The sequence below is a fragment of the Hylobates moloch genome, unplaced genomic scaffold, assembly GCF_009828535.3.
Source record: "Hylobates moloch isolate HMO894 unplaced genomic scaffold, HMol_V3 SCAFFOLD_18, whole genome shotgun sequence".
Lineage (NCBI taxonomy): Eukaryota > Metazoa > Chordata > Mammalia > Primates > Hylobatidae > Hylobates > Hylobates moloch.
Genome location: NW_026652293.1, coordinates 65,377,720 through 65,436,743, shown reverse-complemented (window position 1 = coordinate 65,436,743; position 59,024 = coordinate 65,377,720). Strand labels below are relative to the sequence as shown.

Sequence of the window (59,024 nt, the reverse complement as noted above, 5' to 3'; positions counted from 1 at the left end):
TATCTTACTTCTCCAAGACTTCTGGTGTGGACTTTCCACACCTTCTGTGGTCTCTTCACTTCCCCCATCTTTTCCATTTATTTTCTTCTTCATCCCCTCACAGAAAAGCCTGATGGCATGTTTCCTTATTTAAATAGTTTGTTCCTTAAATATAGAGTGCAGGGTAAGATGTAGGAATATGTAAAGAAAGTCACCAAGGGGATGGTACAATTTCAGAGACTCCAGGACTTCTCTACCCCATCAGTGCTTGGCACTGCCTAATTGGAGAGTCTTGTTTCATTTCAGAAAGCTGTGGGATCTGCCTAAAATGCAAATACCCCTGGGGAAATTGTTGTTTTGAGTCTTATAAGTCATTTCTATATTGAAGTGAATGAGTTTATTTAAACCTTTTCTAAGAACAGATTTTGAGTGGGAAAGATAGAAAAATTGTGAGCAGTAGGTAACTGAAATTATTGAGGGAGGAGGTGGAAAAGGGAGGTTGAGGATACCACCATTATGAAGGAGAAGCAAGTCAGCTTTTCACACTAGACTGAATTTCCTGTACTTTCAAACTATACTGCTAAGTTCCTTTAAAATGCTCTCAGAAATTACATTAACAATTAAAATTATCTTAATGATAAGTGATCAAGTTGCACTGAATATGACACTTGGGATAGAATGACACTAGGGTTATATGAAAGGATTTGAAATTCTTCCCTATGTATTCAGTGCCTCTGATGTATTTCTTTCCTGCAAACCCTTCCCACCCCAATTTTAAGGGTGAGAATTCTTGGCTTTCTGAGTACAAAGTACTGAATACTAAGTCAGTGGATTCAAAATTGAGATTAAAGAAGAACATAAATGAGATTTTTAGAATGATCAAAGAAGCACTGAAATTTAGAGACAGAACAGAAACTAAGTGCTTATTTTGTAGATGAGGCAGAAATTGTCATACAGGCATGGCAGAAAATAAGGAATGTGCCGTTTTAACAAATGATCTAACCGAACCTCAGCCTATATCCTCATCTACAAAATAAGCACTTAGTTTCTGTTCTGTCTCTAAATTTCAGTGCTTCTTTGATCATTCTAAAAATCTCATTTATGTTCTTCTTTAATCTCAATTTTGAATCCACTGACTTAGTATTCAGTACTTTGTACTCAGAAAGCCAAGAATTCTCACCCTTAAAATTGGGGTGGGAAGGGTTTGCAGGAAAGAAATACATCAGAGGCACTGAATACATAGGGAAGAATTTCAAATCCTTTCATATAACCCTAGTGTCATTCTATCCCAAGTGTCATATTCAGTGCAACTTGATCACTTATCATTAAGATAATTTTAATTGTTAATGTAATTTCTGAGAGCATTTTAAAGGAACTTAGCAGTATAGTTTGAAAGTACAGGAAATTCAGTCTAGTGTGAAAAGCTGACTTGCTTCTCCTTCATAATGGTGGTATCCTCAACCTCCCTTTTCCACCTCCTCCCTCAATAATTTCAGTTACCTACTGCTCACAATTTTTCTATCTTTCCCACTCAAAATCTGTTCTTAGAAAAGGTTTAAATAAACTCATTCACTTCAATATAGAAATGACTTATAAGACTCAAAACAACAATTTCCCCAGGGGTATTTGCATTTTAGGCAGATCCCACAGCTTTCTGAAATGAAACAAGACTCTCCAATTAGGCAGTGCCAAGCACTGATGGGGTAGAGAAGTCCTGGAGTCTCTGAAATTGTACCATCCCCTTGGTGACTTTCTTTACATATTCCTACATCTTACCCTGCACTCTATATTTAAGGAACAAACTATTTAAATAAGGAAACATGCCATCAGGCTTTTCTGTGAGGGGATGAAGAAGAAAATAAATGGAAAAGATGGGGGAAGTGAAGAGACCACAGAAGGTGTGGAAAGTCCACACCAGAAGTCTTGGAGAAGTAAGATACCAAGTGACGAAGAAAAAGGAGAGGAATACAGGGAAATTAGTTGAAAATGGTTTCAACCCCCCATGAGCTTGCAGTATGCCAGAAGATATTCTAGTGATATTATTTCAATATATATCTGTTTATCCAGAATGGCTGTGAATGAGGCACTCTGGTGATTCCCTTCTCATTTTCTGCTTCGATTGGAGTTAGCATTTACTTTCTAAGAGGGAATGAAGCCATGCTTGTCTTAGTCACCATTATAACCCCAGCACTTAGCATAAGGCCTGGCATACGGTAAGTACTCAATAAATGCCTGTTAAAGAAATGAGTGAATAATTTAGCTGTTGTCAAAAACTTGTAACACAATAAAGGTATCTTGAAAGAAATAGTTTTCTTTCATTATTGTTCTTACATCTTTTGGGATGTTCTTCAGGTTTTTCAAGGGTTTTAATCCCACTATTAAAATGATTGTTATTGTAAATGTACAGGCCAGAGATTTAGAAAATTGAGCTAAATCAAAATTATGCCAGGTTTAGGCTGAGGCATTAACATTAAACTTCCAGACTACAGAATCTATAAGACTTCTGCATGTAATTGACAGTTGTCTGGTATTGCTATATGAGAGATACCGAATTTAACCTCAGGCACACCCCACTCTTGACCCTAGGGATCTTCACTTTTCCAGTTGATTTATAAACTGCAAGGCACGCAGTGGCATGGGGATACTATTCAAATATACAGACAAACAAAGAGAGCAACTTTTCTTTTTGTACACTTGGCACATGCCGAACAGTACTAGGCTCTTATGGATAAACAGTGAGAAAGAAAAAGTCCCTGCTTTTAAGGGTCTCAAAGTTAAGACACTCTTATGACCTCCTAAGTTCAGAAAAGAAAGATTACATTGTCTATTCTTCTGCTGTATATCTATGAAATTAGAGACTTGGCCTGGATTAAATTGTAAGGTCACTTCTAATTATGGCACATACAAATAAATCTTTGGGAGTGATGTAAGTAGGAATGGCCAAATAAGAACATCTGAAAATCTGTTCCTCGATCAAAGAAATAAGGACTGTAGGAAAAAAATAAAATTATTATTTTCAGAACCTTGGAAATAATCAAAGGCTTGCAACAATCTGAGGAGAATTTATTCAAGAAAAACAGTTACATCTTAGTAAAAACAACAACCTTTGGGGTGTTGTAGCTTGCTCAATTCTCAGAACCCTCTCCCCAGCCCTCTATCCATAAAAACCAACAAATGGTCAATCAAAATATTCATGAAAACCAGAAGACCAGTAGCCACTGGAGAGGGAACAATGGGCTTCTATCTCAAGAAGAAATAGGAAATCTAAATAGATCTAGAACAAGTAAAGATAGTGAGTTACCAGCAAAAAATACTTTCCAAAAGAAGAAAAGCCCAATTTCAGATGGCTTCACTGGTAAATTTTAAAAATGTTTAGAATAGATATAACAACAATCCTTCAAAAACGCTTCCAAAATTTACAAAAGTAGGGAGCTCTTTCTGAGTCATTCTCTGAAGCAAGAAGTATCCTGATAACAAAGCTAATAAAGCCATCACAAGAAAACTACAAACCAATACCTTTTATGAATACAGAGGCAAAAATTAGCCACAAAATATAAGTAAACCAAAGCTAACAACATATGAAGATTATACAAATAATTACACACCCTAAGCAAATACAATTTATCCAAGGCAGGCAAGGCTGGTTTGATATACAAAGATTAGTTAATATAATGCACCACATTAATATAATAAAATAATAGCTACATGATCATCTCCATAGAAATAGAAATATCTTTTGACAAAATACAATGGCTTATAATAATGAAAATACCCAAAAACTAGGTGTAAAAGAGAACATCCTCAACGTGATAGAAGGTATCTATGAAAAATATAGCTAACATCATACTAAGTGGTGAAACACTGAATGCTTTCCTCCTGTGATTATCAAGAAGGCAAGGATGCCTGTTCTTGCCATTTCTATTCAAACATTATACTGGAGGTTCTATCCAGGACAATTAGGCAAGAAAATGAAATAAAAGACATCATGATTGCAAAGAAAGAAGTAAAACTATCTTTACTTGATAATGAAATATTTTATATACATATATATATACACATACATATATACACACATATATATACAACTAATTTTATATATACATACATATGTATACATATATATATACACACACACATACAACTAATTCTAAGGAACTTTTAAAAATCCAAACTATTTGAACTAATAAGTGAGTTCTGTAAGGATGCAGATATATAATCAATACATAAAAATCTATTGTATTTCTAAATGTCAGCAATGAACAATCCAAAAATGAAACTAAGTAAATGATTTTGTTTTATAATACCCCTCAAGGAGAATAAAATGTTTTGGGATAGATTTTTTAAATGAGATGCAAAACTTGTACACTGAAAACTTCAAAACATCATTGAAATAAATTAAAAATCTAAATAAATGGGAAGACATTTTCATGTTCATGAATTGGAAGATTTGATATAGTTAAGATGGCAATGCTCTCCAAATCCAACTATAAATTCAAAGTAATTTTTAAAAAATCCCAGCTGCATTCTTTGCAGAAATTGACAAGATGATCCTAAATTTCATGTGGAAATAGAAGGAACCAACAATAACTAAAGCACTATTGAAAAAGAACAAAGTTGGATGACCCACATTTTCTGATTCAAACTTACTACAAAGTTATAATAATCGAGGTAGTATGTTAATGACATAAAAATAGATATATAGATAAATGAAATTGAATTGAGATCCTGTAGAGAAAAACTTACATTTATGGTCAGTTGATTTTAGACAATGATGCCAAGGAAGTTCAATGGGGGAAAGAATAGTCTTTTCAACAAATAGTACTGGGACAACTGGATAGTCACATCCAAAACTATGAAGCTGGACTCCTTCCTTACAGCATACACAGAAAATAACTCAAAATGAATCTTAACTCTAAATGTAAGAGCTAAGCCTATAAAACCCTTAGAAGAAAACAGAACTAAATCTTAGTGAAGTTGGATTGGGTAACATTTTCCTAGATATAACACCAAATGTAGAAGTTATGGAGTGGGTGTGGTGGCTCACGTCTGTAATCCCAGCACTTTGGGAGGCCCAGGCGGGCAGATCACGAGGTCAGGAGATCGAGACCATCCTGGCTAACACGGTGAAACCCCGTCTCTACTAAAAAATACAAAAAATTAGCCAGGCGTGGCGGCAGGTGCCTGTAGTCCCAGCTACTCGGGAGGCTGAGGCAGGAGAATGACGTGAACCCAGGAGGCGGAGCTTGCAGTGAGCCGAGATAGTGCCACTGCACTCCAGCCTGGGTGACAGAGTGAGATTCCATCTAAAAAAAAAAAAAAAAAAAAAGGTTATGAAAAAGCTGGATAAATTATATTTATCAAAATGAAAAACTTTTGTGTTTCAAAGGATACCATCAAGAAAGTGAGGAGACACCCTCGAAATGAGGGAAAATATTTCCTCTATATATATATATAATATGTATTTATTTTCTTTGGCTATCTTCACATTTTTCCTCTTTATTTTTTGTTGTCAGCAATTTGAATAAGACACGTCTAGGAGTGTGTGTGTATGTGTGTGTGTGTTGTATTTATATTGCTTGATTTTCTCTATGTTTCTTGGATTTGGGATTTAGTATCTTTCAATGATTTGGAAAATTATCAGCCATTATCTCTTCATTATCTCTTCAAATATATCTTCTTTCCTCTTCTCTGTTTTTTCCCCCTGGGATTCCAATTACATGAATATTAGACTATTCAACATTATCCTATAGCTCTTGGATGTGCCATTTTTTTATTTTACGTTTTTAGTTGGCAATATTTCTAATGGCCTATCTTAAATATACTAATTATCTCCTTATCTGTGTCAAGTTTATGATTAGCCCATTAAAGACATTCTTCATCTCTGTTACTCTATTTTTACTTCTAAAATTTTTATGTCCTGCTTTCTTATAATTTCCATTGCTCTACTGAAATTCCTCATGTCTTTGTGCATGATGTCTACCTTATTAATTACTACATTGATCATTGTTGTTTTCAACTCTGTCTGACAGTTTCAATATCACGTTCATTTCTAAGTCTGGTTCTGTTGATCGATTTGCCTCTTGTTGGTAAATTGTTGGCCAGACTGATATTGAATTCCTGGTCTCAAGCAATCCGCCCACCTCGGTCTCCCAAAGTGCTGGGATTACAGGAATGAGCTACTGGGCCTGGCCACATCCTGTTGCTGCTAGTCTTTAGAGTGAAGGTTGAGACAATCTAGTCAGTCGTTGAGCTGGATTTGAGATTTGTTGCTATGATCACTATCAATGAACCACAGGCATTATTTTCTAGTATTATTTTATGTTTAAGAATTATTCTCTACATTCTCATTTCACTGTCATCTTTAAGCTTTACCTGTGTAACTGAACCTCAGAGAGGTTTTTTTTTTCTTTTTCTTTCTTTTTTTTTTTTTTTGAGACGGAGTCTGGCTCTGTCGCCCAGGCTGGACTGCAGTGGCCCAATCTCGGCTCACTGCAAGCTCCGCCTCCCGGGTTCACGCCATTCTCCTGCCTCAGCCTCCCTGGTAGCTGGGACTACAGGCGCCCGCCACCATGCCCGGCTAATTTTTCTGTATTTTTAGTAGAGACAGGGTTTCATCGTGTTAGCCAGGATGGTCTCGATCTCCTGACCTCCTGATCTGCCCGCCTCGTCCTCCCAAAGTGCTGGGATTACAGGCTTGAGCCACTGCGCCCGGCCTCAGAGAGGGTTTTGTTCCATGCTCTTGCTCCTTTCCCAGTGGTAGATTTGCTGTTATTTGTTACTTGACATTTGCTAGCCATGGAGTAGGGGGATGTTTTCTGTTGTTTTGATTCATCCACAGTCTTAGATAAGCCCTGTGTCACCGGGTCTCAGTGGTGGAAATTCAAATGATCCTGGCCTATTTCCTATGGCAGCCAAACTCTGTCTTGTATGTTTGACATATCTTATGTGAGTTTCCTGCACCATCCTCCGTGGTAAGAGATTTCTAATGATCAGAACCTACAATAGAGTGTTGTTCCCTCTCCCTCATGTGTCAAGGGCTTTTGTCCCTTGGTTTGCTTCAGCTGAGATGTGTCTTCCACTCTGTCCTGGGAACAAGATTGTCGTCTTTTCCCCAATAGCTTAAGGCTTTTGTTCCATAGGAGAGATGGAGAAAATGAGTCTGGGAAAAGGGACACTTCATGCCTTCCAACAATGGTGGCCACCCCCCTCTTCCAAGTGTGTACCACTGAGGGAAGCCTTCTCGGGTTTCTGGGTCTGCCCTGAATCTTTCCTGTGAGCACATGGTGAGGTTCATGGAGAAGAGTCTGTGAGAGGGTGCCAACTCCCCTTGTATCTGAGACTCCCAGGGATTCTGTACTGCTGTGTGAGCTTATACTCAACCTTCAGCAATTTATTAAAACTTTTGGCTGAAATCTTCTGAACTATGTCAGGGTAGTGTCTCCTTTCTCTCTCACAGGTAAGCCAGGGTTATGATGGCTCCTTAGAAGTGCTTGTTTTTCCTTAGATTTCAGGTATTTGGTTGCCCTATGACCTCAGATCTCTGAAAAATTCAAGAAAATTATGATTTGGGAGGTTATCTAACTCTTTCTTGTTATTAGAAAAAGAGAGGCTCTCTTTCCAGGTTTTTACATCCTCAGCAGAAGCCAGAGGCCCATGACACGCTTCTCTAAGCCTCCTCAAATGCTTTTGGAATAAAACATGATACAAAATAAATAAAGAGATAAACAAAATAAAACAACACTGCAACCAAAGATACAAGTAATATAGGATAATCTTGGTTAAAAAGTAACAAAATAGAGGCCTTTTTCTAAAAACATTAAATAGGAACTGCAAGGTAGTAAAAAGTACAAACCATGAAAAAACTTTTAAAAATTCAGATGAATTTTACCTTTTGATTTAAAAATGTATAAAACTACATATTTCTAGAGTATGCTTTCCTATCAATATGCAAAAGACGACAATTACCAGCCAGGAGCTGCAATATTAGGCTGAAGGGTCTGGCCTCCAGGGCTACAGATTGGGAGATATAAAATAGATTTATCTTCAACACAACTCCTTTTCTCTGCAGTTCTCTGGCCTTTGAAACTCAAGGTTAAGTCAAAATTAATTTCCTTTAAATTGCTTAAAGTTGCTTTTTGACTGCTCTGAATGTTAAAATGGGGCAATGGGCTAATATATAGTGAATGTCTACAAGATGCTAGACTAGGTTTTCCAACTTCAGTGTATAGCAGAATCACATGGGGATCTTGATACAAATACAGAGAACCTTAGCTGATCTCAGTGCAAGTGGGCCTCTGTATTCCTTATTAATTTATAGATGATTATGACACATATCAAAGTTGAAGAACCACTGTGCTAGGCACTTAATATACATCCTCCTATCTAATCCATTATTTTACTAAAGTAAATAGTGTTACACTTATTTTGTTGATGGGGAAACTAAGGCTCAGAGGGACTAAATACCCAGCCCAAAATCACGAAGCAAATTAGTGGCAGGCCCAGTACTAAAACCCAGATGTGTCCACCTCTAAACTCAGGTGCCTTTAGCTCCACCTCACAAGGATCCACTATCTCTCTCCACTTTTTCAAGAACGGTAGCAAAGGGCAATGTATGTCCCGTGAGCCTAGATAGCAAACCAACACCATGTACCAGTTTATAGAGATTATTTTGTTTTGCCTTTTTAAAAATACAAACACAGTGGATTACAAAGGTCTTCTTTCCTAGAGGATCCATTAATTGAAACTCCATTGCATTGCTCTCCACAAGTCTTTGAGAAAGCTGAAGAATTTTCAGAAACACATAATTAAGACCCAGAGGGGAGGCCAAGATTTAAAAAGAACTTCCAAAGGACCAAGTAACTGCCAACAAAGCTTCTCAAGGGAATGCTCTCAGACAAATGAGGCATGAATATAGGTGGGTTTTTTAAACTACCAGGAAGGAAGAGGGATAAGAGATCCCTGTGAGTATAAACAATGTCAATTAAGGCCAAGAAAAGAAAAGAATATATTACTGTCAGCCAGAGTCTAGGGAAGTAAGATGCCTTTTCCTGGTGTGTCAGGAGAGAAATGAATACCAGAGAGGATCATTCGAAACCTATTAAGAAATGAAGGGAGAATTAGATCAACAGTCCTATTGGGAAGCTCAGACAGCAAAACAGTTTTCTGTCTGCCAGTGGGAAGAGCAACAGAAACTAGAACAACTTACAAACATCTTTATCCAAGAGACTTGGACTGGAAGGAATTGTAAAAATAAGATGAATCTGTGTCATTGAGAAAAAAATTGGGAAGATGAAAAGCTTGGTGGGATTAATATTTAACCTTAAAATTCAATTCAATTCTGTCCTAGATTAGAAGGCCCATGACATATTTTCTGCCAAAATAATAATAATAATAACTTTCTTTTGAGCTTTGTGTCATATGTTGGCATTAATCTGAATTATCAAAACAACCCATTGGGTATTTAACTGATTCCCACACCTAGAGTCCCCAGTAAGTTTCCTAAAAGTGCTCTGAGTTTTGTGTGTTGAGGGATATACAAGTATAACAAAGGCTCTGGCAGGTTTGAAAGGAGAATTTTCACAGTGTATCTGAGGTCACTGCACCTTTCCTCCATATGACTAACCCCATCTCCCTGGTCTGAATGCCGGGAATTTCCCACTTTAAGCAATCCCAGCACTTTGGGAGGCCAAGGCAGATGGATCACTTGAGGTCAGGAGTTCAAGACCAGCCTAGCCAATATGGTGAAACCCAGTCTCTACTAAAGATACAAAAATTAGCCAGGTATGGTGGTGCGTGCTTGTAATCCCAGCTACTCGGGAGGCTGAGGCAGGAGAATAGTTTGATCCCAGGAAGCAGAGGCTACAGTGAGCCGAGATGGTGCCATTGCACTCCAGCCTGGGCATCACAGCGAGACTCCATCTCAAAAAACAAAACAAAACAAAACAACAAACAAACAAACAAAACAAAAAAGAAAAGTTGCACTTCAATATGTCTTCAAAAAGTATCCTGTTTATTGTGTCTCATTTGATTATAGCAATTGGTTATTTATTTTCAGATCAATGCTTTCCAAACTGCATTTACATTAGCCAGTTATAAAGTCAATTTAGTATGTCCCAGCCAGCATTAAAAAATAAAATAGAATACAAAAAACATTCATATCATTCCTTACTCAATAGTGAATGTATTGCTTTGTGACATACTTGTGTATGTGGGCATGTGTGTGTGTACACTGAGTCACAATATAACTTTTTTTTTTATTTAAAAATTTTTTTGAGATAGGGTTTCTGTTACCCAGGCTAGAGTGCATTGGCACAATCATAGCTCACTGCAGCCTTGACCTCCTGGGCTCAAGCGATCCTCCCACCTCAGCCTCCTGAGTAGCTAGGACCACAGGCACAAGCCACCATTCCTGGCTTTCTTTTTTTTTTTTTTTTTAATTTTTTGTAGAGACAGGGTCTTACTATGTTGCCAGGGCTGGTCTCAAACTCCTTGCCTCAGGTGATACTCCCACCTCAGCCTCTCAAAGTGCTGGGATTACAGATGTGAGAAAGATATGATGCCCTGCCATATATCTCTTACTTGGACAGGAAGTTTGAAAGCCAGTACTCTATATCATGCTCCAAGAGGCTTCTCCATGGCTGTGCTATCTCTAGCTTCTCTCTCTTCTAACCTGTCCTGCACCTGACTGTAAAACTAATCTTTTTTACAACTATACTTTTATTATGTGACTTTTATCCAGCCATTCTTTCCTTCATTCAACACATATTCAGCAAATATCCATTCTCTATCAGATGCAAGGCTTCCTTGCCCCATCCCCACCTTACACCTGCCTTCCATAAGGAGAGAGACTATAAGTGACTATAAGTATTCTATTGCACAAGGCTAATTCCAAGTTCAATAGTCTGCACTTTATTCCTGCTACCCATTATGTCAGGATTAAACGCTTCCAGTCTATCAAGATCCTCTTTGAGTGAGATCTACTCTCTCCATCCAAGCTTCTTTTTCTTTGTCAGTGTTTGGATCTAGCCAGCCTTTTCTACCCACTTGAATATCTCTCTGTGTGCTATGTTAATTCGGATTCCAGTGTCCCTCCTCCCATTACTAACACCGTCCTTTCTTCACTCTTCAGCAAACTCTCTGCAGGGCTCCCAGATTTCAGACCCTCCTCCTCCCTTCACAATGCACGGCCTTGCCATGGGCCACATCTGGTCATCGTCCCATTTCCCTGCCCCCTTCTAGCTCCAGTCATCAATGCAGAATTCTTCTCTGCAAAACACTTTCTAGTCCATTGTCCCTTTATTTAGAATGTCTCCAGGGCTTGTGCTCCATCACTTTATTTGAAAGCCTATTTCACAGTCTAGTAGGTCTCACTGTCTAGCGCCTTTTCATCTTTCTCTAAAAATTTTCCTTTCTTAATTTTAATCTATTATTTCTAGTTATACCGCTGATCCCAGCATTAATAATACTTCAAATTTTGACAAAAATAAAATACTTGCTTTTCCTCACTTAACCTCAGACTGTATTTAAATTAATCTTCCATCATCACTTAATCTTACTGCCCATTATTGAATTCTAGCAGTTAATCATCATATGTATTGCTGAGAACAGGACAACTCAAACTGAATGCAGATGCAGCCCAATAGGAGAACCATAATCTTGCTCTTGCTGGAAAAACCCAGGAATGAAAATGAACTGTACAATCTTTGGTGACCTGGCCCTGTTTTATTTCCTTCTGACTTTATCATAAAAGGAAATAAAAACATTTAGAGAAAACATTTAAAAATGTGCAGGTATAGCATGTTTTCTTTTGTATGCCATCCTCCGTTTCCTTTGTTAATTTGGTCACATTTCTTGAGTTTCTACTCATCCCAGGCCCTTTATTAGGTGCTGAGGATCAAAGGTAAGATCAGGGCCAGGCAAGGTGGCTCATGCCTGTAATCCCAACACTTCGGGAGACACTGCAGGAGGATTCCTTGAGGTCCAGAGTTCCAGACCAGCCTGGGTAACATAGCAAGATCCTGCTTCTACAAAAGTAAAAAACAAAAATTAACTGGGCATGGTGATGTATCCCTGAAGTCTTAGCTACTTGCGAGGCTGAAGTGAGAGGATTGCTTGAACCCAGGAATTCAAGGTTAGAGTGAGCAGTGATCACACCACTGCTCTCCAGCCAGGGCAACAGAGCAAGACCCTGTTTCCAAAAAAAACGGTGAGTAACACCATCAAGCTGCTCACTGTCCAGTGGAGAAATAAACTTGTTGGCAGATAATTACAGCACAGGATCATATGACTTTAAATGGACTAGAAGGAATGGCTCGCTATGGTGGAAAACTTCAGCTTTGGTTCTGACAGGGATGAGCAGAAAGTTTTCAGATAGAAAGAGAAGGAAGACTATTTTAAATAAAGTAGCAACATGTGCAAATGTAGAGAGGCTTGAAGGATGATGGGTGTCCAGAGAATAGTGAAAAGACAGGGAGGCTGGAACCTATGGTACATAACTAGGAATGATCAGAAATGACCTTGAATATCTGTGAAGGATTTAATACATGCTAAAGAGTTTACACTCATCCTGAAACCAACTGCACATCAGTGGGGGTTTTTAACAGTGGGGCATGTCCGAGTCTCATGTAGGATTGTAACCCCCAGTGTTGGAGGTGGGGCCTGGTGGGAGGTTATTGGATCATGGGAGTTGTTCTTCATGAATGGTTTAGCACCATCCCCTTGGTGCTGTTCTTGTGATAGTGAGTGTGAGTTATCAAAAGATCTGGTTGTCTAAAAGTGTGTAGCACTTCCGCCTGCCCTTTTGCTCCTGCTCCTGCTCCTGCCATGTAAGCAATGCCTACTCCTGCTTCACCTTCCACCAGAAATGTGTTTCCTGAGGCCTCCCCAGACGCTGAGCAGATGCCAGCATCATGCTTCCTGTACAGCCTGCAGAACCTTGAGCCAATTATACCTCTTTTCTTTATAAATTACCCAGTCTCAGTTATTTTCTTATAGCAATGTGAGAATGGACTAATACAAAATGAAAATGGTAATACATTCTACAACCTTGAGTTTTATCCCAGAAATGCAAAGTTTTTAATGTTATAAAGTTACTCAATGTAATTATAAAACCAATTAATATAATAGTATGGTAAATAATAACAGAATCCCAGAATAAGAGGAAAACATATGATTATCTCAATAGATACAGTAAACATATTGTAAAAATTTAACACCCATGGAAAAAATCCTTAGGAAACTATAGAAGGGAACTTCCCAAACTTAACAAAGGACATCTATGAAAAATCTACAACTAATTTCTTTTCTAAAAGCAAATGTTTGTTGTTAATGACTAACAACCAATAGCAAGGAACAAGGCATAATCAAGGACAAGGCAACGATGTCCTCTCTCATCACTACTATTCAAATATTTCTGAACTAAACCGCAAAAGCACTATTCATAAAAGAAGACAAAAGTTTGATAAATACAACCTTATCAAAACCTTTTAAACTTCTTACAGAGAAAGAGCTAGAAATGAGAAGTTTAATGGTAAAAGATGCCACTGAGAAAATGAAAGACAAGCCAGAGTGCGGAAATTATTAACACATTTATCTGCCAAAGGGCCCATATATAGAATACATAAAGAATTCCTACAACACAATAAGTAAAAATACAACCCATAAAAATAGAGGCATAGGACTTGAGCAGACTTCATACTCCACAAAAGAAGATGAACACAGAGGCGATAAACTCATGAAAATATAATTAACATCATTAAGCCTCAGGGAAATGCAAATCAAAACCTGCCAATGAGCTACCACAAAACACCAAATACTGTAAGACTGTGGAGCAACTGAAACTCTAATGCATTGCAAATGAGACCCTAAAATGGTACAATCAATTTGGAAAATATTTTGACAATGTCTTATAAACTTAAACATAGACTCCCCTTTTGACCCATCGAGTCTGACCTAACGGAAAAGAAAAAATATGTCCACAACATGACTTACACAACAAAGTTCAAAGAAGACATATTTATAATACTGAAAAGTTGGAAGCAGCCCAAATGTACATAAACAGGAGACTGGATAAATGATGGTATGTCTATACAGTGGAATGCAGATTATGGAATAAGAGGTGTAGTTTGCAAAAAAAAAGAAAAAATTTTTTTTGAGATGGAGTCTTACTCTGTCACCCAGGATGGAGTGCAATGGCAGGATCTTGGCTCACTGCAACCTCCACCTCCTTGGTTCAAGCGATTCTCTTGCCTCAGTCTCCCAAGTAGCTGGGATTACAGGCGCACACCACCATGCCCAGCTAATTTTTTTGTTTATTTATTTTTAGTAGGTATGGGGTTTCACCATGTTGGACAGGCTGTCCTGGAACTCCTGATTGCCGAGACCAGCTTGGTCATGGAGACCCTAACCCAGCAGCACTAGAGGAATTAAAGACACACACAGAGAAATATAGAGGGCAGAGTAGGATTCAGGGGATGACAGCCTTCAGAGCTGAGATCCAAGAACAGAGTTTTACCCACATATATACTGACAGCAAACCAGTGATAAGCATTGATTCTATAGATTACAGATTAACTAAAATGGGAAACAAAGGAATGGGCTCTGGCTAGTTATCTGCAGCAGGAGCTTGTCCTTAAGGCACACATTGCTCATGCTATTGTTTGTGGTTCAGGAATGCCTTAAGCGGTTTTCCACCCAGGGTGGGCCAGGCGTTCCTTGACCTCATTCCGGTAAACCAACAACCTTCACCGTAGGTGTCATAGCCATCAGCAGCATGTCACAGTGCTGCAGAGATTTTGTTTATGGCCAGTTTTGGGGTCTGTTTATGGCCAGAGTTGGAGGGCCTGTTCCCAGCAACTAATCTCTGGTGATCTGCTTGCCTTGGCCTCCCAAAGTGCTGGGATTACAGGCGTGAGCCACCACACCTGCCCACCCCCCCACAATTTTTTTTTTTTTTTTTTTTTTTTGCAAAATCATATATCTATTTTCAAACAAACTTTTCACAGGATTCCAATATTAGAACACATTGGAAATGGAGCCAATACAGATGACCATGAGCCCGAATCTCTTTGTCCTTTCTCACGGCCTTTCCTGCATCACACAGAGCCCTCCTCCATGGTAAATCCTGAGCCACTTTCTTGGCATTCATGGGTTTTTCAAAGACAGTATGAAGTGTTCCACATTAGAATCTGTCATTTTCCTTGGCCAAATGACTCAAAGCCAGACCCTACTGAGAGTGGTTTATAACCTTTCATTTGAATGCAAAGGGCATAGCATCATTACTTATTCATTTAGCTGGAAGAGAGCTAAATGTTTCCAACAGATACCTGCAGCCTGAAAGCACTTGTTAAAATATACAAAACAAAATAAATGCAGAGATGATGAAATATTAAAATGATCACCTTTTGATGTCACCCCATCAGACAAAGTCAGAAGAAGAACCTGAATCATATGCCATATTCTGAAACTCATTTCTACATACTCATTTTTGTGTGTGTTAGATTTGCTTCTACAATGTCACATTTCATGACCCTTAGAGATATTTTCTGCCTAGACTCTATGTACTTTTGTTTTTTCATGCCAAATTCTATATTTCTTTTAATTAAAAATTATTAATAAGAAAAAAGCAGAACTATGACTGATACTTATGCATATAGCTGTGATATTTAAATAATCTAAGCCTATATGAAAATGCCTTAATAATCAACAACAGCAAACACAGAGGGTCAGGGATCTGGTAATCCAAACACATTTTTCTTCTTTTGTTCTACAAAATAAAAACTAAATATTTATCACATCTGTATATCTTCAATGGGAAAATCTAAATATCTAGAAAATTAACTTAATTGTTAATCTAGGCTAATTTCAAGATTTGGCAGGAAGCTAAGTTTGTAAAAATGTACCCAGTTTTAATATGATATGAGGTTAAGAAATCAATTCCAAATTCTTCCTTTTTTTCCTCCAAATTGAGATTGCAAGATAAACTCAACCACAATTGCATACAGACCTGTATCATTTTATACTAGAATGCACTTTGTTGATTCTACTAGTCTTTTTTTTTTTTTTTTTTTTTTTTTTACTTTATAAAATTTAGATTAAGGGAGTACATGTGCAGGCATGTTACATGGGTATATTATGTGATGCTGAGGTTTGGGTTTCTAGTGTCCAAGTGAACACAGTACCCAATAGGTAGTTTTTCAACCCTTGCCCCCACCTCCTTCCACTCTTTTGGAATCCCCAGTGTTTATTGTTCCCATCTTTGTGTCTGTGCATACCCGACGTTCAGCTCCCACTTATAAGTGAGAACATGTTGGAGTATTTGGTTTTCCGTTTTCTCTATAATTCACCTAGGATTATGGCCTCCAGCTGCATCCATGTTGCTGCAAATAATATGATCTCATTCTTTTTAATGGCTGCATTGTATTCCATATTGCATATGTACCACATTTTCTTTATCCAATACACCATTGATGTGCATCTAGGTTGAGTCCATTTCTTTGCATTGTGAGTAGTGCTGCAGTGAACATACAAGTGGAAGTATCATTTTTTTTTTTTGAGACAGAGTCTCACTCTGTTGCCCAGGCTGGAGTGCAGTGGTGCTATCTTGGCTCACTGTAACCTTCGCCTCCCGGGTTCAAGCAATTCTTCCGCCTCAGCCTCTCGAGTAGCTGGGACTACAGTACAGGCGCATGCCGCCGCCCCCAGCTAATTTTTGTATTTTTAATAGAAACAGGGTTTCACCATCTTGGCCAGGCTGGTCTCGAACTCCTGACCTCATGGTCTGCCTACCTCGGCCTCCCAAAGTGCTGGGATTACAGGCGTGAGCCACCTAGCCCGGCCAACAAGTGCAGTTATCGTTTTGGTAGAACAATTTATTTTGCAGTTATCGTTTTGGTAGAACAATTTATTTTCCTCTGGGGCTATACCTAGTAACGTTGAATTGCTGGGTGGGATGGCAATTCTGTGTTTAGTTCTTTAAGAAATCTCCAAGCTGTTTTCCACAGGGCACTAAACTAATTTTCATTCCCACCAACAGTGTATAAACAGTCCCTTTTCTCTGCAACTGTGCAACATCTGTTATTTTTTTACTTTTTAATAATAGCCATTCTAACTGATGTGAGATGGTATCTCATTGTTGTTCCCCTTTATTCATCAAATGTTTTGATCAAAATTGGGGATAACACATATACATACCTCAGGCAGCAGCTGATACTTGTAACCCTTGCTGTGTTTCTAGTAGAACTCTAACATACTCCTTGGAGAATTGTTTCCTGACCTGAGAGTGTTTATCTGGACATAACTTCCTTGAGCTGTATTAAGAACCACACCTTTCAACTGTGAATGCCGTATCAGTCTAAAGTTACAAAATAACCTAGCATATTGATTTGGATGCTGTTCTACTGCTATTATATAACTCATCTACAGAGGACCCATGGAGCAAAAGACAAAAAAGACAGCTAGTTGGTAAAAGAGGATACAAGGATGACTCATAAACATATGATAAAATGTTCAACATCACTAGCACAAAGGAAATGCAAAGAAAAAAATTAGATATTTTCACTTGCTATATTACAGATCTTAAAAAATCATAATTATTGATGCTTCCAAGTTTGTGTGAGATGGATACCCTTATACACTCTTGGGGGTGAGGAACATACATTTATATAATCTTTTCTAGACAGCAATTGGAATCTACCTGGCAATATATCAAAATCTCTTAAAAAATGTTTATTTCCTTGATATCCGTTTAACTTAGTAATTCTATTTGGGAGCATTTGTCCTGAGAAAATTATCCAAAATATAGTAAGAGATTTATGAATCAACAGGTTCATCATAATATATACCTTATAATAGCAAAGATTGGAAACAAATTAAATTCTCAAAACTCTCCTCCTTTGGAAGGCAACCACGACCATCTTTGTTTATTCTCTCATCTTCTGTGTTCTCTCAGTGGGCACTCTGCTAGACTAATTTGTGCTGGCTGATATGTTGTTCTATAAAAATTATTTGGTTGTTTCTTCTCTGTGTCTCTTGACTATTCTTTCTACTAAACAGACCATATGCAATTTGAAGGCAGGATCTTTGGGTTTTTCCCCCCATAAGATCTAGTATAGGGTAATCAGAAGAATCTGGAATCTGTTAGGAACAACACGACCCTGATCATTTTCCATTTAAATTCTTCATTGCAGTGGGCCCAACAGGGGCAGCATAGCCCCATAGCAAGAGAGCTCTGCCCTTTTGGTGGGGTGGGATGGTGAGTACATTTCATGACCATGGTATGAATGGTTTGAACCATGAGCCACAAGTTAACAGTACCTTGGCTCAGCCTCCAGGTTTAAGAGGTGCCACTCCTCTGTCCTTGTCTTGGAGTGCAATAATGTACCACAGCCCGAACCTTTCCCATATGACTAAGAGTGTGCCCAGTTTACAGGCAGGAGTGTCTACAGTCCACCAAAGAGAGGGAATTGCCCCTGGTGTCACTGGCTTGTTTTTATGTTTGTCTTCTCACTTCTCTGCACTGTGAGCTCCTTGAAGGCAGAAGCTACATCTTTGTAGCTCCAGGATGTGGAACAGTGTGGCTTATAGCAGGAGCTGAAAATTCATTTAAGTCAAGGAGGAGAGCAGAGCAGCCAGGGTCAGCTGGTGAGGCCATGGGATACATCCAAGTGAGACAGGAGAAGGGAAGGAATCATTTCTAAAGGAAGTTATTCTTAGGCTGATGGGAAAATACGCCTTTAGGGAAAGTACAATCACAAAAGTAGTCTAATAGGTGTTATTATGGAGGCCATAAAAATAAAGTATTTGAAATAAAACAGGATTAAGGAAGAGAAGAATGCTCATTAAGGGTCAGAAGGGATAGGAGACTCAAAAATGTCAAGCCAGCTGGGTGTGGTGGCTCACACTTGTAATCTCAGAGCTTGCAGAGATGGGAGGATTGCTTGAGCCCAGGAGTTTGAGACCAGCTTGGGCAATACAGTGAGACCTCATCTCAAAAATCTTAGCCAGGCATGGTGGCATAGTCCCAGCTACTAGGGAGGCTAAGACAGCAGGATCATTTGAGCCTGGGAGATCAAAGCTGTAGTGAGCTATGATTGTGCCACTGCACTCCAGCCTGGAAAGCTAAAGTTAACTGAAAACATGCAAAAATTAAACAAACAAACAAAAGAACAACAACAACAACAACAAAAAAAAAAAACCTCTATCTCAGTAAAGCAAAAGAAACATGAACTACATTTTTAAACACTTCGTATTTTAGGCAACACTAGAATGTGTAGAAAGTTCTGGAATTTTGTCAAGAATGTGACAGATGGAGATTGGGACAATGTCAACGAACAGCTGTCACTGATGAACTACTACTGTATTTCTATATTCCTGAACTGTATCCATCCTTACAATCACTGACCCACGGAATAAAACACGGTGGTAAAGAGTGTCACAGAAGGTAGAGCAGGGCTCTTTTTATGCTCAAGACTTGGGTCTAAAACTGACCGAAAGGAGCCTCCACTTCCCCGCATTCCCAAAGAATTGCAAACAGTGGAGCTGGTGTCATCTACAGGAGGGCTCTCTGAGAGATATTTCAATCAATTCTGCTCCCCTCACTGAACCTCCATTCTACCGTGCTCCTCCACGATCAACATGAGCAGAAAACTCAGAGTGGGATGAGGAGGAGGATGATGGGAGAGAGAGGAGAAACATCCATGGCTTCGTGAAGACAGCTGGGCTTTCTCCCTCTCCTCACTGTGGAATAGTTCCTCCAGCTCCTATGTCAAACCAAATGGGGACATGCTGTAGGACATGCAGCGTCAAACCTTCATAACAGACTGAGAAGGAAACTCTAAAAGCAAATGATACTTACTTGGGAATGGCTTTGCAATGGAAATACATGTGCCAGAGTAAACTATGCAGATCATCAGGAAGGTGAGGCAAGGGACAGTTTTTGAAGGCAAAATGAAAAGAATTACATAAGTTGTTTTGAATCAATTATCCTCGGCTGTAAGGATCAATAACAAGGGTGGTGTCAGTCCAAGGTTGGACAAGCAGTTGCTGGACAGATGTCCTTGCAGAAGTATTTTCTCTGTAAGATTTTGGTGGCCTTTGTGCAAGGTTGTGCTTTTTTGCAGAGTTTGTTTGTGATAGTTCTTATTATCAGGCCTACAAGCATGAGAACCCCCCCATTATGACCTTTCCCAGTTCCAGTTGTCACAAGTGACTCTATTTTGCTTCTGACAACTTTCATATCAGCCAGAGGGCCAAATCCAGCCCACCATCTATTTTTGTAAATAAAGTTTCATTGAAATCGCTTCTCGGCCTTTTGGCTAAGATCAAGTGTAAAGTTTTATTGGAACACAGCCATGCCCATTCATTTTCATATTGTTTGTGGCTGCTTTCTCACTATAACTTCAAAGCTGAATAGTCAAAACACAGACCATATGCCTCACAAAGCTGAAAATGTTTACTAACCATTCCTTTAAAAAAACATTTTCTGACCTCTATTCTAGAAAAGTTACCTACACAGACTACTGGTGCCAGAAAAAGGGAGAGATTGGCTTCCATTCTGGGTTGGAGCAGTAAGCTGGTGATAGGTCAAAATGTTCAGCGGGACCATTTATGAAAGGGGGCTGAAAGGTCATTAAGAAGCATGAAAGGAGAATTTGGCAAAGCACAGATGAACACAGGGATTGGAAGAAATAAAATCATTTGAGATTTATAGCCCACCCACCCAACTCTTCCCTCCAGGAATTTAGACTGTGAACTCTTTGGATGTATTAGATTTGGTTTTATTGAATAATTTATTATAATTTTTATTTATTTCCTTTACTAATTTTTTTTTAGGAGTGCTCTTATTGGGTTGAGCAAAACTTGCTTTTATTTATAAACTAGAAACATTCTGTCTCTGTATGCCGAACTTTATCAATTTTGAGTTTGTAGATGCCCAATATCTGGGACCTTGGAAACGAAACGGGCTGAGCAAAATTCTAAGCTTCAGTTTTAAAAGCTAAGATTTGCTTAAAAAGAATTTCTGCAATGCTTCAAAACAATAATATGTGTCCTTCATCACCAAATGCTGTACAGAATGTTAAATTATACCTGGCTTCTGCCAAGCATTCTTAGAACAAGCATTTATTATAGATTAGTTTTATTTTATATTAATGGGTGTCTAGGAGAGGGAGGTAATAGCACTTGAGGCAATTTTGTTTTACTATGAAAATTATTTAAGCCTTTAGAAGATGAAATTCAGGGAAATGTACTGTCTTCTCAAAAATACGTGTTTATAACCCCAAATACAGGAAAAGCTTTTTGAGGAAAGTCATTTTGCTTTTAGCTTCACAAAACAGATTTTCAAACTATTAAGCAAGATAAAAGGTCACGTTGACCATTTGTTTTAGATAATTCATTCATTCCTGGCCAGGATTTTGTAAGATTAAAAGAGTGTGCTTCTGAAACAGAAAAAAAAAAAGGGCCACAGCATTTACAAACTAGGAGGTCCCTAAATGCTGGAGATCATTCTGATTCCAGAGGGAGCATTAAGGCAGCAATGTAAACATGTTACTGGTAAGTGAAATTACATTTCAAGCTCTATGCCTTGCCACTCTAAACGTAAATAAATGAATAAAAATTTTCTTCTAACTTGAGATATTTTTCATAGTTACTTTCTAATGTTATTTTAAAATAGTCAGCATCAAAAGCTGAAATTCAGTAAATAATATTCTGATCATGCCGTTTACTCAGCAAAAGAGAAAAATTGCCAGAAATCAAGTGCCATCCACATGTCAACTAAGGTCCCTCTGTCCCTTGGAGACCTAGCTAAAAATGACTGCAGTCCTCTATTCCGTGGCCTTTGAGAGGCTTCCTTCACCACCCACCATGGTCCACCTTATCTCTCACCCCCATTCTGCAAACTCCTCTGACTTTACTTCCGCTTGCTTCTCTCTGTTGGTCTTCCATATCTGCATGTGTTTCTTAGTTTGGTTTGACTCAGTCCAGATATAGAGCCTAGCCCCATCACAGTCTGAAAAAAAGCACCACTTGCCTTGTACATTACATGAGCTCAAAAACTTTACTAAAAATCCGGAGAGCAGCGAGGAGTACCAGGACAGAACACGTGATTTTCCACTATCTCTTGGCTTCTACCCTCCGCTCTTTATGTTTCTTTCTTGTGCCTCCCACCTCCACATGCTGCCACAAAGCAAACTGCAAAGTTATCCTCTTGTCACCCACGAAAGTTCTATCTTACCACCTTTGAATTATGGACTTTCACCAACAATTACAGTTTTCTCAAAAAGTATTCTGATAATTGAAATTTTCTGTCTTGTTAAAATAGCATGAAGCATGCTCTTGTAAGTTTTGGAGACTGAAAAACAGAATCAGTTATCTGTCTTCAGCAGCAAAATGTCAAATAAATTAAATTGATAAACATCATTGACTTTTACAAAGCCCACCTGTACAATGCTGTATAATGTCCGGAACTCCACTGACATTCTTTCCTTTAAAAGTTGGAGCCTATACTTATCTGGCAGGGGAGATACCATGATCACAAAGGTGGTTTTCCCAGGGCAGGCTCATCCATTGCACTCCAAATGTGCTGACCCCTGCAATTTCCTCAAATGTAGGAAACTCAATTGCATAATGTGTAGCAGTGGGAGACTGCGTTCATGCTTTCCCTTGTTAAAAAAAAAAGAAAAGTTGGAGCCTAATTCTGTCCATTCTCCCAAAATGGGCTGGACTTAATAACTTGCTTCTAATGAATACATTGTGTTGGAAGTGATTCCATGTGACATCCAAGGCTATGTCATAAAAAGGATAGCTTTCCTCTGGCTCTTTCTCTTGGGTAGGCTAGTCGCCATGTTGTGAGGACACCCAAGCAGCCCTATGGAGAAGCCCCAGGATAGAGAGCCTAGCACGGAGAAGAACTAACTTGCCAGCTATGGGAGTGGACCACCTTGAGTCCTCTAGCTGCAGCCAAGTCTTCAGTTGATTTCAGCCATGACTGATGTCTTGACTGCAAACTACCCAACTAAGCTGTACCTAAATTCTTGACCCATAGAAACTGTGAGAATAATAAATGCTTGTTGTTGTTTTAAGCCACTAAATTCAGGGGTAGTTTACAGAGCAATATATAACTAAAACATGTAGATACTAATACAACTTTCTTGGAAAAACAATTAGTTTTTATAAATGAATTAATGTGTGAACACTCAAATCAGAGCATTACCAGAGAAAGAGAATTAGTTAACTAGGGGATCATTTCTTCTAGCATGCTTTCCTGAGTTCCCCAGATCCGCACTTCAAAAACTTTCACCTGTGGATGGATCATCCCGGGACTCAACTGTAAATGAAGATTCTGATTCAACAGGTCTGAGAATCTGCATTTTTAGCAAGACTCCATGTAATGTCAACACTACTGGCTGATGGCTTTCTGTCTTGGCACTTACCATGGACTCCATTCATCCTAACACCTGGTGTTCAAGGTTATAGGTGACTTTGTGTCAGAGGCACTGGTGATACTGAACTTTCCCCAAGTCCTGTGCCTCTTGAAAACAGGGGAGATTACAAAACTACCCCTTCCCAACACACACTTTCAGTGTTCCAAAAAATGACTTCTTGAAAGGAATTCCCCTTCACCATAAGATTTAGATAAAACCCACCGATGACCTCCTTGTTTACCTATGACAAGGTCAGACATGGACCTTCCAATTCCCATTCTGTGTCTCCTGAATGATTAGCCATTGGTTCCCACTGGCCAGTGTGGACAAAATGCCATCAATGTGACTTGACCAAACTCTGCTCAGGCTCCTCACCTTCCCCCAGGCCCCTGGACTTTGGTCCTTTCTTGCATGTAGGAATGCAGAACAGCCTCTCTATAAGACCTGCTCCAGAGAATGCAATGGCCACCAACAGAGACTGAGCCACTGTTTGATCACGCCACTGCCTCATCCCACTCCCCCACATGATTCTTGGTAGCCTTCACTACTCCATATGAAAGAAAGACCTTTTTCTGCTCACCTCAGAGATGCATACTGATCTCATGGTTATGGTACTCTCTGCATTGCTATAGTCTCCTTCCCTAATGCTGCAGTTTCCTTTCCTAGAGCAAGAGTCTCCCCACCCTTGTTGCAGTAATCCTTTTGCATATCATCTCTCCTTACCTGAGTTCAATTTATTTTCTCTTTTCTTTTTTTTTTTTTTTTTTTTTTTTGAGACAGAGTCTTGCTCTGTTGCCCAGGCTGGAGTGCAGTGGTGCAATCTCGGCTCACTGCAACCTCTGCCTCCCAGGTTCAAGCAATTCTCCTGCCTCAGCCTCCTGAGTAGCTGGAATTGCAGGTGTGTACCACCAGGCCCGGCTAATTTTTGTATTTTTAGTAGAGACCTGGTCACCATGTTGACCAGGCTGGTCTCGAACTCCTGAGCTCAGGTGATCCACCTGCCTCGGCCTCCCAAAGTGCTGGGATTACAGTCTTGAGCCATCTTGCCCTGCCCCATTATGCTTTGAGGGATTTACTTCTTTGGGTTTGAGATGTAGATCCCTTGAAAATCTGGAATCTCTTGTCTGAATCTACAGGAAGAACTGCTTTTCCCACATGATTATAATCACCTCCTTAATTATCTGTGTCTCACAGTAGATTGTAAACAGGGACAACAGGGACTGTGTCTGACTTATTTCTCATGTTCCCCTAGACTTTTACAAAGCATTCCTGTGGTTAAGTGCTGTATATGTGCTGAACAAGTGAATGATTATTAGAAATATTGAGAGTAGGTGCCATGTTTCGAGATGCTGGAATATTTTAAAATGTGCAATTTACCTACATTGTTTAGGAAATTAATATAGATAAATTTAGCCTAGTCATTTGACCATATATCTCTCCAAATTGTCCTTTCAGTAAAAAGAGTCTCATATTCAAAATAGGGTATTTGGATAATCAGCATTTAAGCTTTGTTTCCATTCTGAATGAGTCTCCACTAAGCATGGCCTATGTCTCTGAAATAAAAGTCCTTCAAACCGCAGGATCTCAGCACTAGAAAAATATTACGAGAAAAATTTGAAAGAAATTTCCTAAACACAGTGATAGGAACATTCAATCACAGGAGAAATCTTTTCCCACTGAGCAGTATATTGCTATCAGAACCTGGGAAATAATAAGCAAAGTACCTTTAAATGGAAAACATTACTCTTTTCAGTAATTCTAGCTTTCAAAGTATGTATAGGAAGAAATTCACAGCTAATGGATCAACTTTAGTGAGCCTAAGCAAAAACCAATTTGGAAAACCCACACTTCAATTAACCTGAAATGAAAACTGGGGTGACAGAAAAAAAGATACAGCTAATAGAAGACATTAAATTAGTGCTTTTCTTGACCCAAGAGACAAAAGAAGAAATAAATTTATCATGATTTACCTTTCACATAGAGGAAAAAAATCTGAATACCTTCCAAAATATTAATTTGTTTCCAAAGTGCTTAATGATTAGGTATATTCCTATTTTATTTTATTTTTTTTTGCAGCTATTGTAAAACGGGTTGAGTTACTGATTTTGTGGGGTTTTTTTTTGTTGTTTTTTTGGTGTTGTTTTGAGATGGAGTCTCACTCTGTGACCCAGGCTGGAGTGCAGTGGCATGATCTCAGCTCACTGCAACCTCTGCCTCCCGGGTTCAAGTGATTCTCCTGCCTCAGCCTCCCAAGTAGCTGTGATTACAGGCACGCCATCACAGCCCAGCTAATCTTTGTATTTTTTGTAGAGACAGGGTTTCACCATGTTGGCCAGACTGGTCTCAAACTCCTGACCTCAGGTGATCTGCTCACCTCAGCCTCCCAAAGTACTGAGATTACAGGCATGAGCGACAATGCCTGGCCTGAGTTGTTGATTTGATTCTCAGCTTGGTCGCTGTTGGTGTATAGAAGAGCTGCTGATTTGTGTACATTGATTTTGTATCCAGAAACTTTGCAGAATTCTTTTATCAGTTCCAGGAGCTTTCTGAAGGAGCCTTTAGGGTTTTCTAGCTAAACAACCATATCATCGGCAAACAGCAACAGTTTGACTTCCTCTTTACCAATTTGGATGCCCTTTTTTTCTTTCTCTTGTCTGATTGCTGTGGCTAGGACTTCCAGTACTATGTTGAAGAGGAGTGGTGACAGTGGGCATCTTTAAAGAAAACTACAAAACACTGCTGAAAGAAATCATAGACAATACAAACAAATGGAAACACACCCCAAGCTCATGCTCGTGGATAGGTAGAATCAATAGTGTGAAACGGACCATACTGCCAAAAGCAATCTACAAATTCAATGCAATTCCCCTCAAAATATCACTATCGTTCTTCACAGAATTAGAAAAAAAAATCCTAAAATTCATATGGAACCAAAAAAGAGCCCGCACAGCCAAAGCAAGATTAAGCAAAAAGAACAAATCAGGAGACATCACATTACCTGATTTCAAAGTATGCTATAAGGCCATAGTCACCAAAACAGTATCGTACTGGCATAAAAATAGGCACATAGACCAATGGAACAGAATAGAGAACCAAGAAATAAACCCTAATACTTAACAGCCAACTGATCTTCAACAAAGTAAACAAAAACATAAAGTGGGGGACAGACACCGTATTCAACAAATGGTGCTGGGATAAATGGCAAGTCACATGTAGAAGAATGAAACTGGATCCTCATCTCTTAGGTTATACGAAAATCAACTCAAGATGGATCAGGAACTTAAATCTAAGACCTGAAACTATAAAACTTCTAGAGACAACATTGGAAAAACTCTAGACATTGGCTTAGGCAAGGATTTCATGAGCAAGAACCCATTTTAAAAAATGCAATAAAAACAAAGATAAATAGTTTGGACTTAATTAAACCAAAGAGCATTTGCACGGCAAAAGGAACAGTCAGCAGAGTAAACACACAACCCACAGAGTGGGAGAAAATCTTCACAATCCATATACCTGACAAAGGACTAATACCCAGAATCTACAATGAACTCAAACAAATTAGCAGGAAAAAACCAAACAGTCCCATCAAAAAGTGGGCTAAGGACATGAATAGACATTTCTCAAAAGAGGATATACAAATGGCCAACAAACATATGAAAAAATGCTCGACATCACTAATAATCAGGGAAATGCAAATCAAAACCACCATGCGATACCACCTTACTCCTGCAAGAATGGCCATAACCAAAAAATCAAAAAATAGGCCTGTCATGGTGGCCCACACCTGTAATCCCAGCACTTTGGGAAGCCGAGGTGGGTGGATCACCTGATGTCAGGAATCTGAGACTAGCCTGACCAATATGGTGAAACTCTGTCCTGTCTCTACTAAAAAATACAAAAATTAGCCAGGCATGGTGGTGCATGCCTGTAATTCCAGCTACTCAGGAGGCTGAGGAAGGAGAATCGCTTGAACCTGGGAGGTGGAGGTTGCAGTGAGACGAGATTGTGCCACTGCACTCCAGTCTGGGCAACAAAGCAAGACTCTGTCTCAAAAACAAAACAAAACAAATAAATAAATAAATAATAGATGTTGGCATGGATGCAGTGAACAGGGAACACTCCTACACTGTTGGTGGGAATGTAAACTAGTACAATCACTATGGAAAACAGTGTGGAGATTCCTTAAAGAACTAAAAGCAGAACTACCATTTGATCCAACAATCTCACTGCTGGGTATCTACCAAGAGGAAAAGAAGTCACTATATGAAAAAGATACTTGTGCATGCATGTTTATAGCAGCACAATTTGCAATTGCAAAAACGTGGAACCAACCCAAATGCCCATCCCATCAATCAATAAATGGATAAACTGTGAGATAGATATAGATACACATACACACACATATACACACACATACACAATGGAATACTACTCAGCCATAAAAAGGAATGAGTTAATGGCATTCACAGCGACCTGGATGAGTTTGGAGGCTATTATTGGAGGCTATTATTCTAAGTGAAGTAACTCAAGAATGGAAAAACAAACATCATATGTCCTCACTCGTGTGTGGGCTAAGCTATGAGGATGCAAAGGCATAAGAAAGACACAGTGGATTTTGGGGACTCAGGGGAAAAGGGTTGGAAGGAGGTGAGGGATAAAAGATCACAAATTGAGTGCAGTGTATACTGCTTGGGTGATAGGTGTGCCAAAATCTCACAAATCACCACCATAGAACTTATTCATGTAACCAAGCACCACTGTTCTCCAATAACCTGTGGAAATAATTTTTTTTAGAAAAAAAAGGTGCTTAATGAGACTTTTGGTCTACCTACTGATCTAAAGAAAACACATGCTGGTAAATGGTTTGAAAACACAGCTCAAATTATCTTCTCCCTGCGTCTATGCCCTTTTGCAGTGTGAGTTTGTAGCTCCTGGCAACAGAGGTGTAGTTTTTTGTTTTGTGTGTGTGTTTTTCCCCACACGTTGTATCTTAACTAGCCTTGTGACTTACTTTGACAAGTAGAATGAGGCGCATGGGATATTGTGCCAGTTCCAAGTCTAGTATCAAGAGGCTTTGCACATTCTGTTCATTCTCCTGGAACCATGCCACTACCATTAAACCAGCTTGGAATTTTTCTGATGACGCTGGGAGCCATGTGGAAGAAAACCAAGGTGCCCCAGCTTGCTCACAGCCAGTTCTGGAAGCAAAAGTATCTGGCCTGCCTGCAGCAAGGCAAAGACTCACTAGTGAGCCCAGGCAACACAGGCCAAGTCAGAACCACTTGGCTGACCCTTGGAGTAATGAATCGTTGCCTTAAGTTTTTGGGTGTTTTTCTACACAGCCATAAAAACTGACAGTTCACCCATAAAAAAGATTCACTAATTAATTGTCAAAGAAATTAAAACTAAACCAGCAAAGTCGGACCATTTATTGTCTAATAGATGGATGAAAATAAACAAGGATGTTCATTCACAGAGTTTGTAATTATATGGAAAGCTGGAAGGTGCAACTTTTTTAGAAGACAATTTGGCAATATGTATTAAATTTTCAAATGTGCCAGCTATTCTGTTCTTGGATAGTATTCTAAAAACAAATTATATAAATATGTGATGATTTATTAACCTCATTTATAATACTAATGTTAGAGAATCAATGTGAATGTTCTTCAACAAGCGATGTGTTGATGGCTGGGCGCGGTGGCTCACGCTTGTAATCCCAGCACTTTGGGAGGCCGAGGCGGGCGGATCACGAGGTCAGGAGATCGAGACCATCGTGGCTTACACGGTGAAACCCCGTCTCTACTAAAAATACAAAAAATTAGCCGGGCGTGGTGGCGGGCGCCTGTAGTCCCAGCTAGTCTGGAGGCTGAGGCAGGAAAATGGCGTGAACCCGGGAGGCGGAGCTTGCAGTGAGCCGAGATCGCGCCACTGCACTCCAGCCTGGGCGACAGAGCGAGACTCCGTCTCAAAAAAAAAAAAAAAAAAAAAAAAAAAACAAGCGATGTATGTGTTTTTAAAAAATATTATGGTATATCCATACAATGAAATACTGAGCAGTCATTAAAAATGATATTTATTTATGTTGACATGGAAAGACTGCCACACTATTGTCACTTATTAAATAATTATTAGAATAATAAGATATTTCTATTTCTTGACATTTAACAAAAAAACTATGAATAGAAAGTATTTAGAACAATATGCCTTGAAATATCAGCTATTATTTCTAGGAATGAGATTATAAGTGATTTTCATTTTCTGCTTATACATCTGAATAACTTCATTCTATTGATTGATTAATTGATTGATTGAGACAGGGTCTCACTCTGTCACCCAGGCTGGAGTGCAGTGGTGCCATCATGGCTCACTGCAACCTCTGCCACCTGAGTTCAAGCGCTTCTCCCGCCCAAAGAGCTGGGATTACAGGCCTGAGCCACCGCACTGGGCTGAATCATTTAATTTTAAACAAAAGTATTTGTCATGCTTAAATTCTGGAAAATTATGTCTCCTTTTTAAATGGTTTTAAACTCCTTTATTAGGTACAACATTAAACTAAATTGACCTGTTTGATTACAGGTTTTTATTCTGAAGAATAAATGCTTTCTTCAGAATAAAGAAATACGTTCTAATTTTAAATGAGTACAAAATTGGGGCCGGACGTGGTGGCTCACACCTATAATCCTCGTGCTTTGGGAGGCCCAGGCAGACCGATTGCCTGAGCTCAGAAATTCAAAACCAGCCTGGCCAACATGGTGAAACCCCATCTCTACTAAAATATAAAAAATTAGCTGGGTGTGGTGGTGGATGCTTGTAGTCCCAGCTACTCGAGCACCTGAGGCATGAGAATCGCTTGAACCCGGAAGGCAGAGGTTGCAGTGAGCCAAGATTGTGCCACTGCTCTCCAGCCTGGGCAACAGTGTGAGATTGTCTCAAAAAAAAAAAAAATTAAAGATTCTTTATTTGTTTTTGTAAATATAATAGGGAAAGTTTCCCATACATCAAGAATGGCCTGGAAATAGCAGTATATTAATCAGTAAATTTTGGTGTTTCAAACAGAGATGTTTGATCCAGAAAAACTAAAGAACATTTATCACGACACAGATTTGTTTTTCCATTTAATTAAATCAAGAGGGTCTTTCAATATTTTTGTAAGAGGGCTGGAAAGAAAGCGGAAATTTGTACAAATTAATAAGCAACATTAATCACATGCCTACTGTGTACACGAATTATTCTGGTTGCAAGTGAGAGACCTAAAAATCTAAAATGGTCTTTTTTTAAAAAATGAATTTACTCGTTAATGCAATTTAACAGTCCAAGAATTAACTCTTTTCAGATGTATGACGTAAGACTCAACGTGACCAGGACTGTTTCTATGTTTTTATTTTTTGGTGTTGGCTCCTCCTTGGGAAGAATCTCTCTTGTGATTGCTTCCAAGATGGGTTCCAACATACTTCATCATTCAGACCCAGTGGGAAAAAGAGAATGTTCCTCCCCGAACAGTTTTAAAACATTTCCTGATGTGAAATCATGTGCCATCCAATTACCCTTCCTGGAAGAGTAAATATGCTTGCTGCTTTAAACTAGAGGTGGGATTAAGCTCATCAAATCACAATGCTCAATAGAAGTGATTGAGGAGCTTTCCCAGAGGAAAATTACAGTAAACTGTTATAGCTAAAGAAAAGTGAATGGATTCTAGGTGGTAAAATTAATAGATGTTCACTACAGTCCTCTAGAAGATTATTTAGAGAATAAAAAGACGTTTTAAATGCATTCCTAGCCACAAAATTATCACATAGAAGCAACGAATAAACTACAGATACATGAAAAATAATTGCAATTAAAGACTCAGAATTCTAAGTGGTAAGTTAGTTGTACAAATAACAAATGCATCTCAGAGGAGAAAACATCGCTGTGTTTCAATGATTAGCCAAATGTTATCCCTTCATTTAATGGTTTTGGTAATAGCATGATGCTTTAAAATGTTCCTGCTCAATCTCGGCTTTTTTGAATTCTTGAGTTTTAACCATGCCGTTAAGTGATTTGTCTTGGGGCCTTAGACCCAAGATGTGAGGTTTTGAAATAATTTTCCTGTGATCGCAATAAAGATAATAAATTGATTATCATTTGAAATGCTTTTCCATTGAGCCTTAATGCCTTTCTTTTTTACTTTCTTGAACATATATAATGGAAAACATCTTTATAATTATTCCCAAGTACTGCAACTTTAATCTCCATTGTGTAATTGAAATTTTCTCTGCAGCTAAGTGGTTTTTCTGGATCCTTAACAGGCTAAGAACATCTAAATGTTGATCATTTTCTCAAGGGAAAAGAGGAAAAACATATAGGGAGAGTAAATCTTTGTTGTTGTTGTGGTAAAGAAAATTCTCTCTTCAGTTTCCATTGCCATTTTTTTGTGAACGTTTTTTAAAAAAACACTACTTTTTTCTTACTTAAATGCCTAAGTATCTATTCATTAAACGAATATTTATTGAATGCAAAAAATAATGTTATATAACATTATTGATATATTATATGTTGTAATAAACTATGAAAGAATTAACAAATGCAATGATAGAAAATAATGCGGTGAGGGCAAGGTGAGATTGAGAAACTTAATTTGATAGGATTTTCATAATGCCTCTCTGAAGAAGTGACATTTAAACAGAAACCTAAAAGATGAGAAGAGCGTGTGAAAAACAGAGTAATAAGTGCTCCGTGTAGGAGATGGAGAGTTCCCTGCAAGGGGAACAGCTCAAGCAAAGGCCCTGGGGTGTAAATGAGTTCTCCATGTTTAAGGAACAACAGTGGGGACAGTGTGCCTGGAACATCAGAGGGCACGTTGGAGTGAGGTATGAGCTGCATTTGGAGAGGCAAGTAGAGATCCGACCATACGGGGGCTTGTAAGCCTATGATCAAGAACTTGGATTTTACTGAAAATGCAGAAGAACTAAAAGAAAGAACTAAAAGAACTAAAATACTAAAAGAACGCCATTAATGTGTTTTAAGCAGTGAAGAATTACAGCCTGATAGATATTTTTAAAGATAACTCTGTCTGCCACGCAGTGAATAGATTGAATGAGGCAAAGCTGAAAATGGGAAGAACAGTAAAGAGGCTGCTGTAACACTTAGCCATGGCTTATTTCAAGGTGTGGGTAGGAAGCAGTGCCACCAGGATGGGTTGATGGATTGGATGTGGAAGGTGAATAGAAGGGACAATGATGCCAGTTTTCTGGCTTAAGTCATCAGAGAGGTGGTGGCTCTCCAAAACTGGGAAGATGCATCAGTCAGGATCTTGGCAGGAAACAGATGGTACACTCAGACAATATCACTGATGAAAGTTTAATGGCAGGTGCTATATACAAAGCAGTGGACAGAGTTAAGAGAAACAAACGAGGGATGGCGAAGGACTCCAGAACTACCTATGTAAGAAGCCATTATCCTTCCTAAGTCTGAAAGGGCAAGTGGAGTAGTCACTTCCTGAAACTGAGAGTTGTAGTTATAGCCACAGCTAAAAAAAAAAAAAAAAAGTTCCATGAAACTTCTGACTTATATGTAGAAATGCAGCCACTACCAACTCAAGGCTAGCAAGAAGGGAGCCAGGGAACTCAATACCCCAACTTTTCTCTCCTCCTGCCCTCCAATCTCCTGCCCGACCCTACCACCAACAAACCTGAAATAGACGCCGAAATCCAAAGTTGACCACTGATGCAGCCTATACAGGTAGCAGCATCCTGGGCTCAAAGCAGGGTGGAGAAAGGTACAGAGAAAATAGAGGGTGTAATGGAGAATGCTCAGTACCGATAACTAGTAGAGGAACTATTTTGGGGAGTGGGAATCAAAAGTCACATTTTGTACTCATTAAGTTTGAGACACCTGTGAAATATAAATTGATATTTCAGGTAGAAATATGAGTCTATAACTCAGAAAAGAGATTTGTGTTGAAAATTAAAATAGGGAAGTTATCAGCATCTAGGTTGTTTTTAAAGCAATAGGAGAGATGAGATAACTGAGACAGTTTAGAGAGAGATTTAAAAGAACAGGAGTAAGAGCTAGAATCCAGTATTTGGATGTACAGTGAGAGTCTAGAAAGGTAGGGGAAGAATTAGAAGAGTGGGATGTCAAGAAATGCAAGAATGGAAAGTGGCAGAAGATATAGTAAGTAGGTAAGTATGTTGAATACAACTGAGAGGTCAGTAAAATAAATACAGAAACGTGTTCATTGGAGTCAGTGAAACTAATAGACAATCTTTGACTCCTTTTTTACTTTTCAAAATCATATTTTTAAAAATCTTTAGGCCAGGTACGGTGGCTCATGCCTGTAATCCCAACACTTTGGGAGGCCAAGGTGGGTCAATCATGAGGTCAGGAGTTCGAGACCAGCCTGGCCAACATGGTGAAACCCTGTCTGTACTAAAGATATAGCCGGGCGTGGTGGCACATGCCTGTAATCCCAGCTACTCGGGAGGCTGAGGCAGGAGAATCACTTGAACCTGGGAGGCAGAGGTTGCAGTGAGCCAAGATCACGCCACTGCACTCCAGCATGGGTGACAGAGTGAGATTCCTTCTCAAAAACAAACAAACAAACAAAAAAAAACTTTAAACAACTTTACATGTTTCATAAAAGTATATAAAGTACACTAAATTTTAAAACTTTAGGAAACAACAGCAGTCCAACTGATATTTTTAATCATATATTAATAAAATTAGGTCCCCAAACAATGTGAGCACCAAGTTCTACCACAAAGAAACACAAGGCCCAGACATATTTATAGGCAAGTTTTACCAACCCTTAAAGGACAAATCACTCCAATATGTTAAGAAATCTATTTCCTTGATCTTCAAAAAGTGACCCTATAATTCACATGGAAGAAAAAGGGCCAAAAAGGGTCTAGAAAAGCACTTTTCAAAGTGTGATTAGAAATTCTTAAGGGTTCCCAAGAACCTTTTGGGAAGGGTCAGGACGGGGTCCATGAGGTCAAAACCATTTTCATAATAATGCTGAAACGTTATTTGCCATATTCACTCTCATTCTCTCATTAGTGTACTGTGGAGTTTTCCAGAGGCTACATAATATGTGATATCTTGACAGATTGAATGAAGAAGCAAGTATGAGGCTCTAGCTATCTTCAATTAAACAGATATGATAATCTAGCTATCTTCTATTAAGCCAGGCATTTTTTAAAATGGCAAAACTGTAAAATAATGCCATTCTTCTCAATGTTTGCTTTGGAAAATTTATTACCTTTATTTTAAAAACGTTATATTAACATGCAATGGGTTTGCTAATATTACTTTTAAATGAATTCATAAATAAGCATTAAATATCTTAACTTTTAATTTCTAATAGAGCAAATATTGATGGATATAATCCGCGTTTAAAAAACTCTTTGGAATTTTCAGTAATTTCTAAAAATGTAAGGGGTTCCTGAGACCAAAAGTTTGAGAACTCCTGGCTTAACATAAAAAAGGAAGAAAAATAGAGGGTAGGCTTTTCTCTCTGAATATCAAGACTGACTGTAAAGCTAGGGTAGTTAAATATATAGCAGTAAAAATGAAAACATCTATCCTTTACCAGTTTTGGGCAGGAGGTGAAGAAACAAGAACTCTCACATGCTGCTAGTGGCATGGTCAATGGTTCAACTGCTTTGGAGAGTGATTTGGCAATGTTGAAGATATGCATAACTTAGGGCCTGGTATTCCAGTTCTACATATAAAACCCTAAGGAAATTCGAGCGCATGTGAACAGAGAGACAAGAATATGAATTGCAGCACTATTTCCATTAAGGGAAATCTGGAAACAACCTATGCATCCCCCAGTAGAAATGGGAAGGAAATACAGCAAGCCTAGAGCAAGAGTTACTCCTTGGAAGGGAGGCCAAAGCAATGGGGAGGGGAAACAAAAGACTTTCAGTTGTATCTGTTTATTTATGAGAAAATAAGGGAGGGAGGGAGAAAGAGAAAGACTGAAAACACAGCACAGTGTCATCACTGAGTTAAATCTGGGTGATGTGTACATAGGAGTTCGTTGTGTTATTTATTCTTCTGAATGTTTGAAATACTACATAATAAAAACAAGCTACTGGGACCACATTCATTTGCATTATCGTTCTGTATAGTGCACACAGTGAAACTGGTTGCCTACAAAGAGAATGTTAAAATTTAAATTCAGGTACAAAGTGGTCTAAATATATACCACAGTCTAGCTCTTCCTAACACTCTGATAGTGTTAAAGGAAGTTTTATTTGTTGTGAGTTTTATAACCAAGCTATTTGAAGGAATGCAGTTGAAGCATGGAGATCAGAGCGTTTCAATCTTCTGGTGTCTCCTAGGAGGTGCCATATGTTGGAATCATTGTCAGCCAGAAAAACATCCACTACAAAAGTGCATCCTTCTCGGGGAAGTCAGTTTGCATAACTTATCCCAAGAGCAAATTCAGACAATGGGGCAGCATCAAGAATGGGCAGTGATATCACCCTTGTCTGTGGTCATCTCCATTCTTAAGCCAGGTGGATCCAAATATCATCAGCCAAGTGGATTGGTTTGAGGGATTATCAAAATAGTTTTGTCTTGGTTTACACCTTGAGACAGCAGGGGACTAAGCAAGCTAGTTTCATGGATCATTATTCCCAGTGTCCAACCTCCAAATTTCTGGACAGCAGAGTAACTCTTAGCTAAGCAGTGAGGTAGACAAAGTATGAAACACCCTAATTTGTAAGATAAGAATTTATGCTAGTATTGATTATTGTTTCTACTCAATTCCACCTACATTCATGAAGCATATATGCTATGGTTTGAATGTTTTCGTCTGCTCCAAAATTCATGTTAAAACTTAATCTCCAATGCAACATATGAAGAGATGTGGCCTTTAGGATGTGATTGAGTCATGTCATAAATGGAATTAGGTGCCCTTATGAAAGGGCCTGATGAAGGGAGTTCATCTCTCTCGCTCTTCTGTCCCTTCTTCCATGTAAGGACACAGTATTCATCCCCTCCAGAGGATACAGAAACATGGTACCATCTTGGAATTGGAGATTGGGTCCTCACCAGTCACTGAACCTGCTGGTGCCAGGATATTAGACTCCCAGCCTTCAGAACTGTAAGAAATAAATTTCTGTTTTTTAAATAAATTACCCAGTCTGTGGTATTTTATTATACCAGCACAAACGGACTGAGACAATATATTTTGTGAAGGCACTATGCTAGCCTCCTTGCTAGTGATTAGGGAGAAAAAAATTAAGACATTCTCAACATACACATCTGTACAGGTAGCTGGCACAGGTAAACCTGATTTTATTTATTTAAGTTAGCACTGCCAACTGCTTTTCCTAAGGGGACACAGAAAACTCTGCAAGGAAAGTTCTTGGACTCTTCCCATAACACTATAAAGGTCACTCTTGGTTATGTAAATAGAAGTAGAACAACATATGTTATGGGTTGAACATTTGTCACCTTCCAAACTCATGTTGAAATTAATTGCCATTGGAACGGTATTAGGAAGAAGGACGGTTAAGAGGTGGTTAGGCCATGAGGGCTCTGTCCTCATGAATAGATTCATGTCATTATCATGGGAATGGGTTCCTTATAAAAAGATGAGTTTGTCCTCCTTTCGACTCTCTTTCAGTCACTCACCTTTGGCCATGTTATGATATAGCAGAAGTCCCTCTCCAAGTGCCAGCCCCTCAGTCTTGTACTTCTTAGCCTCCAGAACTGTGAGCCAATAAACTTCAGTTCATCTAAATTCCCAGTCTGTGGCATGCAGTTATAGCAGCATAAATGAACTAAGACAACATCTATTAGCCTACAAATCTCAGATTCTTTTTGTGATTCGGTGGAAATGGAGAGAGGGAAAGTAAATTTGCATGGAGTTAAGTAGGCTTCAGTGAAGAATAAGATAAAGCCCATGACCCTTTCTCTTCAGATGATTAAAATTATTAGGAACTCTGAGGTTTTAGGATAATGTCAGTCAAAGTTCTCTTGTAGGAAAGGACCTTAAAAACCCAAAGAAAACAAGGAAAGTAAGAACCTGTACTAGCGGTCCTTGTTCCACACAGAATATATAGATCATGATGAGGAAGGCCTTTAAGACAACTTCAGACCCAGCCACCCCATAAATGTTAGCTTGTGAGTAAAAACCATAATCACTTGTACCTTGGAGATCTGTATGGCAATCAGAACCAGGGAGGCAACTGGTCTTTAGATGCAACACTGTGTCACAGCAATAGAAGCCACAGCAGTTGAAAACCAAGCCTAGTTGGTGGGCAACATGGCCTGGCATTTGTAAGCAAGACCAACCATGCAAATAAGGCCAAGTAAGCTTCTCAGGATCTTGGACCATTTAGGATGATGGATTTCATAAAAGCTTGGTGCTGGATTTCCTGCTAACATAAATATATGGAGCTAGAATAATCCACTGGAATGTAAAAAGGGGATTGTTATATTTATACCCCACACTAGTGCAGGGGGCCATACTGGTTACACTTACATATCCCAAGAACATCGGCAAAACAACCCATTTGAAGGGCATAGCACTACTATAGAAGTCTGCAACTAGTGCTAAAGAAACATTATTAAGAAAGTCCTTTGGGAGGCCAAGGCGGGTGGATCACAAGGTCAGGAGATCGAGACCATCCTGGCTAACACGGTGAAACCTCGTCTCTACTAAAAATACAAAAAATTAGCTGGGCGTCTTGGCGGGCGCCTGTAGTCCCAGCTACTCGGGAGACTAAGGTAGGAGAATGGCGTGAATCCGGGAGGCGGAGCTTGCAGTGAGCCGAGATCGTGCCACTGCACTCCAGCCTGGGCAACACAGTGAGACTGTGTCTCAAAAAAAAAAAAGAAAGCCAATCTTTATAAAAATCCTTGGAAATCACCGTAACTGACAAGAATAGAGACAGTTAATAAATGATTATGTATTGTTCAATAATTTCATGTTATGTACTGAAAATACTGTATGCAGAATCACATTAGCTCTACCTCCCAAGAGTTGCTATGAGTAATCCTGTATACAAGTGTTAGAAGCCAAATTTGTCAGTAGTGTGAAATGTAGGCATTTTAGTTCAGACTGTAAAATTAAGATTTTAAAGATAATGTTCTAGATTGTGAAGAGAAAATTTGTAGCCCCCAACAGAGAATGCTCCAGTATGATACACATGACTATGTCCACAAAGGTAGTGCCAAATACTGTATGTACTTGGATAACACAATGGAAAACCTGTAAGCAATTGGATTTGCCTCTACCCGCTTGGAGTAACAACCAGGGCCAGCTACACAATTTGTGGCACTCCGTCAAAAATGAAAATGTAGGTCTTATTGCTCAAAAAAGGAATAAAAATAGATCTTTCTTAAACTACCTAAACTATAAAGCTTTTTCCTTTCTTTCAAAGTCTCCCCCTCTTGATTTGCCATGGTGTTTTTCATTGGCCACTTGCATTATTTTTCCATTATGGCTGCATAACAAATTAGCAGCTTAAAACAACAGCCATGTTTTCTGACAGTGTTCATGAGTCAGGAGTCCAGGCATTGCTTAGGTGGGTCCTCTGCTCGAGGTATCTAAAATAGTCAGATGTGTAAAATCAAAGGATGGAATGGTGGTTGTCAGGGGCTGAGATGAGGGGGATATGGGAAATTATTAATCATTGGGCATAAAGTGTCAGTCAAGCAAGGTTAATAAGCTCTAGAGAGCTGCTGTGCAACACTGTGCCCACAGTCAACAAGAAAGAATTGTATGCTTAAAAATTTGCTAGAAGCGTAGATCTCATATTAAGTGTTCTTACCACAACAAAATAAAATAAACTGGAATTTAATCTAATGATAGACTCTGATTCTGGAAATGACATTATAAGGATTGAAGAAACATTATTTTTCTGAGATTTATGCTGAAAGTCTTTCAGTTTCTCTATGAAAGTGAGAAAGGCAATGAATATGGAAAACAGCCTGTTTCCTCATCTATATTAATACTTAGCTCACAGGGTTCCGGTAAAGATGAAGTGAAATAGTGGAAGTCCTTCATAAGCTGTAAAGTGCTATTCAGTATAAGAAGACATTAGTGTTAAAATTAATGACAACAACACATCAACAAATTATTAGCAATCCTATTTGCCAATGAAAAATAAAGCCATAATTTTAGTAAGATCCTGCCTCTCACACTGGTTTTTAGAGGTTGACAGTAGGAACTCACACTGTGATCAGTGAGGTAGGAAGAGGGCACCAAGAAATCACTGTAGAAAAGAAGCACTAGAATGGAAGGAAGTTTTCCCTGAAAATACAAGTTCTGCCCTCCGACATACTTGGCTTCTGGCTATTACAGAGAATATCAGGGATACAGAGTACTTTGCTAACAAGAAGCGTGCATGTTCATACTCAGGACTTTTTTTTTTTTTTTTTTTGAGATGGAGTCTCGCTTTTGTCGCCCATGCTGAACTTTCTCAGGAGATTACAAAGATCTTTTCCCTCAGGTTAATAAACACTATCCCAAAGTACTTGGAAATAGTCTTAAAAATGTTGGATATGCAAGAAACAATTTTCAGGCCAACTCTTTTGACAATAGACTCCTCTGTATCTAAAGCAATCCACTATTTGTTATGTCATTCTGAGTCCAGAATTCAGTCCCAATTCACTCCACAAGGTTGATGCTGAAATTGTAAGTAATGAGATACAGTACTCAAGGCAGCCGATGGGTGTGAGACTCTCTGTGATTGAACAGCTTCCCTTAATAAAACAAAATGTGAAGTGCTCCAAGGTCTTTAGTAAAGAAAAGCTGAACGAGAAATCTTTGGGTAAAAAGAAGGGACTTTCTAAAAGCCCCTATATATTTTTTCTCAGTCTTTTGATAATGTAGACTCAGGATATGCTGCTCTCCCTTTAGGATTTCTGCTCAATTATAGCCACAACCAAAGTCATTTCCTACTGCTTGTATGGATCAACTAGAAGATCCTTCAAAAAGAACGATATTAAAAACAAGAAGCACATAAAAAGGGACACAACATAGAGTATCCTAAATAGTCAAGCTACAAGTATAGGTTTCCGATCCTGCAGTAACCAACTGACTTACTGACTCATAGACCTCTTCTCTTCCATGTTCTTTCTGAATATGACCTTCAGCTGTTACCTTGTCTCACTATTGCTCAGGAGCTCATCTAATCTCCTGTGCTGCCCTGTTCCTGGAAAGCACAAACTTCCTTTCAATTTAAAACCCAAATCTTTTTGTGGATTTCTGCTACCAAGGGCTCTACTACTCAGTTACAGTGTCTGGCCTGAAAGCTAAGTCTCATCCCTTCCCAACTCGTTCTGTAAGTTTCTACCTATTTTATTATGATGCATTATGACAGCTTCTTCCCCACTCACCCCATCCCCACCCCAGACCTCAAGGTATTCAAAAGAAAGAATAAACATTTTTTGTGTACCTATTATGAAAAAACATGGAATATATAAACAGGAAAAAAAAATTGTTTAGGAGGTTTTAAAACAACCTCCTATAGGAGGGGCTACTTACCTAGATTTGCAGGTAAACGTATGCTTCCCAGTACTGATACACCACTTTCTTGCTCTTTTAGAAAATTTTGTCTTTACTGGGGACCTGGATCAGTGTTTCCTTTCTTTCTGTATTGTTAGGACATTTTGTAGTCCCCTCTCCTAAGTACTCTGCACAAAGCTAGATGTCCCATTTTGCTTAATAGTCTGAGAAGGGCTCCTTCTTCTGCTTGGTTTTGTGGCTGTGCTCTGTGACCTAAAGTCTTCTTGCCTGGCCAGAAGTCTGTGCTGCCTCTTTTATCACCATGGACTTCTTTTGCCTTGCTATGCTATAGGAAAGTTGTTTAAACTTTCTGGAAGAAAGACTTGATTTCTTGACTGAAGCTTTAATTGAAAATACATCCCCCTAGGCTGGAATACAGATACCATGGTGCATTCTTTGTAATATCATTAAATACATCACCTAACACTCACTCACACTCACTGTCATATATGCTATATATGTTATTTGACTCAATCCTGAAACCAATTCTATAATGAAGAAAGTCTCCAAGGATTAAAATAATCAAGGATGCAAAAGCCATTTTTCTGTCTCCAATGACCAGGTTTATACCATTTTAATTTGCCATGAGGGTTAGTAGTCGCTCCAATAACATTGAGACAGTTTGAATATATGTTTTGGTGTCAAAGGTAAAAAATAGTTTTTCTCCTTGGTCCCAATACCTATTCTAGTAGGTAACCTTGAGCCCACCCCAGCTTCTTCCCTGTCCTCAGGGTTCTGCTTTTCCCTCAGTTGTCCCTTAACCTGCTCCTATGCCCAAGCCCTGCCGACCAGCTTGAACTTTATCTTGGGCTCTGTTGGAAAATACCATCTTCTCATTTCTCCGGAAGCACTCTCGTGGGGCTGTGTTGAAGAGTGGATTTGTAACCAATTTTTTCATCAACGTAATCCCAACTGCTTTGTGTCTTCCAGAAGTTCCTCAAACTGGGTGTCTTGTCCACCACCATCATTTTCCTTGTTTTCCAAGGCTACTTTGGGTGCATTCATATTTTTACATCTGTCATTTCAGTGGAATTTTGGAAGGAAAACACTATAACCTTTCCTTAGTACACAATTTTGAAGCAAAACCTCTTAGTAAGTTTTCTAATTTTTTTCTAGAATTATTATAGTTCAGTAAAACAGAGATCTGCGAAGAGTTTTTAAAAACAAGGAAATACTTCTAACACTAAGGCTTGGCACTCCAAGCTAATGAAGATCCTCCTGAAGTCTGTTACTTCCAGGCATGACAGTTAGGTCTCCAGAGAAAATCACTTAAGAAAGCCTTGGTCCTTGACCAAGTAAAGTTTTCCTTGTATCGTTTTAGGTTAAAAATAAGAAAAGAATGACTCAGCAAGTTTTGGCCTATATATTGCCATTCTGTACAACTCCCTAAATATTTAAATCTAAATTAAAACATCAACCGACTGAAGAATGTCCTTCTCTAGGCCCAAGGACACTTTGACGCAGGAAATTTAAATATTATTTATATGTTGCTTTGTTATGAAATTTATTTGCCTTGCCAACACCACAGTGTGGTAATTTAAAAGCTGGGTTTTTTAATTAACAGTCTTGACCCATATTTTGCTACCAATAAAAGTCTGGTTCCTAAGTGTAATTCCATACTAAATTCACTGCTTATACATGAAGAAAAATCTAAATTAATTGACATGTAATTGACATGTAATAATTGCATGATAGAAGTTTAATATCATTGTTCTTTGCATCTGAAAATTTCATCAATAGCATGCATATGAGTGAAGGGAAAAAATCCAGCGTACTGTATACATCTGCACAGCCCTCTGCAAATGTTTATGGGAAAAGTTCAGAGGACTTATTATTGGCGGTTGGTTCCTAAGCTGTAAACATTCAACATTACATAGAGGTAGGTCTTAACACCTTTTCTGCGGCTCACTTTGCATTTTAGACCCTCTCCCACTCAGCTTTGTCCATAGCAGTTTAGATACCCATGATGTTCAGAAGACCTTTTGGAAGGTTTGCAATAGCTTGGTTTTACAATGAAATGACAGTCTCCCTTATTTGTGACTTGAAATACTATTTCATGTTTCAATAATTTTAAGCAACTAAGGAGATAAATAAGGCTCCATGAATAGTATCTATTACAAAACTCTTTTAAAATAAGCTTGTAGATTGTAGAATTAAAACAGACTAGAATTTGTAGAATGTAATAGGAAGGACTGAATACATGAAAACAGATATTTTCACTAGAATTAGACTAGAAGAAACAATTATCACAATTCTAGAAATAAGTATTCATGGATTAACTCAAAGAGAAGCAGATTCAGCTACTCAGTTTTGTAATTTAAAGTGCATTAGTTCTTTGGTCTTGTTGTACCTTAGACATGCTAAATTAATCATTTTACTTATTGTTACCACAGACAATGACTTACTCTCTACCAAATAAAATGTTGGTTTATAAGGAATTATTTCTTTGATGATTCTGACATTGCTTATATTTTTATTGTCTCTTCCATAGTAATGACAAATTGCTATTAAACAATTTACACAGTTGACATCATTAAACACCTAGTTACAATACCTGGCATTACGATATTTTGATTTTGTGAAATGTTATACTACATGCTTTATATTTTAGAAAAATTAAGATCACAGCCACTAGCCACAGAAACATTTCATAGTTCAAAACTTTTACTGATATAATTTCTCTGCCTATTATTTTCAATAATTTAAAATTTTCAATATGTCATGACTACTTACTAGTGCTCATTTATAACCTAAAATAATCTGTTATTCTTATTGCTTAGAATTCCATTATTATACTTAGCATTTGAGGCTCTCTGTAATCTGGCATTTTCCTTACTCAACAAATGTCCTTTCTACCACTCAGTAGTATGAATCTATCATTCTATTCAAGATAATATTTTAAATTGTCCCATAAATGTATCAGGCTCATTCCATCATCCTTTTATTCACATTGCTCTCCAAAATGTAACATCCTCTTCTCTCTTTTTACCATCTATCTATATTCTAGTATTATGATCATTCAGAATACCTATATAATTAATTACCCCTAAAGAAAGGAAATTAGAATCTCACTTCATACATTCAAAAACGTTAGATATATTAAAAAGTCTAAAAATTAAAGTATAACACAGCTAGAAGAAAATATATGTAAATATTTGAACACAGAATAAAGTCTAAATATAAAACCTATGGAATAAATTATAAATTATCACTGGATTTCATAAAAACAAATTTTCATACACTAAAAATAACCATTGAACAAACTGAAATGACAAAAAACTGAACTCCTATATCAGAAACTGTATAAAAGATACCTTTTTAAGTTTCCCTTTCCAAATATTTCAGAGAACGCCTGAAGGCTGTTTATATCAAGCAAAACAAAAATATTACAGTCAAACATATCTCCAATAAGGATTTTCTGCAGGTTTATTTTTAGGGAATCTGCTTATTTTTGCTGCTTAATTCTAAATCCTCCCATTAGGTATTTTAAATGCCTGGGCTTCATTTTTTTCAACAAATGTTTTTATTGCACTGCAGCCACATGCCAGGAATTGTGCTAGATACAAAAATGTACTGATGTGTAAAACAAATATGATCCCATCACACAACTGAAGCCTAGTGGAAGATAAACTTTAATCAAGTAATCACACAAATTGTGGCTTACAAAGAAAAGGCACAGAGCACTATGACAGCATATAAAAGCAACTTCACCTATTGGGGATATGGGATATGTATATGTCAAGGAAGACTTCTTATCTACATACAACTGTAAGCTCTTAAAACAGCAGGGACTCTATCATAAATAGATTCTGCACCTTTCTGCATCTAACACAGTAAGTCTTCTATATTTGTTAAATAATTTGTTCCAATTAAAATTTGAGCTGTCCTTACTAACTAGCCTTCTTTTTCAGCGGTGTGCGTGAAGTCAGCTTTAGAATGATCAATACTGTAGACTACACACTTTAAGAGAGACAATTTAAAAAGATACACTTTTATTCTTATGATTAAACAATTTAAAATCTGTTTATATGATTTAATAATCAATATTATCAGATTTAATGGTAAAATACCATTTAAACATCAAAGGAATAACATTCATATTTCTTTAAAAAATTATTCACATAATTCATGAACTAAAACAGCTTTAAAATTTTTTTCACTAACAGTACACACAGGTTGTTGAAAGTTTTTTAAAAGCATGTATTTTTACACTGTGTATCCTGGAAGTTTATTTATTACTAATTCACACATATCTTTGCATTGCTTGGAAATATTTAGTGAACCAACATCATCATTGTCTTCTTCAAAGTGATCTGATGTACTGCTATCCAGGACATTAAGTTCGGACACATTTGAAGGCAGGTAAGAACTCACTTGGGATGTTCGTGGTGACTGGCTTTTTTCTAAAGATTTCCAACTACTTCTTGTTTTAACAGAGATGTCTTGACCTCTTTTTGTAATTTTAGAATTGTGCTTACTATTTTGATCTATCTGGTTTTCTTTTTCTTCAGTCCAATGTGTTGAAGATAAATCACTAGCAGAGATACTAGATGCTTCCTCCAAACTTTTATCCTGAGTCTTTGAAATAGGAAATTTTCTGTATGAGTGCACAGGTGACCCGGCTGAAAAAGGTGGGCTAAGGATAGAACTCCTGTCACTATTTTTCTTTTTGGACACTTGTGTGTCACTAGACTTGCTTGTATATTGACTATGTTTTGGATTTTCTGTCCTTGAACTGCTATCATGAGCTTTTAAACTTCTGCTGGTGTCCTCAGAGGTACAGAAATCTTCAGAATAGCAAGGGCTAGACAAATCACCTGAATACTTCAGTTCTGAGATGTTTTCATAGCAACTATTTTTACCTGGTCTCTTGTCACTTATATCAGCCATAAGAATGTCACTATCTGTGGTTTTGACCTGTCTAATATCTATTTCCTTATCTACAATTCTGTCAACAACAGCATCCTGTTGGAAAACACATGGACTTTGGATTTTCATTTCCACATTTCCTCCCAGAATATTTGTAGGGGTAAGCCTTTCTGGAATAATGGAATCTGCAGGACTCACAACTTCTTCCAATGAAACATTATTGATTCTATTTTTACTACAATCAACTGTCTTTTTTTCAGTTGCATATTTCACATTAGTTTCTTCACTTGTGCTGGGATCATCAAAAACTCCACTGATTTGTCTTGAGGTATCACTATTTTCAGTAAAAGATGCATCTGAATCTAAATACTTATCTTTAGGCAGTTGTGGCTTCTGACTTTGTTCTGCAGAGCTTAATAGTTTAACTTTGGATGATGGAATTCTGAATTTTGTACCCAACATTTGTGATCGTGTTTTTCTATATAGTTCTCTTTTTTCATGTACCACCAACATATCAGGATTTGTCAGCTTTAAACGTAGTCTTAGTGTATTTGTTAAGCCATAAAGTAGCCTCCTTTTTGGAACTCTTTTATGGAGGGCACCACTGCTCTTTTCAGAATATTTATCTTCCTTACAGTTTTCAATTTGGTTCTTTTTATACTGAAGACTCACTGACTTTTCACATCCCCCCACAGAACGCTTATCCTTCTTGGATTCAGACTGGCATGTGGATTTGGCAGAAGATTCGGGTGACTTCTTATCCTCAGTCCTATATAACCAGGCTAGGTGAGGATGTATATGAGCAGGACTTGTCACAGGTTGGTCATATAACAAGGACAACTCAACTAACAAAGCATTTAACAAAGGCAACTGCCTTATTGTATTAATTCGATTTTGTTCAGTTTGACATGTTTGATTAGTTGCTCCTATATTCTGAATATGTGGAGGATTCACAAGCACTGGAGGATGCTCATGTGCTGCAGAACTTGGATGTTTTAGACAACTCCTGTGTGTTGGGGGATTTACACGCTTTTTTTCAGGAGAAGCACCATCCAATTCCTCAGGTACATTCATTTGAGGCTCAATGGAGATTTTAGCCTGTGCAGGGGGCGGTTTTTCTTGGGTCAAGTTAGTGTAATACAAAGGAGGAGGGCAAAATATATTGGTCTCCATGTCCAATTCTGTGACTTCCTCATTTAGGAAGCTAACATTTCTCCCATTGCCAGCACCTGAACATGTAACAACAGAATCGGTTTTGCCATTCTCCACAGAACCCACATTATCACATTCGGCCTTACTTGGGAAAACCATTTCCTTCAAATCCTTCTGTGCCTCTGGGATTTCTAACTCCCCCAGCGGCCTATCAGCCTCTTTTGGGCTTGGCTGTGAGACTGGCTGCTGCAGCTGCTGTCTTTCCTGCTGGGTTTGGGGACTGACCTCCGCTCCTCCTCCTGTGGGGCTGACGGTGAGGGGCTGCTCAAGTTGGCCCAGCAGGCGGCTTCCCAGGTCAGTCAGGCGGTAGGCCAGTGCAATGTCCCCAGTCCGCTCGCCCACTCGATTATGCAGGGGGAAACGTCCCCGGTGACGGTGGGAGCATCCGGAGGCGGCCGACCCCACGACCCTGTGCGCTGCGGTGGCCAGCGAAATGTCGCAGGCCCCCAGGAGCTGTGGGGTGGGCGTCGGGCGCCCAGGGGGCAGCTGCAGCAGCAAGGTGGCAAGCGGGGTCCGCAGGAGCCGGCGGTGCAGCGTAGCAGGCTGCAGGCGGAAGAGGCAGGACTTGCCGCGACCGAAGCGGATGACACCGGGCCACGGTTCGGGGGCGGGAGCGCCGGGGCCGTCAGGAGGGTAAACCAACAGCGTGGGGAAGTCCAGCAGGCGGAAGGCCACGGCGGGGCACAGACCGCGCGGCGACGAGGCCTCCCCCTGCTCCTTTTCCTCCTCTCCCTCCTCCTGCTCCACCGCAGCAGCGGGGGGCGGCAGGAGCCGGGCTTCCAAACGCACCCAGTCCACCAGCAGCTCCAGCGAGAAGAACCGCTCGGACAGCGACGCCGCCATTGCTGTTGCCCCAGGAAACGCCGCCACGGGCTCCACAAACGAGAAGCTGAAGCCCCGGGTTCTCACGAGAAACCGGAGCAAAAGGCATCGCTGCCCGCTATCTCGCGAGATTTGCGGAAGCGCTCCAGCAGGTCCCGGGCGGTGTCTGTTTTGCTGTTCAATGTATTTGGCCCCTTTGTATGCATACTTGTTGTGAGCCGTTTTTTGCCTCCAAACTTGTATTAAGACAATTGTTAATGATAATGCTGAGGATATAAGTGGTAAAAGACAGTGAGTTTTTTGGGTAATGGTTTTATCACTGCAGATCTTATGTAATTTGGGGGTCAGATCAATATACCTGAGGAATACTGAAAGAAAATCAGGACTCTCCTTCCTTTTCCATGCTAAAGAGAACCAGTTAGTTAACTGTCCACAGTGGGCCATCTCTGTGTCTGCTGTTCTACCCAAAAGATGGTGACACTGCTCTGATGGCCAGGGGGCCCCTGCCTCATAAATTAGACTAGTACTGAGACAGACACACCACACACACACGGAGTGTGAATACACTGGCAAAAACTCTCCTTGGCTGAACTTTGGTCAGGCTCATCTAAGCCTTCTTTCCGACTAGGCTTTGACCTTGACTTCCAATCCCATGGAGCCTGAATCACCAAGTTGTAGCAAGAGTCTCGCTACAGCCGTTAAGAGAGAACCCCCAACCCTTCATACCTGATTACCGTCGATACCTGATCAAATTCTTCATTTTCTACCATTGGTATCTGACCACTCTGGCCTGACTTCAGCAAGAATCCTATTAGGCCTGCTTAATCAGAACCCTCCCACCCCTGCTGTTTCCTGTCAGTAAGTTTCCATTCACTTGAACCGACGCCCCCTTGGCTTTAAATCCCCGCTTGTCCATGCTGTATTTGGAATTGAGCCCAGCTCTGTATTGAGGTCTCTTTTCTCTTATTGCAGTAGTTCCTGAATACAGTGTTTTTGCCACTTCAACGACTGTCTGGCCCTGTTTTTTATTTGACAATATTTCCAGCTAAGCAATCATGATGCATTAGAGTAATGTTAATGATTCCATCAATAAAACAAATGTGTATACATAAATATACACACACCTACGGAGACACAGAGAACTTACTGCTCTATCCAGATATTTTAAGAAACGTACTCCTAACCTCAATGAGCTAGCCAGCTAGGAATCCAAGGCCAGTATATGGAGAGCCTTGAATGCCATGGTAAAGAATTTGGACTACATTCTGTACAAATTATTTTTATTAAATAAGTACATCATAGCAATATTTGGAAATGTATCATGGGGAGGAATACAAAGGATGGATTCTACTAATTAGAAATTGGATTCAGAGCAATCTATTAGAAGACTACTGCAGTGGTCTGAGAGGCAGATAATTATGACCTGCACATGGTCAGGACTAGTGGAAATTAAAAAGAGATGGCAAAAGAGGCATTTGTGATGGAGGAATTTTAAAATTTGCTGAATGGGAAAGAAAAGTCATGGGTGAAAAATTTCTGCTACTAAAGGTGAAAATATTGAGGAGGCACAGATTTGATGGAAAAAAATACTCTTGAGTTTTGAGATACGTAGAGTTTGAGGTACCTGCTGCTGGGCATTATATATGTACAGCTTTATTCAGCTTTATAAATTATAGTTAAATTATATTGCTTCAATGCTCAGAAGAACATTGTGAAGCTCAAGAGAAATTCAGAACTGGAGGGACAGGATGCTTTAGTGTGAAGACATGAGAGAGAGGTCTCATTGCAATACATAAATACAAGATACTTCTCGGGCCAGATGCAGTGGCTCACACCTGTAATCCCAGCACTTTGGGAGGCTGAGGCAGGCAGAACACGAGGTCAGGAGATCGAGGCCATCCTGGCCAACGTGATAAAACCCGGTCTCTACTAAAAACACAAAAATTAGCTGGGTGTGGTGGTGCATGCCTGTAATCCCAGGTACTTGGGAGGCTGAGGCAGGAGAATTGCTTGAACCAGGGAGTTGGAGGTTGCAGTGAGTGAGCCGAGATCGCACCACTGCACTCCAGCCTGGTGACAAAGCGAGACTCCATCTAAAAAAAAAAAAAAAAAAAAATTACAAGATACTTCTCTTGGTTTTGATAATCTTGTTATATACTTGCAGAGGACACATATCAAGCAACGTCCTCAATGGATAGATGATGTAAAGCAATAAAAAAAAGACATCATCACAAGTGAAAAGCAATGAGGTATTGAGTCCATGTGCGCCAGAGAAATAGAGTAGACAAAATTCCTCTTAGAAGATATCCTGTAGTTAGCCTTTTGAGTAAGGTTAATAGTGTGCACTAGTAGCACTTGTATGTCTCTTACATATGAATAGAAAAAGCAAAGTCCCTCTTCTATAAAGACATTATTTCTGCAATATGTAGTTTCTGCAATGATAATAACTTCTCTACCCAGCTACTCTACATGACTGGTATTATAATATATGAATAATATTTGATACTTGTAAATAATGCTAAAGGTAACAAATAAAATTTTGCCATGACAAATAGTTTCCCCATGTTTCTACACCACACATGGAGAAGTAGCACAGTACAGTAGCTGAGCACCTGGGTTCTGGAAGCAAACTACCTGGCTCAAATCCTGGTTCTGTGACCTTATACTAGTTTCTGAACTCTCTGTGAATCATCCTCATTTGAAAAATATAGTTACAGTAACTACCTCATAAAAATATTATGTGTGTTAAGTGAATTAATACTTACAAAACTCTTAGAACAGTGTCTAGCAGATAGTAAATACTTGTTAAAATAAATATTGTTTTATTTATTATTTGCCACATGGCAGACATTTTAGCTGAGTGTTAAAAACACTGCTATTGTAGTTAGCCAAAAAAAAATTTATCCAACATGGGCCCGATTAGGAGAAATGTGTGTCTAGTCGACATGAAAATGTCCAAGGCTTACTCTAGAAGCACCAAATACTAATTCCAGGTCTCACTATCGGGGACATCCTGCTGCCTATAGACTTCCTTGCTTAATCAGGATTAGCTCTAGAACCAAGTATAACGACCCATAATTGGCAGAGACAGAGGGGACTAAAGACGTCCTCTCCCGGCAGGTGGAAGATACAGAGCTGAGGGAAGAAGAACCTGTGTGGTTCTAACTAGGAGGAAATGAAATTCAACATCCCTTATTTCAGAATAATTCTTTACACCAGTGTTTCCTTTCCCCATCAAAAAGAATATAACACAAATACCACACGATCTTACTTATAAGTGGGAGCTAAACATTGAGTACACTTGGACATAAAGATGGGGATAATAGACACTGGGGACTACTAGAGGGGAGAGGGTGGAGAAGGAGGGTTGAAAAACTACCTATATGAGACTATGCCCACTACCTGGGTGAAGGGATCATTTGTACACCAAACCTCAGTCACCTGCAATTTAATAAAATAAAGACCTAATAAGAAATAATTCTACAGGAAAATGTCTTCAAAAAAAAAAAAAAAACAGAAAATGTAATCTGCAATCTTGAAAATAGAAATGTGAAAAGACCAAGTGAAAGCCTTTTTCCCTCGACCATGGTTTAAAACCCCTAGCATATGCTCATTTGCATGGCAAGCCTGGGAACCTTAGCTCTTAGAATTCCTTGAGAGACAGACTGGGAAGTTGGCAGTTCTTGTTGCAGCTCTTTCCCTTAGGTCCGCTCCTGTTGTCTCCCAAGGACTTGCATTTCAGGATTCTAGATACATATTGTATTTCTGGAGCAAGACAATTTCAATCAGGAGAAGCTGATTTCTAATCATTCATTCAGGACTTCAGATAAAAGCCTGTTTTAAGCAGAAAGCTGCCCTGCCTCTAGACCTGATTATAGGCTCCTGAAATCTAAGCCAGATATCTCCCTCTTTGCTAACTGGGTTACAAATGGACCTCACACAACTTAAACACCACAAATGACCAGAATTGTAATAACATTCACCTTGACATGTTTCATTATTGGTAAAGACGATATGACTCTGTCTTCAGAATAAATCTCCAGTGTTTGAATGTGGATCTTTTTCTTTGTTTCCAGTCTTTTCATTCCCTTCTATTTCTAAATTTCTGGAAAGGGGGAATCATAGCTTTTCCATGTGTTGTCATTAAATCAGGGGCAGAGTTATGATCAGAACATGATTACCATTTCCAATATCACAGATACAAAATAGCTGTGGTAAATAAATGCAAATAATCTAAAAAGATTCTGCAAAATGGTACCAAGGCTCTGCATTGCATTTTCAGTTTTTATTTTAAACTTGCTAGAACTTGATATTGGAAATTCATTCACTTGAGAAGAAGGACAAGGAGAAAGATTAGAGGGTGGAAGGAAGGGAGGGGCTGGGGGTTGGAGAGTAAACAAAGGAACTACTAGAGATTAAAGGGAAAGAATGGCCTATACCCCACTCTGATACATCTACCAGAAAAGAAGGGGAAAAAGAAATTATGAAGCATCCTAAGGTATTGGAAATGTATGAGTTCATTAATAAGCTAAATCGTATGTACAATTGGTAGGAGTGGTTTAGTGAAAATTATTTGACTGTCATTGGCAATTAGAAATGTATCATAGTGGAGGCCGGGTGCAGTGGCTCATGCCTGTAATCCCAGCACTTTGGGAGGCCAAGGCGGGTGGATCATGAGGTCAAGAGATTGAGACCAACCTGGCCAATATGGTGAAATCCCATCTCTACTAAAAATACAAAAATAAGCTGGGCATGGTGGTGCATGCCTGTCGTTCCAGCTACTCAAGAGGCTGAGGCAGGAGAATCGCTTGAACCTGGGAGCGGGAGGTTGCAGTAAGCCGAGATCGCTCCACTGCATTCACGAAACTCCATCTCAAAAAAAAAAGAAAAGAAATGTAGCATAGTGGAATCAACATAGTCTTTGAAGGTGAGCAGTCCTCGATTAAAATATCAGCTTCTCCATTTCATACCCATGTAACCCTAGGACAAGTTCTTCAACTCGGGGAATTTTCCTCCCATGTTACCTCACAGATTTTCAAACTATGCTGTGAATGTTAAAATGCAGAATCTTAGGTCCATCTTCCAGAGATTTTGATTTCCTAGGTCTCAGGCAAAGCCCAGAAATATACACTTCTAACTATCATCCCAGATGATTTTGATACAGGGAGTTACTGGACTTTTCTTTGAGAACCACCATCCTAGTTTCTGGCACATTGCAGATAGCCATATTTCTGTCTTCTGCATGTGTAACAAGTATATGCTGATCATATAGTAGTATCATATACAACAAGTAGTATAATCATGCCAATAGAATAGTATGAAAGATTTATGTAATCACAGCTCCTTCTTTCACACTTTCAGTGTGAAATGGAAGAAATGAAGTAGGTAACCTTTAGCAATGAAGCATTACTGTCAACATGCCACCATGCCAAGAGATGCCGATATAGCAGCAGCAACAGCAGCATTAAGAGAGAGACAGCTTCCCGTCAGGTACTCAGAAGAAGCTTCAGAAAGCCCCCAGAGGAAGGCAGTTTATGAGAAATCCCCTCATAAGCAGAATGCTGCCTGCCAAGACACCAAAACCACTGTTCTGCCCCAGGAAAGACTGACTACGGGTTCCTAGGACAGAGTAGCCTCCTGCCTTCAGTTAGCGGGGAGGGCTGAAAGATAAAATCTTGCTCATAAATTCTTTCCTTCCCATGCATAGAAACACTGTTAGTATTTTGGCCTAGACCATCTTGTCAAGACTGTAAATAGTTGCCCCATGTAATAGAATTAGGTTTAAATTGGGTTTATTTTAAATTACTTGTTAAATAAAAATTACAGAAGGCCATTGTTTTGGACGAAGCTCCTGTACTAGGCCCCAACAGACTAGACTAAAAATCAAAATGCAGTCATTTGCGCCATAGTTACAGGTCACCAAACTGAAACTAAGTTATGTGACTTTCTCTATCAGGAGAAAGGGATAAATGCTTTAATCCTTACAATAAAAAGTAATGTGATGTTAACCAATTGGTTATTTCTCTATTGTTCCATTTCCCTGCTCCTGCCTTACAAGGGAAGTCACTTTGAAATGAACAATTCACTTTGTGTTCTTGGTTTGTGCTTTCTTGGGCCCTTCTCTGTCCATAAAGCCGACCTCTTTGGCTCAGCTCCGTGAAACACTGATTCTATTTTGTGGAATGAAGTGTTTTCTGATTCTAGAATAGCAAATAAAGCCAACTGAGATCTTTAAACTAAATTTGTTGCGATTTTGTCTTTTGACACTACTCACTCATAATTTAGATTCTTGTAAAAGATAGCCAGCTGTTCTTTTCATAATTAGTAAGATATGGGAAATAAATAAAAAGTCTTGATAATTGTAGGAAACAGATTTGCCCTTTAGGAGACCCTTACCAAAAACGGGAGCTTGGGGTACGCTGAAATAACTCTATAAATAGCTGCCAGTTTTATCGAGCTTATCATATGTGCTTGGCATTGCATTTGGTCTCTTACAGACTGTATTTAATCTTCACAGCAACTCCATGAAATTATTGGCATACTCATAAGGAAACCAATGAAACTAACTTGGAGAGGTTAAATAATGTATTCAAAGTCACATAGCAAGAAAGTGGTAAAGTATTATTAAAATACATTTCTGCCTGTCTTTTAAAAAATAGCTTGTGTTCATCCCACTAGATTCCTTCACCTTATTTGTTTATGCTCAAGGGAAGTATTAATGTACAGGAAACTGACACTATCCAATTGGAACATGTATTTGGGGGTACAAAGGAGCAATTTAATAATACCACAAGGAAACAAAGAAGCAAATGCTGAACATCTTATATTCTTTAAGAAAACAGAACCAGCTTAAGTAACAAATCAGGAGCATGTAAAAAGGGGAGGTAGAGAAGGGGGTTGCTCCAGATTAAGTTGTTTTTTTTTTTTTTTTTTTTTTTGACATGGAATCTCGCTCCTGTCACACAGGCTAGAGTGCAGTAGTGCAATCTCGGCTCACTGCAACCTCCACCTCCCTGGTTCAAGCAATTCTCGTTCCTCAGCCTCCCAAGTAACTGGGATTACAGGCATGCACCACCATGTCCAGCTAATTTTTGTATATTTAGTACAGATGGGGTTTTGGCTTGTTGGCCAGGCTGGTCTTGAACTCCTGACCTCAGGTGATCCACCTGCCTCAGCCTCCCAAACTGTTAGGATTACAGGCATTGGCCACCATGCCCAGCCCAGATTAAGTTTTAACAGACACAACCATCAAATGTAACCTGTGCACCTTCTTTGAATTCCTAAATAAACCATCTGAACAAAACGACGTGTTTGAGACAACGAGGGTGATTTCATTACTGACTGCTTTTAGATGATACAAAATAATTATAGTTTGAGGTTAGGCGTGTTAAACCTAACCTAACATGAAGGTTAGCTATGTTGATGGAAAAACCAAACTCTGTAAAATATTTAAAGAGGTTTATTCTGGGCCAATATGAGTGACCATGGCCAGGGGTGAGGGGACAGTCTCAAGAGGTCCTGAGAAAAGTGTGCCCGAGGCAGTCAGGTTAGAGGTTGGTTTCATACATTCAAGGCAAACAGGAATTGTAGGGAAAATCATAAGTCAATACATAAAAGGTGTACATTGGTTCAGCTTAAAGAGGCAGGATATATCTTGGAATGGGATCTTACAGGTGGATTCAAAGATTTTCTGATTGGCAATTGGTTGAAAGAGTTATGCTTTGTCTCAGGACTTGAAGTCAGTGGAAAGAGATGCTTGAATTATGATAAAGGGGGATTGTGAAGACGAAGGTTCTTGTTACGTAGATGAAGCCTCCAGGTAACATCCTTTAAAGAAAATGGGTAGTAAATGTCACTTTTCAGACCTTAAAATGTATCAGACTCTTAGTTCATCTCCCCTAGATCCAGCAATGGCCTGGCTTCATTAATGGAGGTTGCCTACAGACACAAATTTCCCCCAGCAAAGACAGCTTTCAGGGCCATTTCAAAAGATGTCAAAGAAATATATTTTGGGGTAAAATATTTTTATGTCCTTCAGGGTTTTCTGTCATGTGATGCTATACCAGAGTCAGGTGGGAATTTAGTATCTTAGTGCCACAAAAAGTCAGTTTTTCAGTCTTATGATCTCTGTTTTAATGTTAATGCTGGTCAGGGGTGCCTAAACTCCAAAAAGAAGGGGTGTAATGAGGCATGTCCAGCCTCCCTTCCCGTCATGGCTGGGGCTTCAGTTTTTTAGGTTGCTCTGGGGTCCCGTTGGCCTAGTGGGGAGGGTTTCATTCAGTTGTTTGCTGGAGGGCTTAGGATTTTATTTTTAGTTTACAGCTATGAGAATACTCATGCAGATAAGAGCTGCAAACTGAAGTAGTAGGACTGAAATGACAATGCCTGGAATTTGCTTTATGATGCCTCAGGGAAAAAGAAAAATGACATAAGAAAAGCCAGCGTGGCAAAGTCTTGACAATTATGGAATCTGTGGGGTAGGTATATGGAATACATGGAGTTACTTATGGCTTTTCTGACTTTAGTTGATGTTTTAACCTTTTTATAAACTAATAGTGGATTTTTATTTCACAAGTTTCAGATTAGCCGTGAAAGACTGTGAACTTGAGTATAGCACCAGATATCAGTACTGTAGAAACTAACCACAATGTATAATCATGTTTCCAGGGGAAACGGCTTTTTACTGCTGGAGCTGTGAGAATCTAGAATATCCAGAATTAAGTTCTGATGGCTGTCCTGAGCAACTACTTAAAATTAGGGGTATTTGTAACTAGGTCATATATAAATAGCATGCCTCCTTTTTATAGGTCTTAAAGGCCAAGTGTATTTGGAATTCCTTCTGCCCTTGCTTCATTTCTCAATGCCAGCCACTTCAAGGTGGGGGGACAGGGTGGCAGGAAGGGGACCCTCATCCCCTCTTCTTTTGTATGTATATATTATCTTTTAATTTACTTCCCTGTCAACCAGCTATTTTAGGATGACAGCCACAATTTACATTGACAAGTTTATTTTTCTTTAAAACATACATGTGTTTATCATGTTTTGAACTGGAAATTCAAAAAGCAAATTCAGATCAGTAGGTACCACACTTATTTTTTTTTTTTTTTTTTTTGAGATGGAGTCTTGTCTGTCACCCGAGCTGGAGTGCAGTGGCTCGATCTCGGCTCACTGCAACCTCCGCCTCCCGGGTTCAAGCAATTCTCCTCTCTCAGCCTCCCAAGTAGCTGGGATTAGAGGCATGTGCCACCATGTCTGGCTAATTTATGTATTTTCACTAGAGACAGGGTTTCGCCATGTTGGTCAGGCTAGTCTCAGACTCCTGACCTTGGGTGATGCACTCGCCTCGGCCTCCCAAAGTGCTGGGCTTACAAGCATAAGCCACCACGCCTGGCCAGTACCATGCTTTATATGTATCATAAAATGCTGGAAAAATGCTGGTACCATGCTTTATATGTATCATAAAATACTAAGATATATGTAGCATAAAAAACTCACATAAAATGCATAAAATACATAGTAACGTATTTTCAAATTTTAAATAACAAGAACATGAAATAATTTACCTCCTTCTCAATACGGGGACCTTGAAGACCAGATCCCAAGCAACTTATCCACTTTTGTTTCTACCATTTGCTGTTCCTTGTTTATACACTCCAGTTTTCCTATTCTCAGTGCTAGTGTCTACGGTTTATATTCCCTTGATCTTGACTGCCCTCCTCTACTTCTCCACAGATCTTAAACATCATCTTTCTTTAAAGTCTAAATCAAATGCTATGTCTTTTTAAAATTCTTTCCTGGTAGTCCTGGCTGTAAGTGATCTTTTCTTTTCTCTGCTGCACTTAATCTCCTTTGTGAACTATTACTTCTGTCTTGTATTATTACTCTTACACACGAGTTTATTGCCTGTAGTTCTCTATAAGCTCCTCGACGATGTTATTTTTAAATTTTTGCATGCCTACAGCAATGAACACAGTACCTTGTTTCTAGACATAGTAATTGTATATACAATATTTGATAAATTAATACGTGAAGCATATAGTTCCTTATGGGACTTGCTTGTATAGAACACAAAGTTCAGAAAATATAATGAGCTAAAAACTTACAAATATTTAAAACAAAGTTATGATGCTTCCCAGTTTGCAGTGTTCTTTGTGTAGAATGTGTTTTATCGAAACCACGGAGAAGCTCATAGAGTGTTCAGGGCTTTTCAAAGAGGCCCTACTGTGTTCAATTTGCCTTAGATTTTGAAGTGATGGTTGACTGAATCCAAGGCCTTAGGTAGTTAAAGTAAACAGGATTAAGTGTCCTTCTCTCCATACTGATTTTATGGCATGCAGGACTTCTCTGCAGGTTTCCTTTCTGTGCAAGCACCGGAAGTGAACATTCTCTGAAGATTGCTCCGTGCCCACAAGACAGCAGGAGGCATGAGACCCCTATTGCAACCACGGCTGAGGTTGTAAATGACACCATGCAACCGGAAGCTCTGCCTCCTTTTAAATGATTACTCTTAAAAGATGCAACCTCCAAATGAAACTGTAATCCAGCCTAGCTAAAAATAGACTCCTTGTTCACTCAGCTTAGATTTTCTTAAATCGTTCCTCAGTTTCTTTGAAATGTCAGTCATCTCTTTTTTTTCTCTACTTCCCACCTGCATAGCCCGGCATATTAGGGCAGTGCTACTTGTCATAAATAGAAAGAACTAATATACGAGGTGGGCTATTCAACTCATATGTCCCAGGCCCCACATGAAAGGCCATGGTCATACCTCCCATCCATTAGGATGGCTACAAGCAAAAAAAAACAGAAAATAAGAACTGTTTCCAAGCATGTGGGGAAACTGGAAGCCTTCTGTACCATTGGTGGAATTATAAAACAGTGAAACTGCTGTGGAAATGAGTTTGATGGTGACATGCACAGAATTGTGTCCCCAAAAATTCATACATTAAAGCCCTAACACCTAATATGACTGTACCGTATTTAGCTATGAAGCCTTCCAAAGATAATAGGATGTTGAATTAATTAGAGCCCCACACTATAGGTCCTTCTCAGCTTATATTCTTATACGGACACTCAATAGGATGGGTTTCCATATAAGAAGAGGAAGAGCTACTAGAAGTCTGGGTCCACCACCCACCACATAACTCTATGCTGATAGATCACCCTCCACCCACACTCACCTCCATGCTGATAGATCACCCTCCACCCACACT

The 59,024-nt window shown here is 39.0% G+C and overlaps 1 protein-coding gene and 1 non-coding gene across 2 annotated transcripts; one reads left to right on the top strand and one right to left on the bottom strand.

Moving 5' to 3' along the window:
* Window positions 1-22,478: 22,478 nt before the first annotated feature.
* On the top strand, window positions 22,479-22,641 carry LOC116458179 (U1 spliceosomal RNA). The gene has a single exon (XR_004245241.1). It is a non-coding gene; the product is annotated as a U1 spliceosomal RNA (small nuclear RNA).
* Window positions 22,642-43,364: 20,723 nt separating this feature from the next.
* MAP10 (microtubule associated protein 10) lies at window positions 43,365-47,869 on the bottom strand. Its single transcript, XM_032137229.2, has one exon. It carries the CDS (start codon window positions 47,833-47,835, stop codon window positions 45,118-45,120), a length of 2,718 nt encoding a protein of 905 aa, XP_031993120.2. The 5' UTR covers window positions 47,836-47,869; the 3' UTR covers window positions 43,365-45,117.
* Window positions 47,870-59,024: the final 11,155 nt, after the last annotated feature.

Bases quoted from the DNA above. Each gene is read 5' to 3' on its own strand.
- MAP10 (XM_032137229.2), bottom strand. From the start codon at position 47,835: ATGGCGGCGTCGCTGTCCGAGCGGTTCTTCTCGCTGGAGCTGCTGGTG.